The sequence below is a fragment of the Triticum urartu genome, chromosome 1 (genome assembly GCF_003073215.2).
Source record: "Triticum urartu cultivar G1812 chromosome 1, Tu2.1, whole genome shotgun sequence".
Lineage (NCBI taxonomy): Eukaryota > Viridiplantae > Streptophyta > Magnoliopsida > Poales > Poaceae > Triticum > Triticum urartu.
In genome coordinates, this window is record NC_053022.1 from 362,749,180 (window position 1) to 362,821,268 (window position 72,089).

A 72,089-nucleotide genomic window follows, 5' to 3' on the forward strand; every position below is an offset into this window, starting at 1 on the left:
ATGTTACTTGCCCGAGATTCGATCGTCGGTATCCAATACCTAGTTCAATCTCGTTACCGTCAAGTCTCTTTACTCATTCCGTAATACATCATCTCACAATTAACTCATTAGTTGTAATGCTTGCAAGGCTTATGTGATGTGCATTACCGAGAGGGCCCAGAGATACCGCTCCGACAATCGGAGTGACAAATCCTAATCTCGAAATACGCCAACCCAACATTTACCTTTGGAGACACCTGTAGAGCTCCTTTATAATCACCCAGTTACGTTGTGACGTTTGGTAGCACACAAAGTGTTCCTCCGGCAAACGGGAGTTGCATAATCTCATAGTCATAGGAACATGTATAAGTCATGAAGGAAGCAATAGCAACATACTAAACGATCGGGTGCTAAGCTAATGGAATGGGTCATGTCAATCAGATCATTCAACTAATGATGTGACCTCGTTAATCAAATAACAACACTTCGTTCATGGTTAGGAAACATAACCATCTTTGATTAACGAGCTAGTCAAGTAGAGGCATACTAGTGACACTCTGTTTGTCTATGTATTCACACATGTATTATGTTTCCGATTAATACAATTCTAGCATGAATAATAAACATTTATCATGAAATAAGGAAATAAATAATAACTTTATTATTGCCTCTAGGGCATATTTCCTTCAGTAATAGGTAAGTTTTTGGTTAAGTCATTTACTGCACTCGTTCTTTTTGATACTGGTGCATCGCATTCATACATCTCAAGGGGATTTGTGGATAAGTATAACCTACCAACCCAAGCCCTTAGGTCACCCATGTTAGTAACCTCGCCCGGAGCAGAGTATGTGGCTATTCTATGGTGTGATAGGTTACCATTAAGGATTGGTAACTATGTTTTTCCCTCAGACCTAATAATATTGGAATCTCAAGGATTGAATGTGATATTAGGCATGGATTGGTTATCAAAGTATGAAGGGAATATTGAGTGTGCTAGTAAGTCAATTTTGCTTACCACCCCAGAAGGGAGAAGGATCAAGTATGTATCCCGACATGTGCCAAAGAGGACCCAAGTAAATTGCCTAACAGGAGTTGTGCAGGAGGAAGTACCAGTGGTAAGGGATTTCCCTGATGTATTTCCAGAAGAGTTGCCAGGCATGCCACCGGATAGAGATATTGAGTTCTTGATTGAGGTATTGCCAGGCACTGGGCCAATATCAAAGAGACCATATAGGATGTCAGCAAAGGATTTGGTGGAAATTAAGAAGCAGATTAAGGAGTTACTGGATAAGGGATATATTCGCCCAAGTTCTTCACCTTGGGGATCGCCAGTACCTCTAGTGGAGAAGAAGGATGAATCGTTAAGGATGGTTGTTGATTATCGAGCATTGAACAAAGTAACGATCAAGAACAAGTACCCACTACCAATGATCAACGATCTGTTTGATCGATTGCAAGGAGCTAAGGTATTTTCCAAGATCGATCTGCGATCAGGATACCACCAGTTGAAGATTCGAGAACAGGATATTCCGAAGACAGCTTTTACCACCAGGTATGGGCTGTATGAGTATACCGTTATGTCATTTGGTCTGGCTAACGCGCCTGCCTATTTTATGAACATGATGAACAAAGTGTTTATGGAGTTTTTGGATAAGTTCGTCGTAGTGTTCATTGATGATATCCTGGTTTATTCGAAGAATGAAGAGGAGCATAAGGAGGATTTGCGTTTGGTACTTGGAAAGCTCAGAGAACATCAATTATATGCCAAGTTCAGCAAATGTGAGTTTTGGTTGAAAGAAGTGGGATTACTCGGACACGTTATATCTGGAGAAGGTATAGCAGTAGATCCCGCTAAAGTTGAAACCGTGACCAAGTGGGAAGCCCCAACAACAGTTGGAGAGATCCGGAGTTTTCTTGGACTCGCAGGATACTACCGGAGATTTATTGAGAATTTCTCAAAGATTGCGAAGCCTATGAACCGGCCGTGCCACGTTATCTACGATGGTCGGAGCAGCCCATTGTGTGGAGCAGAGAGGATCACCCGCCCCGGGTTGACAATCCGGGTCAACTAGCCTTGGTGGTGGCACCTCAGGTGGGGGGCTATAAGTTTACCAAAGTTCTGATGGATGGAGGGAGCAATATCAACATCCTGTACTATGAGACTTTCCGTCGCATGGGGTTGACAGATAAGAATCTTAAACCGTCAAACACTGTTTTTCATGGTGTAGTACCAGGTAAATCGGCATACCCTGTTGGAAAATTGCTTTGGAAGTCGTGTTTGGAGATGAGCATGATTCCAGGTCTGAAACATTAACCTTTGAGGTGGTGAAAATTCAGAGCCCATATCACGCGCTATTTGGACGGCCGGCTTACGCGAAATTCATGGTGAGACCCTGTTATGTCTATTTACAGCTCAAAATGCCAGGTTATAAGGGGACGATCAGAGTACATGGAAGTCGAAAGATTGCTTTGGATTGCGAGGAGGGTGAAGCGGCCTATGCTGAATCGGTTTGTGCTACAGAGGAGCTGAAGTTCTATAAGGACAATGTTGATCCAGCGGACATGACCCCTCTGAAGAAGCCCACAACTGAGCATGACCCGGCCCTGACGTTCAAACCGGCTACTGAGACTAAACTCGTTGACTTCGTCCCTGGTGATTCATCCAAGCAGTTTAGTATCAGTGCCAATCTAGATCCGAAATAGGAAAGCGCGCTCATCGAGTTCATCCGTGAGAACCGGGACATCTTTGCATGGAAGCCTTCTGACATGCCAGGTGTACCGAGGGAACTCGCTGAGCACACTCTCAATATTGATCCTAAGTTTAAACCGGTCAAGCAGTTCCTTCGTTGTTTTAACGAAGAAAGACGCAAGGCCATTGGTGAAGAGGTAGCCCGGCTACTGGTAGCTGGGTTTATCGTCGAAGTGTTTCATCCCGAGTGGTTGGCTAATCTGGTGCTTGTCCTTAAGAAAAATGGCACATGGCGTATGTGTGTGGACTACACTGATTTGAACAAGGCCTGCCCAGCAGATCCTTTCGCTCTCCCACGTATTGATCAGATCATTGATGCGACGGTGGGTTGTGAGAGCCTGAGTTTCCTGGATGCTTATTCAGGTTATCATCAGATTAAAATGGCAGTTAAGGACTAGGAGAAGACAGCCTTCATCACTCCCTTTGGAGCCTTCTGCTATGTTTCTATGCCCTTTGGGCTCAAGAGTGCCCAAGCAACCTACCAGCGTTGTGTGCAAAATTGTCTTCACAAGCAGATCGGGCGTAATGTTCATGCCTATGTGGATGATATTGTGGTGAAGTCCAGGAAGCAGGAAACCTTGATAGATGATCTCAAGGAGACGTTCTACAATCTTCGGGTTTACAAAATGATGCTCAACCCAGACAAATGCGTTTTTGGTGTTCCGGCAGGCAAGCTCTTGGGCTTTCTTGTGTCCAACAGAGGCATTGAGGACAATCCGGAAAAAATCAAAGTGATCACATCCTTGGCTAAAACGGCCTGTATTAATGATGTTCAGCGTCTGGCGGGCCGGGTTGCAGCCCTCAGCCGGTTTATCAGCCGTTTGGGAGAGAAGGCGATTCCCCTGTATCAGATGTTGAAGAAGACAGATAAATTCGTCTGGAGTAATGCCACCAATGCAGCATTTGAGGATTTGAAGCGGCAGCTGGCTGAACCGCCAGTCCTTGCTGCTCCGGTTGATAATGAGCCTCTATTATTGTACGTGGTTGCCAATGCCCGAGCGGTCAGTGTGGCGATTGTGGTTGAGCGTAAGGAGGCTGGAAAAGAATATCCGGTTCAACGACCAGTTTATTATATCAGTGAGGTACTGATCGAATCAAAGCAAAGATATTCGCATTGGCAGAAGCTAGTGTATGGAGTTTTTATGGCAAGTAGGAAGCTCAAGCAATACTTTCAAGGCCATCCTATCACAGTGGTTAGTTCTGCTCCTTTGGGCAATATAATCCAGAATAGAGAAGCAACTGGCCGGGTTGCGAAGTGGGCAATTAAGCTTGGTCCCCATGGTTTGAAGTATACACCCCGAACAGCCATCAAATCTCAGGCGCTTGTTGACTTCATCAATGATTGGACCGAGTTACAAGCACCAGAGGACAAACCGGATAATACATACTGGACCATTCACTTTGATGGGTCCAGGCAGTTGGAAGGCTCGGGGGCTGGGGTTGTCCTCACTTCCCCTCGAGGTGATAAGATTTGTTATGTTCTCCGCTTAATGTTTCCTTGTACTAACAACGCAGCAGAGTACAAGACCTTACTCCACGGCCTTCGTGTGGCTAAGGAAATGAACTTAAGCCGGGTTCGATGCTTTGGAGATTCTGATCTGGTGGCTCAGCAAGTTTCTGGTACTTGGGATTCTAAGGACCCACTCATGGCGGCTTATAGGCGTGAGGTGGATATTGTAGTAGGTCACTTTAAGGGTTATCAGGTGGAACACATCGACCGGCGCAAGAATGAAGCAGCAGATGCTCTAAGCCGGCTGGGATCTCAGCGTAAACCGGTACCACCCAATACCTTTCTAGATATCTTGCATAACCCGTCTGTAAAGTTGCCTACAGAGGAGGATTTAGCTGTTCCTGATCCGGAGGCCCAGTTGGTAGCCGCTTTACATGCCACTCCGGATTGGACGGTTCCATATTTGGCGTATCTGAACCGGGGTGAATTACGAGATGACGAGCTTTTCGCCAGACAGATAATCCGGCGGTCCAAGTCTATGGTTGTTCACAATGGCGAGTTACACCGTTCTAGCATTTCAGGTGTATTCCAACATTGTGTTTCTCCTGAAGAAGGACAAGAGATTCTACGTGAAATCCATGAAGGGGATTGCGGTCACCATGTCGGTTCAAAATCCTTGGTGGCTAAAGCTTTCCGACATGGGTTCTACTAGTTGACAGCTCATTCTGATGCGGAAGACTTAATAAAGCGGTGTGACGCTTGTCAGAAATTTTCACGTCAAGCTCATGTTCGGGCTCAAGAGTTACGCATGATTCCCATCACTTGGCCGTTTTCTACTTGGGGGCTTGATATGGTTGGACCCTTTAAGCGCTCCAAGGACAAAAAGACCCACATGTTGGTGGCGGTTGACAAGTTCACCAAATGGGTTGAAGCGGAGCCCATCAGTAAATGTGATGCAGCCACGGTGGTTCAATTTCTCAAAAAGATTATTTTCCGTTTTGGCTTTCCACACAACATCATCACAGATAATGGTACGAACCTTTCTAAAGGTGAGATGGAGGAGTTTTGCCAACGAGAGCACATCCGGCTTGATGTAGCGTCCGTGGCTCACCCCCAGTCTAATGGTCAAGCTGAGAGGGCGAATCAAGAGATCCTGAAGGGTATCAAGCCTCGGCTTATGGTCCCTTTGAAGCGGACGCCGGGTTGTTGGGTGGAAGAATTACCATCTATGTTATGGAGTATAAATACCACCCCAAACCGATCTATGGGTTATACACCTTTTTTCATGGTTTACGGGGTTGAGGCTGTCCTCCCAAGTGATATTCGTCACGACTCGCCCCGGGTTGTGAATTATGTTGAAGCGGACAACGAGCAAGCACGCCAAGAGGCGCTGGACCTGTTAGATGAGAAACGGGACATGGCTTTGGCTCGGTCAGCGGTTTATCAACAAGACCTGCGGCGTTATCACAGCCGCCGGGTTAAGACAAGAACCTTTCAAGAAGGCGATTTGGTACTTCGGCTCATTCAAGATCAGACTGATATGCACAAGTTATCCCCACCTTGGGAAGGGCCCTTTGTGGTCAGCAAAGATCTACACAACGGATCATACTACCTCATTGACGTTCGAGAAGACTCATGTAGCTCTGAGGAGGAGACCCGGCGGCCATGGAACATAGCTCTCCTACGGCCTTATTACACTTGAAGCCACAGGCTTTTCTTATGTACATATTTCAACAATGTATATATTATGGTCAATATAATAAACCGACATCCTTGCTATTAAGCAGGGTCTCCGCCGTTTTTCTTCAAATATCTGTTAACTTGGGGGCTTCAGCTAATAAAGCAAAGTACTACCTGTTAACCCGGCTACCATGCCACCACCTAGCTTGGGAGCTTCACACCCAAGGGGCCAAAGAGAGTTTGATTGCTCAAAGCACGACTCAAACATAGGCACCCATTGAGCACAGCTCACAAAGTTACTTGGGGGCTCTTTGTGTCAAATACCAAAGAGTTTGAAAGGACCCTTGTAGCCGGGTATCGACCCACGGCTTGGAAGCCTGGTGTATTCACCTAAAACCCCGGGTTAACCTGCCTTCATCAAGTAAGCCACTCCTATCCAGGTAGTCCTGGCACGACCCGTCGAACGTTTGACAGTTACTCTCATCGAGACCCTGAACTTGTCAAAGTTAAAACGATGATTGGTTAGTTGGAGGGCCATCTTAAAAGGCTTTGTCAAAATGGTTTAACTCAGTGGCCTGGCAGCCCATGAAAAGCCTCGATTTGGGCCTGGCAGCCCTTGAAAAGCCTTGACCATGGTTTATTTTTGTTTGTTTGCTTCTTGCCAAGTTTTTGTTCTTTCTTAAGGTTTATGTTAACCTGGTGTTTCTTAACCCGGTATGGCCTACGGGTCTTCTGTTAAAGCATACAATTAAAGGTAACCTGGTATCCTTCAAACCGGTCTGGCTTTGACACCTTGTCTCCAGCAATCGTCCGGTGTTCATCACAACCCGGTTCTATATCATATATACCAGCATGGCATGGTGGAAGTTGGGTTTTCACCCTTCTTAAAATCACAATTGGTAAACCAACAGCAATGTTTCGTATCACAGGTATGATTTATTATTGCTGCAACCATAGTTGCTTACCAAGTTGTGTTGGGTATTTTGACCCGTCCGGTGGTAAACCGCCCGGACAGATTTTTCTTATGCAGACATAGGGATTGCATAATATTGTGAAAATACATAAGTCAGTACTGAAATTATCATGACGGATCAACGCAAAGTGTATCCCAGTGCACGATGGCAACGGATTAAAGTATTTTCACTAGCCTATTACAAGGTGCTTGAAGGCCCAAAGTATGGTGTTTCCAACAGAAAAAAGTTTATGGAGCATCACTCTGATTGCCGGATCAAGCCTCATTACCATGTTGATGTGAAGTTGATCGGTCATTTGGTGTCGGATCAACCTCCTCCTCCCCACCTAGCGGCTGGAAGTTTGTGGTGGTCTAGTCAATCCGGGTTAAGGCCTGAAAGATAGCTTCTTCACTGATAAGTTCCGACGGATCAATGTTAGGGGCATAAGTGTGCTTACGGATTGGCGGAATAAGATTTTGCGCTTCCGGCATGACAGCATTAACCCATTTGTTGTTGGCATCATAAAAAGACCGGTGAACAGTCAAGTTAGCATCTTCTGCCAGCTGACTCGCCAGAGGACGCATTTCCCTTGTCACTTTTTAAGGGCTTCATCATCAAAATCAGCCCCGTTTTCTTGTGTGCTTGGAAAGCCTTTGGCGAGGTCAACCGGATCCAAGTTGGCTATCCATGCTTTGGCTCGGGTGAGTGCCAACAAAGCGCCAACCCTGGCAGCGGATCGCTTTACCTATTCTATCTGTGCTGGTGCCATGGATAGCCTTGCCAGAGTGTCCTTGATTAGTGTTGGGGCTGGATTGTCGTAGGATGCTGCGCAGATAACCCGTTGGGCGCTGGCGCACAGTTGTTCAAGCAGAGTATATGCTGCTTTCAGCTTCATCCGTGCATCTGAGCCCAGATGAGTAATGCGGCTACCTGCAACGGTTTAAGAATTTCATATTTCAACCGGCACCTTACAAGATGGATATTTCAGATGCCTTGCTAGGAGTACTTAACAAATACTGCGGAGGTCATGGCGTTCACTTGACGCTTCAACCCAGAAAGCTCTTCTGCCACCGGTTTAAGAGCGGACTCGGCGTCTTCAGCCCGTTTCAGCAATGTATCCTTCTCAGTGTCCCAATTGGCACGTTCAGACTTGAATTCTTCCTTAAGTTGTTCCATGGAAGTTAAAGCGGCTCGAAGCTCATCTTTGGCCTTAGAAGATTCTTCTTGATAGGATTTGATACTCTCTTGAATATCAGCAATTTGCGTGCATTGAAGGTTTATATCAGCCTGCCACAATCAGAGGAGCATATCAATATTTTATCAAAAGTCCCAAGCATACAACTGGTTCTACACTTGGCACTTGGGGGCTAATGCGGATTGCTTCTTTCCTACTGCTTGTTCAAAGTCCCGAGGATTAATACAAGTTTCAATCCTGGCACTTGGGGGCTAATGTATATTTGTTCAAAAACTTAAAAGTCAACAATGTGCAGTATGGAAGGTCAAAAGTCCCGGTTTGTCTTTACAAGCTAAACCGGCCCTTGGGGGCTACAAGATACAAGGTAGTGAAAATACAAAGATAAGGATGAAAATGTTCACCTCATAGCGTTCCTTCATCAGATTTACCAAATCAGCTTCATTATCTCGGCTTGTATAAAGCCGGTTCAAGAATCCAGAATGAAGATCCTGGGCAGAAAGATTAGCATATTTTGACAAGTCAGCTTCCATCTTCCCATTGCCCATAGAAGTAAACTCATCCTTGGCGGTATGTTTTGCCAAGATAACTGGATTTCCCGGAGCGGTATAAGCAGTGCTAGTAACAATAACGTCATCATCTTTGGCTGGGTTAGGAGTGGCAGCAGGGCTTGGCGGATTAGCAGTTGAGCTCAGTGGATCAACAACTGGACTTGCAGGTATAGCATGTGGACTTGAGGTGCCCTCATGTGTGGCCGGATCAGCTTCCGGCGGATCAGCGTTGGTAGCTGGCTCCGGCGGGACAGAATCATCCATGATATTATCAAGATTTTTATCAGGATTTTCAAGAGTTTCCTCCGCTTCAACTTCGCCAGTAGGGGCACTGGTCTTACCCTTCTTACTCAGACGAGCTTTGGCACTAATATTAAAACAAGGATTAGCATGATTAACTGAATTATGAAGGAGAAGGGAGGGCTGCATGCTTACCCGGGGATGGTTTTCAGTGGAGGCAGCTGAGTGGTTGATGAACCGCCAGACGAATTAGAAGATACCTGGTAATTTGAATCAGATGGATTGAGAGGGCATCAGAAGAAACCTTTCAAAGGATAAAGTTTTTCAGGAGAACAAGCAACCTCTGGATGACGTTTCCGGTTTGGTGTATGAGGTAAACCGGAAGAAGTGACCTGTTGACCACTGTGTCGGGTTGTGCGACGCCCTTCGGTTTGCTGTGTCTTCAAAGAAAGTTTTTGATCCAAATGAGCAAGAGGGTGAGAGCATTTCACTTTCCGAACTGCACGGCGAAATCGTTGAACCGACACAAGTTCTGAGTCAGAAAGACAAATTACCTCAACATGATCTGCATGGCTGGCCTCCGCATCATCCTAGGAGTAATCATTATCAGTAAAGTATATGAATAAAAGACAAGGGATTCAAATTTTACCTCTTAGCCGAGTCACCGACATCCTTTGGTGGTTCCGAAGACTCAGCAGTTTTCTTTTTGGCAGCTCTCTTGATGACCTTGGTCTTAACACGAGGAGCCTTAGCCGCTTTGTCTTGAGATTTCCTTTTCCAGAAGGATCTACTAGCCTGCGAGATTGCACAAAGGGTTATTATAGCAGTGTTAAAGTGGAGAAGGATCAGGAAAAGTACAAGGTTAAAGTCTTTACCGCTGGCGGTCTGTTGGAGGCATAAAAAGGGCGCAGACCAGTTTGAGTACATACGGCGAGCCGTTCGTCAAGTATTTTCTTTACACTTTCAGTGACTTCATCATCAGTCAGTTCTATTTCATTAAACAGTTGTGGATCATTGGTGTTGCCGGTATGTTCAAGCATCAATCCGGGGCGGCGGACGAGATCAACACCAGTTAAACCGTTGGCAAGGAAAGCCCGGAGTTTGGCGAGTTGAGGTGCATAGGCTTGTCGATCTTTGGCAGACAATCTCTGAGGTAAAGGGTGGTTATTGCTGAGCCGGTGAGGACGGTAGCCCGGTAAAGGATTCTCTTCAGCAGGGGAAGTATTCTGACAGTAGAACCAAGTTTGGTTCCAGTCTTTTGGATGGATGTGAAGTTTGGCGTGAGGAAATTCAACTTCTTTCCTCTTTTGGATCAACACACCACCAAGTTCAGTATTGGGTCCGTCAGAAAATTCAGTCCGATGGTTTAAGTGAAAGAGATCTTGAAAGAGATCGACAGTTGGTTCTTCTTGCAGGTAAACCTCGCAGAATACTTGGAAATCGCATATGTTGGACACAGAATTTGGTCCAATATCTTGAGGATGGAGTAGGAAGCTGGCAAGAACATCCCGGAAATTTTTTGATCCGGGAGGACTGAAACCTCGAGCTAAATGTTGCATGAACACAATCACTTCTCCATCTTAAGGCTCAGGAGGGCACTCAAGGCCAGGAACTGGCCAATGGAGGACATTTTTTGAAGCTAAAGCGCCTGTGGTGACATATCCATTGATTTGCATTTCTGTGATCCGAGATGGAACCCAGTTGCAAGCAGCAAATTGCTTCGTCATCTTACAAAGTCTGTAAAAGGAAAATGGATGGTTTACGATTGACGGTTCATATGTGTTAGTCAATGTTAAACCGACAATTCAAGGTGTACATATGAAGTGAACCAGGCATTGCTATTCAAGTCTAGATGGCGGTTTAAGAGAGGGCTAATGACATATGATAGATTATCAATTACTAAAGGTTAAACCGCCCTTGGGAGGCAGAACCCAATCTGAAAATTTGCTAGGTGTTGCGGAAACAAGTTTCACAAGATGGTGATATAATTTTGGATCAACTTTTGTTCAAAAAACAAATTTTTCTGAGCCCTACAATGATGTTAAATAGAACAGAGAAGGTTCAGATAGGGATCTATACAGGAACAGTAAGATGTTGTAGTACGACAGAGTAAAGCTACAGATCCAGCTGCAAGGGGAAACTATCAGGCCTAGCTAGATTCAGTAAGATGCTAAAGGAAAAGCAGAAAAAGTACTGATGAACACTGACGAACACTGAAGAAATTTCGAAACCCTAATGTAGATCTAACAAGTAAAGGAAAGGAGTATTTACCAGGGACACGCAGCGGCGGAGTATCTCAAGAGATCTGGTACGAATAGGGTGATGCAGCGGCCTAGTTGGTGCAGACTGGAAGATCGATGACGGCGGCGGCGGCGGCGATGCTTGAGGTCTTCGGGTCGTGAGGAGGAAGACGAGGCGAATAGGAAAGGGGGGAAATGGAAGGCGCCCCGGTATTATTTATAAGGGAAGTGGGATAAAAGAGCAGGCGCGAAAATCAAGGAGTCGGAAGCGGCAAAAGAGGATGCAGCTGTCGCCTCGATCTTCAGGAATTAATTAAAGAGAAGGGAATCTTCATAAATCTTTTTATATAGGGATGGTGTCACAATGATTTACTGCAGTGACAGAAGATGATGTCATGGCGGTTCACCAAAGTTCACAGGGAGAAGACAATATGACGGTTTACGAGAATTGTCAGAAACTTAGGTAGTTTTTCTAAGGATTGAAGATTGACATGAACAGGTTCAAATCAATCTGGGGCCTAATGTTGAGGATATAACCACTAAGGGTAAACCGCCCAGGAGGGGCCGGTTCACCTTCACCTATACTGAAGCCCAAGGAAACCCAGAAGATGGCGCTTTACGGATGAGGCTTACAGGCCCAGAGCCCACAGGCGATTTAGGGCCCATGGTAGTAAACCGCCATGATTGTATAAACTTGCATTGTAAGATAGGAAAGAGGAGACCGAGGGAGACACTTGTATGAGCCAGCCTCGGGACTCTGTAGACCGGCCGGGGTCCTCCTGAGTATATAAAGGGGTGACCCGGCAGCGGTTCAAGGACAGACAACAACAACTCGAGATCCAGACAAAGCGGATTCGCTCCCTGGCCTTCTAACCCCTAGCAATACCAATCGCAACTAGACGTAGGCTTTTACCTTCATTGAAGGGGCCGAACTAGTATAAACTCCCGTGTCCCCTTGTCCGGTTTAACCCCTTTAAGCTAACCCGTTGCGATGGCTCCACGACTAAGTCCTTTCACGAGGACATCTGCCGTGACAAACCCACGACAAGCCTATACCAAGAATCTTTCAAATTTTCTCCTTGTCTCTGTTTGAAGTACAAAACTTCAAAATCCAGTGACAAAGAAGGAGTAGTCATGATGGCTATATCAACAAGATCTCAAGCAAAAAAGATAAGTCTAGCGAGAAAACGGCGAACGAAAAAGAGGGCAAATAAAGCGGCAAATTTTTTGTAAAGTGGGGGAGAAGAAAACGAGAGGCAAATGGCAAATAATGTAAATTGCAAGGAGATGAGATTTTTGATTAGGAACCTAGTAGATGTTGATGATGTCTCCCCAGCAACGGTGCCAGAAATTCCTTTTGATGCGGCTTGAACTACGTCGGTATTTCCCCAAAGAGGAAGGGATGATGCAGCACAGCTACGGTAGGTATTTCCCTTAGTGATGAGACCAAGGTTATCGAACCAGTAGGAGAACCACGCAACACCACGTAAACAGCTCCTGCACAAAAAGAACAAATACTTGCAACCCGACGTAAGAGAGGGGTTGTCAATCCCTCACGGGTAAAAAGATAGGTAAAATTGTAGTAGATTGGGTAAATAGATCTCGCGGGAACGCGAGATAAAATAAATAATAATAAGAGCAAGGTATTTTTGTATTTTTAGATTAATAGATCTGAAAATAAAAGCAAATAAAAATAGATCGTGAAGGCAAATATAATAAAGAAGAGACCCCGGGGCCCTAGATTTCACTAGTGGCTTCTCTCGAGAAAAATAGCATATGGTGGGTAAACAAATTACTGTTGGGAAATTGATAGAACTTCAAATAATCATGACGATATCCAGGCAATGATCATTATATAGGTATCACGTCCAACATTAGTAGACAGACTCCTGCCTGCATCTACTACTATTACTCCACACATTGACCGCTATCCAGCATGCATCTAGTGTATTAAGTTCATGGAGAAACGGAGTAATGCAATAAGAACGATGACATGATGTAGACAAGATCCATTTATGTAGAAATAGACCCCATCTTTTTATCCTTAATAGCAACGATACATACGTGTTGGTTCCCCTTCTGTCACTGGGATCAAGCACCATAAGATCGAACCCATCACAAAGCACCTCTTCTCATGGCAAGAAAAATCGATCTAGTCGGCCTCACTAAATCGAAGATTCGAAGAAGAAATATGAGGCTATAAGTAATCATGCATATAATAGATCAAAAGACTCAAATAACTTTCATGGATAAAAACATAGATCTGATCATAAACTCAAAGTTCATTGGATCCCAACAAACACACCGTAAAAAGAGTTACATCAAATAGATCTCCAAGAGACCATTGTATTGAGAATCAAAAGAGAGAGAGAGAGAGAGGAAGCCATCTAGCTACTAACTACGTACCGGTAGGTCTACAATGAATTACTCACGCATCATCGGAGAGGCACCAATGAGGATGATGAACCCCTCCGGATGGTGTTTAGAGTGGATCTGGTGGTTTCTGGAACTTGCGGTGGCTGGAATTGATTTTCGTCAACTCCCCTTGGGTTTCTGGAATATTGGGGTATTTATAGAGCAAAGAGGCGGTGCGGGAGGCCACCGAGGTGGGCACAACCCACCTGGGCGCGCCTGTCCCCCCCCCTAGGCGTGCCCTGGTGGGTTCTGCTCCCCTTGGAGCCCCCCTCTAGTACTTCTTTGGCCCAACAAGTGTCTTCTGGTCCAGAAAAAATCTCCAAAAAGTTTCGCTGTGTTTGGACTCCATTTGGTATTGATTTTCTATGAAGTAAAAAGCAAGCAAAAAAACAATTGGCACTGGGCACTATGTCAACAGGTTAGTCCCAAAAAATGATATAAAGTTGCTATAAATGATTGTAAAACATCCAAGAATGAGAATATAACAGCATGGAACAATCAAAAAATATAGATACGTTGGAGACATATCACATTCCTCTTCGAAATACAGTTTGGTGGGACGGGAGAAATCCATATGGGTTAATAAACCATGCATGGTTCATAAAACTTTAACATAAGCAGCAATTTGCATGCTTGTATGATGTAAAAAATGTTGTTACCACACTTAAAATAAACTTATGATTATTTGTGTTGTGGTAGAGACACTTTTCTTCATCAGGGCCATTTAGTTTATATCGATTTGTGGTAGTGAAATATACTATTCCAATGAGATATTGTATGCATTCCTTCTTTCTGAGTCATTATGAAGAGAGAAATTTATTACTAACCAACTCGTCGAATTCTATTAAAAGGTGTCTGTGAAGGCCACATTTTTGCGAATATTTTTCTCAAGAGGAGGATAATCTGTTGGGAGCCACCTACACACAAGGCGAAGCCGTCCCTACCCAACCCTAAATATATATGAGTCCAGCCCCATAGGGAACGTGTGGAGAAAATATGTCATCGAGAAGATAAGGTTGAGAGAGATTTCGGTGGGCGGGCCCCACAATGAACATGTGTCGAGTGGAGGAGGAGGAGGTGTATGGGAGGAAAAGATTAGTCGGTTGAGGGTTTAGGGTTTTCCATCTTTGAGACATTTTAAAGAAGGAAAGTGTATGCATTATCAACCCCTAAATTTTAAATTGATGTGTCTATATAAAGGCAATTTTATGGTAAGTATTGTTCTCAAGCGAAGGATAATCACGTCGTAAAGAAACGACCCAAGCCGCCCGTAGACTAGGCGCAACCGTACCTACCCTGCCACAATATATACGAGTCCGACTCGTGGGTCGATTCCCCTTTCCCCATTTTGGCCCCCGTCTTAGACAAGCAGAATTTCCCGCATCACAATCTAGGCGTTTGGAGATCTCTCCCTCCTCCAACCCCACCATTGCTGATGTCGGAGCCACCGCCCATAGAGACAGTGGAGGCAGCCGAGGCCGATAGAACATCAGCCTCCCCGACCACCGAATGAATAAGAACCCTTCGACACAGGGGGTGTTGCCTCCGCGCCAGTGACAGCCCATGAGATGACCATGATACATCTCCAACGTATCTATAATTTTTGGTTGTTCCATGCTATTATATTATCAATCTTAGATGTTTTATATGCATTATTATGCTATTTTATATCATTTTTTGGGACTAACCTATTAACCTAGTGCCCAGTGCCAATTTTTGTGTCTTCCTTGTTTTTGTATTTACAGAAAATCAACCCCAAACGGACTCCAAATGGAACAGAACTTTTTGATGATTTATCTTGGACCACAAGACACCCTTGAAGCTTCAGGAGGAGGCCCGAAGAGCCACGAGGTGGCCACAAGCTCAGGGGGCACACCCAAGGGGGGGGCAAGCTTGTGGGCCCCCCGTGGCACTTCCAACCCTAATTTTTCTTCTATAAATATCCAAATATTCCCCGCTGACCAGAGGGAACACCAAAAATACTTTGCCACCACCGAAAGTTTGTGTCTTCATGAGATCCCATCTTGGGCCTTTTTTGGTACTACGTGGGAGGGGGATATGATCATGAAGGGATTCTACATCAACCTTGCTACCCTTCCGATGATGTGTGAGTAGTTTACCACAGACCTATGGGTCCATAGCTAGTAGCTAGATGGCTTCTTCTCTCTCTTTGATCTTCAATACAATGTTCTCCTCGATGTTCTTGGAGATCTATTCGATGTAATCTTCTTTTGCGGTGTGTTTGTTGAGATGAGATGAATTGTGGGTTTACGTTCAGATTATCTATGAATATTATTTGAGTCTTCTCTGAACTCTTTTATGCATGATTTATATAGCTTTGTATTTCTCTCTGATCTATTGATTTGGTTTGGGAAACTAGATTGATTTTTCTTGTGTAATTATCTCTACTTTGTGCATCACCATTTCCTCTTTAAGGGAAAGCCTACGCAAGCTCAAGAAGTAGCAGCACACATCGTGGGTCGGCAACCTGCCCACGCAGACGGGAGAGGACGACCTTAGTGTAACCTTCGCCCCGCACATCGCACTTGACTGCATCGTGAGGCATGGTGAGTCATGTAGGCATGTATTCGTCCTCTTTTGCTCCCTCGCCCAGTCAAAGGCTGCCCTCCAAGATCTCCACGTGTCCAATGTCAAGGGCTCCTTCATCCAGATCAAGTTTTTACAGCCAATAATATCTCCACTTCCTTCTCGACAGCCCGGATAAGATCCAACCTTGTGTCCCTACTGTGATCTAACAACAAGTTTTCACCCTACAATTAGCCTTTTCAGGTAATTATGGTTTTGGTGCTTGTGATTTGGCCCGCCGCACGAGATGGAGAGTTATCATCCCGTGGTCCCGCTCTTTTGTGCGGTTTGGACTATGCCGGATGATACATGTCATAATATAGTCACAGATTGGTGATTGTTCCTTGTTCTAGGGTGAAATTGTTATGCTGTCACAATTTATAGATTTATGCCCTCATGATACTTACTCGTTTAATTGTAGCTGTAATTTCTATGAAATATGGAATAGGTGAATATCTAGTCCCCATGGTATGGTTTGATTTACGTGTGAATGGTGTAAAAATACTAAATTATCCTTGGTTAGTGGTAGTTGTTTATTTATCGATTCAAATTGATCCATTCATCAGCTGTTGTTGTGTAATGGGTTGTGCACAAGTCATACAATTTGATGTTATTCAGGCTATGCTTTGACATAACTAGCATGTTATCTCCTATATTTTTCACTTTAATTTAGATCGAGTAAATTCATATCTATCTCATAAGTTTTGTTGTTAGGACTGCTTGGATGAAGATTTTAGTCTTCTATTTCATTACATAAATATTATGCCTTCTGATGGCCAGTGTTTGTTGCTTGGTTTTTATCGCTAGATCTATTAGGAACCTATGCATTGGAGGACATAATTCGTCTATTTCAATGTAGGAGGTAGACGAAGAGTTTCAAAAGACTCAAAAGATTGAAGGTGTTGATTTCTCTAGTGATCAAACTTCTGCAAACTTCGAATTTGAGAAGTTAGAAGATGACAGTTCTGCCCATAAAGTTATGAATAGTTTAGTGGGACGGACGAAATCCATATGGGTTAATGAACCATGCATGCTTAACAAAATATTAACATAAACAACAATTTGCCTACTTGTCTGATGCAAAACATGTTGTTGCCAAACTTCCATAAATTAATGATTATTTGTGTTGTGGTAGAGACACTTTCTTTCATTAGGGTCATTAACTTTATATCCATTTGTGGCAGTGAAGTATGTTATGCCGATGAGATATTGTATGCATTCTTTATTTTTGAGACATTTTTAAGAGAGAAAGTTATCGCTAACCAACTCATTGAATTCAATTAAAATGTGTCTACGAAGGACACGTTTTTGCAAGTATTTTTCTCAAGCGAAGGATAATCCTTTGCGAGCTTCCCCGCCCGAAATATATACGAGAATGTCCCCACAGGGAATGTGTGGAGTATAATATGGGGTGGAGTGGACAAGGTTGTGGTGGGTGAGCCCCACAGTTAACGAATGTCAAGCAGGGGAGGAGGTACGTGACGAAAAGAGTAGTTGGTTGAAAAAAGGGGTTTCCATCTTTGAGATGTTCTAAAGAAGAAAAGTGTTGTATCATTGGCTAAATTTAAATTTATGTGTATATATAAGTTCCATTATTTGGTAAGTATTTTTTCAAGCGGAGGATAAGCACCTCATATAGAAATGGCTCAAGCCGCCCATAGACTAGGCACAACCGTACTGACCCTACCCGCAATATATACGTGTCTGGCTCGTGGGTCGGTTCCCCTTTCCTGTCTTAGCCCCCATCTTGGATAGCCAAAATTTCTCACATCCTAATCTAGGAATACAACGATCTCTCCTTCCTCAAACCTGCACCACCACTAATGTCGGAGCCACCGCCCGCAATGGGGGCAGAGGCCACCGAAGCCGATAGGCCATCAACCTCCAGTACAAAAAACACTTCCGTGATGATACGTGTTTCTCACAATAGGTCATGTTTTCTGTCATGCATGTACATCCATGACGATTGTCTGATAGAATCCAAATAGTCATGCGTGTGCTGTCATAGAAATGTTCCATGACAATACTCAAATTATCATCACGGAAGTGTCCACTTCCATGACGAAAAATGGCACGTCGTGGAAGTGTTTTTGTCAAGGGTAACCGACACGTGGCATCCACCATAACGAAACACAATTAAGTTGTCGGGTGGCGGCGTTGGATCCGATAATCCGTTAATAGCCCAGACTAATGGCAATTTTCCACGTGTAAATTTTCATTCGCCAATGGAACCACATGTTGCTCTAAGTTGCGACAAGTGTCATCCATCCAATGGACGAGACGAGCGTATGAAATGTTGACACGTGGAATGACCCAACAATGGCCCGTTTACATAGAAAGGTCGGCCCAGGAAAAGTTAAAGGATAGGCCCATTAACGGCCCGCTTGCACACGACCCATTTAGAGGCACGACTCACAAGAATAGTGTAAATTCTTCCTGTCACCGGTCCGTTGTGGATTTCTCATCAATGTAGCCCATGGTCACTTCTGGCTCATTAACAGTCAGCTATGTATTCGGGCCCAACTATGGCATAGTGTGTTTCTGCCCTGTTTAAGGTCCTGCTACATTTGGGCCCATTTGTTCCCCGATGATACTCTCGACCCATAAATGACCCATGCTGGAATTGGGCTATTTTCGGCGAGGTCTGACTTTCAGCCAGTTAGCGGCCCACTGTAGACTTGGGCCACTTCTAGCCCGATGTGATTTTCGGCCAGTTAAAGGTCGGTGCAACACACGGGCCATATGTGCTATTAACGACCCATATTCTCGATGAGACAAATCTAGTCCGCCCACAGTTTCGGCCTGTTAACGACCCGTGTAGTAGGCTAGTGCATTTATGGCCCGTGTTGACTTTCATCCTGTTAACGGCCTACTGTGTTGACTTTTATGCTAAACTGGTTGAAGTTATTGGTTTCTCTGCCAAACTTTGTTGCTCTACCAGACCAGGAAAGAGATTGTGGTATATTCATGTTTTACACTAATAGAGCTGGGGGGAGGAGCGTATTTTAGAATACTTTTAAGCTAAAGTTGTTGAATTTATAGGTTCCTGTGCCCACTTTGTTGGTCTATAATAACCAAGAAAGAGATGATGGTAGATTCAGGTTTAAACTAATAGCATTGGGTTTATTTTCAAAGAATTTTAAGCTGAACTGGTGGAAGTTATAGGTTCCTCTGCCAAACATTTTTGGCCTTTAAGAATAAGGAAAGAGATGTTGGCAGATTCAAGTTTTAAACTAATAGCATTTGTGTGGGGGTTAATTTAGAATACTTTTAAGCTAAACAAGTTGAAGTTGTAGGTTCCTCTGCCAAACTTTGTGAGTCTACAAGAACCGGGAAATATATTATGATAGTCAAATTTAAATTAATTGTGTTGGACGGGGGTTATTTTAGATGACTTTTATGCTGAATTGGTTGGAGTTATCAGTTTGTCTGCCAAATTTCTTGGTCTGCAAGAACTAGGGAAAATATTACGATATATTCATGTTTTAAACTAATAGAGATTAGGGGGAGGGGATTATTTTAGAAGACTTTTAAGTTGAATTGGTTGAAGTTATAGGTTCCTCTACCAAACATTGTTGGTCTACAGTAACTAAGAAAGAGATTATGGTATATTCGTCTTTAAACTAATAGCGTTGGGGATGGTATTTTAGAAGACTTTTAAGCTGAACTGGTGGAAGTTATAGGTTCCACTGCCAAACATTGTTGGCCTTTAACAACGAGGAAAGAGATCGTGGCAAATTCATGTTTTAAACTAATAGTGCTTGGGTGGGGTTATTTTAGAAGACTTTTAAGCTGAACAGGTTAAAGTTTAGGTTCCTCTATCAAGCTTTGTTGGTCTACAAGAACCAGAAATAGATTATGGTAGTCATATTGCTGGGTGGGGGTATTTTAGATGACTTTTATGCACAGCTAGTTGAAGTTATAGGTTTATCTACCAAACTTTGTGCGCATGCAAGAACCATGAAAGAGATTACGGTATATTCAGTTTTAAAACTAATAGCATTGGCGGCATATTTTAGAAGACTTTTAAGTTGAACTTGTTGAAGTTATAGGTTCTTCTGCCAAACTTTGTCGGTATGTAATAACGAGGAAAGAGATTATGGTAGATTCATGTTTGAACGAATAGTACTTGGGAGTATTTTAGAAGACTTTTAAACTGATAGAGCTTAGGGGGAGGGGATTATTTTAGAAGACCTTTAAGTGGAATTGGTTAATGTTATAGCTTCCTCTACCAAACATTATTGGTCTACAATAACTAGGAAAGAGATCATGGTAGATTTTTCTTTAAACTAATAGCGTTGGGCGGTATTTCAGAAGCCTTTTAAGCTGAACTAGTGGATGTTATAGGTTCCACTCCCGAACAATGTTAGCATTTAAGAACAAGGAAAGAGATCATGGAAAATTCATGTTTTAAACTAATAGCGCTCGTGTGGGGTTATTTTAGAAGACTTTTAAGCTGAACAGGTTGAAGTTGTAGGTTCCTCTGCCAAACTTTGTTGGTCTACAAGAACTAGTAAATAGATTATGGTAGTCACATTTTAAACTAATTGTGTTGGGTGGGGGTTATCTTAGACGACTTTTATGCAGAGCTGTTTGAAGCTATAGGTTTCTATGCCAAACTTTGTGTGCATGCAAGAACCATGAAAGAGATTACAGTATATTTAGTTTTAAAACTAATAGCATTGGGGGCGTATTTTAGAAGACTTTTAAGTTCAACTGGTTGAAGTTATAGGTTCTTCTGCCAAACTTTGTTGGTATGTAATAACCAGGAAAGAGATTATGTTAGATTCATATTTGAACTAATAGCACTATGGTGTATTTTAAAAGACTTCTGAACTGAACATGTTGAAGTTATAGATTTCTTTGCCAAACTTTGTTGCCTTCAAGAACCAGGAAACAAATCATGGCAGATTCATGTTTCAAACTAATAGCACTCAGGTCGGCGTTATTTTATAAGATTTTTATGCTAAACTGGTTAAAGTTACATGTTTGTTTGCCAAACTTTGTTGGTCTACAAGAATGTGGAAAGATATTTATGGTAGATTCATGTTTAAGCTAATAGCACTTGGCTATTTTATAAGACTTTCAAGCTTAACCACACATGCTTAATAAAACATTAACATAAACAACAATTTGCCTTCTTGTATGATGTAAAAAATGTTGTTACCACACTTACATAAACTTATGATTATTTGTGTTATGGTAGAGACACTTCTTTCATTAGGGTCATTAACTTTATATCCATTTATGGTAGTGAAGTATATCATGTCAATGAGATAGTGTATGCATTCTTTCTTTTTGAGACGTTTTTAAGAGAGGAAGTTATTACTAACCAACTTGTTGAATTCAATTAAATTGTGTCTATGAAGGACACATTTTTGTGAGTATTTTTCTCAAGTGGAGGATAATCCGATGTGAGCCGCCTACGCATAAGACGAAGCCGTCCTCGCCCTGCTTGAAATATATACGACTCTGGCCCCACATGGAATGTGTGGAGAAGAATATGTGGTAAGGAGGATAAGGTTGTAGCTTGGCGGACCCCCAAAGGGAACGCGCGTCGAGCGGAGGAGGTGTATGGGAGGAAAATATTAGTTGGTTGGAAAAAGGTTTTCCATCTTTGAGACATTCTAAAGAAGCAAAGTGTATGCGTTATCATTGGCTAAATTTAAATTGAGGTGTCTTTGTAAAGTCCATTATTTGGTGAGTATTTTTCTCAAGGGGAGGATAATCACCTTCTATATAAATGGCTCGAGCCGCCCATAGACTAGGCGCAATCGTACCTACCCCACCCGCAATATATACGAGTTTGGCTCGTGAGCCGGTTACCATTTCCCCATTTCGGCCCCCGTCTCGGACACTGAAAATTCTACACATCCTAATATAGGCATTCAGCGATCTATCCTTCCTCCAACCCCTCCCCCCCACCACCACCACCACCGATGTTGGGGGCCGCTGAAGCCGATAGACTATCAGCCTCCACTACGAAAAACACTTCTGAGATGTTACATGTTTGTCACAGTAGGTCACATTTTCTGTCATGCATGTACATCTGTGACGATTTTTTGATAGAATCCAGGTAGTGATACATGTGTTGTTGTAGAAGTGTTCCATGACAATACTCAAATTATCATCACGGAAGTGTCCACTTCCATGACAATAAATGGCGCGTTATGGAAGTGTTTTTGTCAAGGGTAAGCGACACATGGCATCCAACGTAACGGTTCACCGTTAAGCTATCGGGTGGCGGCATTGGATCCGATAATCCGTTAACGGCCCGGACCAATGGTGATTTTCCACATGTAAAATTCTCATTCGCCAATGGAACCACGTGTTGGCTCTAAGTTGTGACAAGTGTCATCCATCCAATGGATGAGACGAGCCTATGAAATGTTGACATGTGGCACGGCCCAACAGTGGTCCGTTTACATAAAAGGCCAGCCCAGTGAGAGTTAGCTGGCAAACCCATTAACGGTTCGCTTGCACACTACCCATTTATAGGTACGACCCACAAGAATAGTGTAAATTTGGCCAGTCACCGCCCTGTTGTGGATTTCTCATCATTGCGGCCCATGGCCACTTCTGGCTCGTTAACACTCTGCTATGTATTTGGGCCCAATTACGGACCGGTGTGTTTCTGGCATGTTTAAGGTCCTGCTACATTTGGGCCCATTTTTGTCCGATGATACTTTCGGCCCATAAATCACCCGTGCTAGTGTCGGTGGAAATGACACCTACGGGATCACAGGGAATCCCTTCTACGGTTGGCGGGCGTGGGGCTGTGGAAAGAGCGGGTTTAGAAGATCAACACGGGGGAATTTATCCAGGTTCAGGCCGCAAGTGATGCGTAATACCCTACTCCTAGTAGTTTGTGTTTATCTAGTGTTCTTGGACTAGCTACAAAGCATGAAGGGTCCAAAAAGTCTGAATCCCTCTCAGTATGCCTCGGGCCTCCTTTTATAGCCAAAGGGGTCGCCACAGTGGCACACAGGAGGTGGAAAGTTTATACTGTATACAAGTCTATCCCCTGGTACCGTAGGACAAACACATTTAATGCGCCGCCGACGTGTCCCCTCACTTTATCGGGGATGGCAAGGAAGCTCGTCTCATCCGTCGCCGCCTCGTCTCGCACTGACACGTGTCCAAACTGACTAGGCGTGCAGCGCCACGCTGGCTGGCTGGCTGCTGAGTTGGTGCGGTGGCGGAGTCTTCACAAAGATCTGCATGCCACCACGCAGGTGCTCGCTGAGTTGGCTTGGAAGCTGCCCGTCGCCATGCAAGTTCCTGCCTTGTTGGCGGGTTGACTGCTGTGTTGGAACGGCGATGGAGCCTTGGCAGGTGGGGGGCTGGCTACGGCCCCGCAGATGTCGGGCCTTGCCGGGGTCTCGCAGGTATCCCCAGCAAGGGTCTTGCCACGGGTCTCGTGAGCGTCCCCGGCAAGGATCTCACCGGGGGTTTCGTGAGCGTCCCCGACAAGGATCTCGCCGGGGGGTTTCCATCTTCTGGTTCTCATCTAGTCTTGTATGTTCTTGGTCTTTACAAAGATCCGCATGCCACCATGCAGGCACCTCCCGAGCCTTGGTTCCAATGTTGTCGACGGTGTCGGAACTCTTAGGCTCAAGGGTGGCGGCTCTACTGGTGTTGGGCAAGTTGCCCCGGCAAGGCTCTTGCCGGGGCTACGTAAGCTGCCCCGGCAAGGCTCTTGCCGGGGAAAGCCCACCTTGCCCATCTGCTTCTCGCGCATTTGGCTTGGCACTGCCCTGGTAGTCTTGTGTCTTTGCTTCCTCTGCCCCGCCAAGCGTGGACGCAGGCATGTGGCTGCGACTGCCCGCGCACAAGTAAAGGGGTACAAAAAGGACCCCTACTTTTGTACACCGACAGGAGCCCCGGGCCTGGGCCACATATAAGCGCGGAGCGTTATTGGGCCAGGCCCAGAACAGTGCGCGGGTACGCGTGGCAGAGTTTTACCGCAGTAACTCCCTCGCCAGTTGCGCTTCCCCATGACCCGCGTTGAATGTGTGACGTGGGGGTCGTGCGTGGGGCAGTTGCAGCACGCTTGCATCTCATTGTGGTAAATGGTAAAGAGGCGGCCCGTGCCTTCCCCATAAAAGGGGGAAACCGCAGGCACGCTGCTCATTTACCCCCTGTGCCTTTCCCAATCTCGGAACTATCGCTACCTTCTTCTTCCTCAAGCTCTTGCCTTTGCTCGCCGCCGCCGCGCCCATATTGCCCTTAATCCTCCATCCCCTCTAGGTTGCGATGGCTCCCAAGATAGGGAAAGGTAAGGGGGCGGCCAAGGATGCCGGGGAGAAGGAGGCGCCGAAGAGCGAGTTGGCGGTGCTTCGGATGCAGCATGCCTACTTCCCCTTGACAGTCGATGTAGTCCATCTCAGGGACTACTTCAAGCCCTTGTGGGGGAGGGAGACAACGGGGCACCCTGCCACGCGCATCATCCCTGCCGATTTCGCCAAGGCCGGCCCAAATCGTTGACTACTTCTCTTGCAGGCTCTGCCCCCTTTCTCTGATTTCTTCAACGACGTCATGCACACCTACGGCTTCCATCTTCTGGATGTTACGCGAAATGTCGTGGCGTGCATGGCCTTCTTCGCCCATCTCTGCGAGGGCTTCGCCGGAGTGCTCCCTAGCACGACGCTCTTCCACCACTACTTCTACCCTCACATCCAGTCAGGGGCGCCATCTCCGGCTACATAACCTGGATCCCGAGGTCTCAGGAGAAGGGCACGTATCCGGAGGGCGCCCAGAAGGAGAGGTGGGAGGAGTGGCATAGCCGGTGGTGCTGGATCGAGGAGGAGGATCCACGGGAGTTCTGCCGGGTTCACCGGAGTCCGCCAGTCCATCACAAGGACTGGAGCAACCTCGACGCCAACGACAAGAAGCTCTCAGTCGCCACCACCAGGATCAATCGCCTCACTATGGCCGGGCTCACCCTTGAAATGATTGGGGCTGATTTTATCCGCCGCCAGATTGCCCCACTGCACAACAAGGGGAGGCTGGCTTGGGACTACAGGAACACGGCTGACGTCATGAGGCTCCGCCCCGGCTTGAAGCACAACTTCACGGTGATGGGGCATGCTCACTTTTGCCAAAGGCTCTTCCAGCTCAAGGTGAGTGACGACGGCAGGGCTGAGAGGACCGGCAGAGCCGAGAAGGCCGGCAAGACCGTCAAGGCATCTCTGTTTGGGTTGCCGGCGGGGGTGGTCCCGTTGAGCAACAATTCTCGACAAACCGCCATCATTGCCATGATGCCGGACTTCAACGCGCACGGCCTCGATCCGCTCTAGGTTGAGCCGGAAGCGGAGGAGGTGCAGGCGTTCTTCGACAACTTGTCGAAGAATTATGTCCGCGACGAGCCGCTGCTCATTCGCGCACCACCAAGGAGGAGCTGGACTACATCGCCGCGAGGGCGGCGGAGGCGGCGCTCGCCAAGGAGGCTGGCAGCGCCGGCACCATGGAGGACGAGGATGACACAACCGTGGAGGAGAAAGAGCTCACCTGATGGGCGGAGTCTGTGGGGGAGGCCAGCAGCGTCGGCGTCGGGGCCCCCCTTGTTGAAGACGTGGTCGAGGAGTCGGACGAAGAAAAGGCCGAGGCTGACGACCCCTCGGCCATAGGGAAGAGACGCGTCCTGCGGTGGGCTAGCTCCGGCGAGCCGGTCCGGCCCGGTAGGACCTCACAATGGCAAAAGGTCCAGGAGCAGTTCGTGCGCTAGACGAGGGCCGCGGCGACGAAGGCCGCGGCAGCGAAGAAGGCGGTGAAGGCCGCTGTAGCGAAGAAAACGGCGGCCGCTTCCTCCTTGTCCAAGTGGCGCCGGACCCCATCCCCTTCTCCTCCTCCTTTGGATGGCACCTTGGAGGTCAATTTCGACCTCGGGTCCTTCAGCCCGAAGAAGAAGAGGACGGGAAGGACGAGTAAGCACTTCGCCCTCCATCATCTCCTGACCCATGCCTGTGCTATCCTCCTTTAACTTGATGTTATCCTCACAGGGACATGGAGACGTTGGCCTAGAGGGTGGCGAAGAGGGCCAGGGCCTCGATGGGCGACAAGCCCCCGGCGAACACTTCGTGCACGCCGTAGTTGGTGGTGATCAGCCCGGACGATAGCCCCCGCTTCAGCCCCCAGCGTGAGTTCACTACTCACTTCCCGTCGGTGTGTGCTGGGGCACGATCCCTTGGTGTTGACCTTGCCGGGTTCGCAGGAGGAGAGCGGCAGCAGGAGGAGCCGCTGAGGGCCAGCCCCAACACGCCACCCCCGTTGACCACACCGCCTAGAGGGGCATCCCCGACAAGGGCACCAAGCACCGAGCCCACACGCACGGAGGAGGAGGATGTTGAAGGAAATATGCCCTAGAGGCAATAATAAAGTTACTATTTATTTCCTTATTTCATGATAAATGTTTATTATTCATGCTAGAATTGTATTAACCGGAAACAAAATACATGTGTGAATACATAGACAAACAGAGTGTCACTAGTATGCCTCTACTTGACTAGCTCGTTGATCAAAGATGGTTAAGTTTCCTAACCATAGAGATGAGTTGTCATTTGATTAACGGGATCACATCATTAGGAGAATGATGTGATTGACTTGACCCATTCCGTTAGCTTAGCACTTGATCGTTTAGTTTGTTGCTATTGCTTTCTTCATGACTCATACATGTTCCTATGACTATGAGATTATGCAACTCCCGTTTACCGGAGGAACACTTTGTGTGCCACCAAACGTCACAACGTAACTGGGTGATTATAAAGGTGCTCTATAGGTGTCTCCAAAGGTACTTGTTGGGTTGGCGTATTTCGAGATTAGGATTTGTCACTCCGATTGTCGGAGAGGTATCTATGGGCCCACTCGGTAATGCACATCACTATAAGCCTTGCAAGCATTGCAACTAATGAGTTAGTTGCGGGATGATGTATTACGGAACGAGTAAAGAGACTTGCCGGTAACGAGATTGAACTAGGTATTGAGATACCGACGATCGAATCTCGGGCAAGTAACATACCGATGACAAAGGGAACAACGTATGTTGTTATGCGGTCTGACCGATAAAGATCTTCGTAGAATATGTAGGAGCCAATATTGGCATCCAGGTCCCGCTATTGGTTATTGACAAGAGAGGTGTCTCGGTCATGTCTACATAGTTCTCGAACCCGTAGGGTCCGCACGCTTAACATTCGTTGACGATATAGTACTATGAGTTATGTATGTTGGTGACCGAATGTTGTTCGGAGTTTTGGATAAGATCACAGATATGACGAGGAACTCCGGAATGGTCCGGAAGTAAAGATTGATATGTGGATAGTAGTGTTTGATCTCCGGAAGGGGTTCTGGATGTTTCCCGAAATGTTTGGGCACGAGAACACTTTATCTGGGCCAAAGGGGAAAGCCCACGAGGCTTTTGGAATGTGCAAAAGGAAGTTTTGCGGAGACCAGAGGCTAGACGCCAGGAACCCTCGCGTCTAGGGGGTAGTCGCCGAGAACCCTGGCGTCTAGCCCTGGAGTCCGAGAAGGACTCTTGCCTTTCAGGTGAAACCGACTTTGAGGAGGATTTTACTCCAAGTTTCGACCCCAGGGATCAACATATAAATAGAGGGGTAGGGCTAGCACCAAAGAGACATCAAGAAACACCAAGCCGTGTGCCGGCAACCCCGTCCCCTCTAGTTTATCCTCCGTCATAGTTTTCGTAGTGCTTTGGCAAAGCCCTGCAGAGATTGTTCTTCACCAACACCGCCACCACGTCGTCGTGCTGCCGGAACTCATCTACTACTTCGCCCCTCTTCCTGGATCGAGAAGGCGAGGACATCACCGAGCCGAACGTGTGCAGAACTCGGAGGTGCCATGCTTTCGGTACTTGGATCGGTCGGATCGTGAAGACATACGACTACATCAACCGCGTTGATATAACGCTTCTGCGAATGGTCTACGAGGGTACGTAGACAACACTCTCCCCTCTCGTTGCTATGCATCACCATGATCTTGCGTGTGCGTAGGAATTTTTTTGAAATTACTACGTTCCCCAACAGTGGCATCCGAGCCTAGGTTTTATGCGTTGATGCTGTGCACGAGTAGAACACAAGTGAGTTGTGGGCGATATAAGTCATACTTCTTACCAGCATGTCATACTTTGGTTCGGCGGTATTGTTGGATGAAGCGGCCAGGACCGACATTACGCGTACGCTTACGCGAGACTGGTTCTACCGACGTGCTTTGCACACAGGTGGTTGGCGGGTGTCAGTTTCTCCAACTTTAGTTGAACCAAGTGTGGCTACGCCCGGTCCTTGCGAAGGTTAAAACAGCACCAACTTGACAAACTATCGTTGTGGTTTTGATGCGTAGGTAAGAACGGTTCTTGCTAAGCCCGTAGCAGCCACGTAAAACTTGCAACAACAAAGTAGAGGACGTCTAACTTGATTTTGCAGGGCATGTTGTGATGTGATATGGTCAAGACATGATGCTAAATTTTATTGTATGAGATGATCATGTTTTGTAACCAAGTTATCGGCAACTAGCAGGAGCCATATGGTTGTCGCTTTATTGTATGCAATGCAATTGAGCTGTAATGCTTTACTTTATCACTAAGAGGTAGCGATAGTCGTGGAAGCATAAGATTGGCGAGACAACAACGATGCTACGATGGAGATCAATGTGTCACGCCAGTGATGATGGTGATCATGACGGTGCTTCGGAGATGGAGATCACAAGCACAAGATGATGATGGCCATATCATATCACTTATATTGATTGCATGTGATGTTTATCTTTTATGCCTCTTATCTTGCTTTGATTGATGGTAGCATTATAAGATGATCTCTCACTAAATTTCAAGATAAAAGTGTTCTCCATGAGTATGCACCGTTGCCAAAGTTCGTCGTGCCCAGACACCACGTGATGATCGGGTGTGATAAGCTCTACGTCCATCTACAACGGGTGCAAGCCAGTTTTTGCATATGAAGAATACTCAAGTTAAACTTGACAAGCCTAGCATATGCAGATATGGCCTCAGAACACTGAGACCGAAAGGTTGAGCGTGAATCATATAGTAGATTTGATCAACATATTGATGTTCACCATTGAAAGCTACTCCATATCACGTGATGATCGGTTATGTTTAGTTGATTTGGATCACGTGATCACTAAGAAGATTAGAGGGATGTCTTTCTAAGTGGGAGTTCTTAAGTAATATGATTAATTGAACTTTAATTTATCATGAACTTAGTCCTGATAGTATTAGCATATCTATGTTGTAGATCAATAGCTCGCGTTTAGCTCCCCTATTTTATTTTTGATATGTTCCTAGAGAAAATTAAGTTGAAAGATGTTAGTAGCAATGATGCGGATTGGATCCGTGATCTGAGGATTATCCTCATTGCTGCACAGAAGAATTATGTCCTTAATGCACCGCTAGGTGACAAACCTATTGCAGGAGCAGATGCAGATGTTATGAACATTTGGCTAGCTCAATATGATGACTACTTGATAGTTTAGTGCACCATGCTTAAACGGCTTAGAATCGGGACTTCAAAGACGTTTTGAACGTCATGGACCATATGAGATGTTACAGGAGTTGAAGTTAATATTTCAAGCAAATACCCGAGTTGAGAGATATGAAGTCTCCAACAGGTTCTATAGCTAAAAGATGGAGGAGAATAGCTCAAGCAGTGAGCATGTGCTCAGATTGTCTGGGTACTACAATCGCTTGAATCAAGTGGGAGTTAATCTTCCAGATAAGATAGTGATTGACAGAATTCTCTAGTCACCACCACCAAGTTAGTAGAACTTCGTGATGAACTACAATATGCAAGGGATAACGGAAACGATTCCCAAGCTCTCTGTGATGCTGAAATCGACGAAGGTAGAAATCAAGAAAAACATCAAGCATTGATGGTTGACAAGACCACTAGTTTCAAGAAAAGGGCAAAGGGAAGAAGGGGAACTTCAAGAAGAACGGCAAGCAAGTTGGTGCTCAAGTGAAAACCCCAAGTCTAGACCTAAGCCTGAAACTGAGTGCTTCTACTACAAAGGGACTGGTCACTGGAAGCGGAACTACCCCAAGTAATTGGCGGATAAGAAGTATGGCAAAGTGAACATAGGTATATTTGATATACATGTTATTGATGTGTATTTTACTAGTGTTCGTAGCAACCCCTCGGTATTTGATACTGGTTCAGTTGCTAAGAGTAGTAACTCGAAACAGGAGTTGCAGAATGAACAGAGACTAGTTAAGGGTGAAGTGACGATGTGTGTTGGAAGTGGTTCCAAGATTGATATGATAATCATCGCACACTCCCTATACTTTCAGGATTAGTGTTGAACCTAAATAAGTGTTATTTGGTGTTTGCGTTGAACATGAATATGATTTGATCATGTTTATTGCAATACAGTTATTCATTTAAGTTAGAGAACAATTGTTGTTCTGTTTACATGAATAAAACCTTCTATGGTCATACACACCAACGAAAATGGTTTGTTGGATTTCGGTCGTAATGATACACATATTCATAAAATTGAAGCCAAAAGATGCAAAGTTAATAATGATAGTGCAACTTGTTTGTGGCACTGCGGTTTAGGTCATATTGGTGTAAAGCGCATGAAGAAACTCCATGCTGATGGACTTTTGGAATCACTTGATTATGAATCAATTGATGCTTGCGAACCATGCCTCATGGGCAAGATGACTAAGACTCCGTTCTCTGGAACAATGGAGCGAGCAAAAGATTTGTTGGAAATCATACACACTGATGTATGTGGTCCGATGAATATTGAGGCTCACGGCAGGTATCATTATTTTCTGATCTTCACAAATGATTTGAGCAGATATGAGTATATCTGTAGCATCCCAAATTTTCAATTTGGAATGTTATACATTAGATCATCATGCATATCATATTTTATTTTGCATTTTGGTTGATCCTAGAAATTCTACGCAACTCAATGACCCACGGAGAGAGTTGGGGATTTCGTTATTTTCATATTTGAGTTCTCTCAAATTTTGAGAATAGGATCATTTGATTTTATTTATTTTATCATCAATTATTTCTATTACAAAAATATGAGAGAGGGAATAAAATGACTTTCCCAAAATAAAGAAATATTGAGGATTTAATAATAAAATCAAATAAGATTTTATTTCGGAGTTTTTCGGTGTTTTATTTGAATTTAGGAAAAAAGTGTGTTTTTCAAAATTGCATTTAGGGCCCAAATAAATGTTCACCTTGTGCGGCTTGATTTTAGAAGCCCATGAAAATTTATTTCGGAATTTTTGGAGTCCGTTTAGTATTTCTTTTTATTTTTCTTCCGAGCGGAATAATAAAACAACGAACCGACTTCAGGCCGTACCCGAGTGGGACACCGCCCGGGGGCAGCCTTTAAATAGCACCGCCCCGAGCCGCCCCAGCCCATCAGCCCCGCCTCGATCCGCGTGTGCCGCCGGAGCCGCCGTCGCCGCCGCCGATGATCCCGTCGCACGAGGTTCGTCGTGCCTCGATTTTCGTGCCAAAAAAAGAAGAAAAAAAATATTCGGCGTTCGTCATTTTTCTTTTTCTCGGATTAAATCCGTGATTTTTCTGATCGCGATTCCTGATCCGATTTTCGTTTTAGTTTAACGTTTCGCTCGTTTATCGGAATCAGGTGATTCAAGCGCCTAGAGTTTCGTCTCGAAACCCTCTATCCGTTTAACCAACTTAAACAAGTTTTTGTTACTGTAAAATTTGCCCTAGATCCAGATTACAAGAACGAAGTTGTTTTCTTTCGCCATTTGTCTTTCGTTGCTTCGTTCGATTTGATTCTTTTTGCCAACCGGAGTTCTTAAGTTGAACCTTCTGGTTAGATCTCTTATTTGAGTTTTACCTGTGCATTAGATGAGTACTTATTGTATGCTTGTTTGTTTGTCTATGATAGAATACCCGGAGTGCGCCGCTTGTTACTTCGAATCGTTAGGTTTCGCGAATCATCAGCAAGGCAAGTAACACTTTGATCATACCTTTTCTACTACCCAGTTTTATTGCATTAGATCAATCCTCACACATTGCATGATTAGGATCTAATTAAATTGTGGGATGGGAAGAGATGAGGTAGTACCTATTACCTGTTATTATCAAACCTTTGGGAGTTACTTCTACGTTTGCTTATTATGCCATGCTATGCTAGTAGACGTGGATTGGGTGAGTGATATCCATGACAGATGTGAGATTGTTAATTAATGGTTTATCTAAGGTGGCAACTTAAACACACATCTGGGTGGATTGAGGCACCTGGGTATTCCAGGACTTGCCTGTTTTCTTTTGGACCGCCACCCAGGGTCAAAGGGATCATGAGACTATTCATACTAGAAACTTCCGTGTGCAGCCACAAGCTATTATGGGCTCTAGCATAGTTGACTAAGTCGTGCGAACTCTTACAGTGGTAGACTAGCAGATGTAGGGGACGTAGGTGGTACGGTCTACCCGATCGTAAGGTGCTAGCGCTTCTGAAAGACTATGTCTCGGTCATCCGTCTTCGCAAACACCCTGTAGAGAGAGAAAACAAACGGAGGCGATCGAGTATTGTGGGGAAAAGTGCGCAAACCTCTGCAGAGTGTAATAAACTAATCATGGTTAGCCGTGTCCCCGGTTATGGACATCTTGAGTATCTAGTACCTGGATTATCATGTGAATCTCAACATGTTACTCTAAATTAATTTTGTTGGGTTATGTTTAATGATGATGCTTAATTGGGATTGAGAATGCTGTCAACCATTCTCAATGTTTAACAACCACCATGATAGTAATTAAATTTTATTCCTTTGAAGTAGGGAAAAATTGGCTTTACGCAAAACAGTAACCATAGAGCTTTCCACTAGCCAAATATGCATATAGTATAGCTGTTTCATTCCATTATTCTCTGTGTTACCTTACCAGCATATTCCATGTGCTGACCCGTTTCGGGCTGCAATGTTAATGTTGCAGACTTTTCAGACGATGATTAAGGAGTTTTTAGGTCGTGGTCCTATACTCAGTGATGCCGTTGGAGTTGATGGACTCACTTATCTTCCAAGCCTTCCGCTGTTATCGTTATTAGATGGCCTTAAGCCATACTTATTGTAATAAGTTCTCTTTTGAGACACTCGATGTAATAAGTGTGTGATTGCTACTCTGCTATAAATCCTCCGAGTACTGTGTGGTGTCAGCATTACTGATCCAGGGATGACACCGGAGCACAGAGATCGGACTGTTTGAGGTCTGGTCGCTACAATATCTACTTGATGAAACACAAGTATGACACATTTGAAAAGTTCAAAGAATTTCAGAGTAAAGTGGAGAATCATCATAACAAAAATAAAAGTTTCTACGATATGATTGCAGAAGTAAAATATTTGAGTTATGAGTTTGGCCTTCAGTTAAAACAATGTGAAATAGTTTCACTACTCACGCCACCTGGAACACCACGGTGTAATGGTGTGTCCAAACGTCATAACCGTACTTTATTAGATATGGTGCGATCTATGATGTCTCTTACCAATCTACCACTATCATTTTGGGGTTATGCATTAGAGACAGCTGCATTCACGTTAAATAGGGCACCATCTAAATTCGTTGAGACGACACTGTATGGACAATGGTTTGGCAAGAAACCTAAGCTGTCGTTTCTTAAAGTTTGAGGTTGCAATGCTTATGTGAAAAAGTTTCAACCTGATAAGCTCAAACCCAAATCGGAGAAGTGCATCTTCATAGGATACCCAAAAGAAAATGTTGGGTACACCTTCTATCACAGATCCGAAGGCAAGATATTCATTGCTGAGAATGGATCCTTTCTAGAGAAGGAGCTTCTCTCGAAAGAAGTGAGTGGGAGGAAAGTAGAACTTGATGAGTTAACTGTACTTGCTCCCTTACTGGAAAGTAGTTCATCACAGAAATCTGTTCCTATGACTACTACACCAATTAGTGAGGAAGCTAATGATGATGATCATGTAACTTCAGATCAAGTTACTACCGAACCTCGTAGGTAAACCAGAGTGAGATCCACACCAGATTGATACGGTAATCCTGTTCTTGAGGTCATGTTACTTGACCATGACGAGCCTACGAACTACGAGGAAGCGATGATGAGCCCAGATTCCATGAAATGGTTTGAGGCCATGAAATCTGAGATGAGATCCATGTATGAGAACAAAGTATGGACTTTGATTGACTTGTCCATTGATCGGCGAGCCATTGAGATTAAATGGATCTTCAAGAGGAAGACGGACGCTGATAGTAGTGTTACTATCTACAAAGCTAGAATTTTCGCAAAAAGGTTTTCGACAAGTTCAAGGTGTTGACTACGATGAGAGTTTCTCACTCGAATCTATGCTTAAGTCTGTCCGAATCATGTTAGCAATTGCCTCATTTTATGAAATCTGGCAAATGGATAAACAAAACTGCATTCCTTAATGGATTTATTAAAGAAGAGTTGTATATGATGCAACCAGAAGGTTTTGTCAATCCTAAAGGTACTAACAAAAATATGCAAGCTCCAGCGATCCATCTATGGACTGGTGCAAGCATCTCGGAGTTGGAATATACGCTTTGATAAGTTGATCAAAGCATATAGTTTTATACAGACTTGCGGTGAAGCCTGTATTTACAAGAAAGTGAGTGGGAGCACTACAGCATTTCTGATAAGTATATGTGAATGACATATTGTTGATCGGAGATAATGTAGAATTATTCTGCAAAGCATAAAGGAATGTTTGAAAGGAGTTTTTCAAAGAAAGACCTCGGTGAAGTTGCTTACATATTGAGCATCAAGATCTATAGAGATAGATCAAGACGCTTGATAAGTTTTTCAATGAGTACATACCTTGACAAGATTTTGAAGTAGTTCAAAATGGAACAGTAAAAGAAGGAGTTCTTGCCTTTGTTAAAAGGTGTGAAATTGAGTAAGACTCAAAGCCCGACCACGACAGAAGATAGAAAGAGAATGAAAGTCATTCCCTGTGCCTCAGCCATAGGTTCTATAAAGTATGCCATGCTGTGTACCAGACCTATTGTATACCCTGCCCTGAGTTTGGCAAGGGAGTGCAATAGTGATCTAGGAGTAGATCACTGGACATTGGTCAAAATTATCCTTACTGGAGTAAGGATTTGTTTCTTGATTATGGAGGTGACAAAAGGTTCGTCGTAAAGGGTTATGACGATGCAAGTTTTGACACTGATCCAGATGACTCTAAGTCTCAATCTAGATACATATTGAAAGTGGGAGCAATTAGCTAGAGTAGCTCGGTGCAGAGCATTGTTGACATAGAAATTTGCAAAATACATACGGATCTGAATGTTGCAGACCCGTTGACTAAACTTCTCTCACAAGCAAACACATGATCACACCTTAGTACTCTTTGGGTGTTAATCACATAGCGATGTGAACTAGATAATTGAATCTAGTAAACCCTTTGGGTGTTGGTCACATGAAGATGTGAACTATGGGTGTTAATCACATGGTGATGTGAACTATTGATGTTAAATCACATGGCGATGTGATCTAGATTATTGACTCTAGTGCAAGTGGGAGACTGGAGGAAATATGCCCTAGAGGCAATAATAAAGTTACTATTTATTTCCTTATTTCATGATAAATGTTTATTATTCATGCTAGAATTGTATTAACCAGAAACATAATACATGTGTGAATACATAGACAAACAGAGTGTCACTAGTATGCCTCTACTTGACTAGCTCGTTGATTAAAGATGGTTAAGTTTCCTAACCATATACATGAGTTGTCATTTGATTAACGGGATCACATCATTAGGAGAATGATGTGATTGACTTGACCCATTCCGTTAGCTTAGCACTTTATCATTTAGTTTATTGCTATTGCTTTCTTCATGACTCATACATGTTCCTATGACTATGATATTATGCAACTCCCGTTTACCGGAGGAACACTTTGTGTGCCACCAAACGTCACAACGTAACTGTGTGATTATAAAGGTGCTCTATAGGTGTCTCCAAAGGTACTTGTTGGGTTGGCGTATTTCGAGATTAGGATTTGTCACACTGATTGTCGGAGATGTATCTCTGGGCCCACTCGGTAATGCACATCACTATAAGCCTTGCAAGCATTGCAACTAATGAGTTAGTTGCGGGATGATGCATTACGGAATGAGTAAAGAGACTTGTCGGTAACGAGATTGAACTAGGTATTGAGATACAGACGATCGAATCTCGGGCAAGTAACATACCGATGACAAAGGGAACAATGTATGTTGTTATGCGGTCTGACCGATAAAGATCTTCGTAGAATATGTAGGAGCCAATATGGGCATCCAGGTCCCTCTATTGGTTATTGACAAGAGAGGTGTCTCGGTCATATCTACATAGTTCTCGAACCCGTAGGGTCCGCACGCTTAACGTTCGTTGACGATATAGTACTATGAGTTATGTATGTTGGTGACCGAATGTTGTTCGGAGTTTTGGATGAGATCACAGATATGACGAGGAACTCCGAAATGGTCCGGAAGTATAGATTGATATGTGGATAGTAGTGTTTGATCTCCGGAAGGGTCCCGGAATTCACCGGAAGGGGTTCCGGATGTTCCCGAAATGTTTGGGCACGAGAACACTTTATCTGGGCCAAAGGGGAAATCCCACGAGGCTTTTGGAAAGTGCAATAGGAAATTTTGCGGAGACCAGAGGCTAGACGCCAGGAACCCTCGCGTCTAGGGGGTAGACGCCGGGAACCCTAGCGTCTAGCCCTGGAGTCCGAGAAGGACTCTTGCCTTTCTGGTGAAACCGACTTTGAGGAGGCTTTTACTCCAAGTTTCGACCCCAGGGCTCAACATATAAATAGAGGGGTTGGGCTAGCACCAAAGAGACATCAAGAAACACCAAGCCGTGTGCCGGCAACTCCGTCCCCTCTAGTTTATCCTCCGTCATAGTTTGCGTAGTGCTTAGGCGAAGCCCTATGGAGATTGTTCTTCACCAACACCGTCACCACGCCGTCGTGCTGCCGGAACTCATCTACTACTTCGCCCCTCTTGCTGGATCGAGAAGGCGAGGACGTCACCGAGCCGAACGTGTGCAGAACTCGGAGGTGCTGTGCTTTCGGTACTTGGATCGGTCGGATCGTGAAGACATACGACTACATCAACCGCGTTGATATAATGCTTCCGCGAATGGTCTACGAGGGTACGTAGACAACACTCTCCCCTCTCGTTGCTATGCATCACCATGATCTTGCGTGTGCGTAGGATATTTTTTAAAATTACTATGTTCCCCAACAGATGTGAACTTAGGTGGTAGTGGCTCCATCCCGGAAACGAATGTTGGCGGGGAGGGAACCACTTCTTCCCAGCTTGGCACGAGTACGTGGCCTACCTCCTGTCCCTGTCTTTTCTTCTTCTCCTTTTTGAACCTTGATTTTGGCCTCGTCTCATTCTCCTTCTTGGTATCCAGACCCTCCCTCGGTGGACCGGGAGGATATTGATATCGTCATCGAGGAGGTCGCCAAGGACGCCGAGGCTGAGGCCGACAAGATTGCTGCCAAGGAGGCCGCCAAGACCGCCGCTGAGGAGGCTGCCAAGGGGCCTGCGGGGGAAGCCGGCAAGGGGCCTACCGGGGAGGAGGTGGCTGACGACCAACCTCCCTCCCCTTCAGCCCCTGTCCCGGGCAAGTACTTGAAGGTGGGACACGACTTGTTCATCCACCTCCCAGGGATGGCGAGCACCAGGGCGCCTGCCGAGGGGGAGGTGTTCGACGACGAGGCACTCGCCACCGTCGGGCTCCAGGTTATTGATGAACCAAGCACTGGCGGTGGCAGTTCCCAAGAGGAGCAGCTTCTCTGGGTCATGAGCATCAACTTTCAGAAGCTCCAGGAGCTCCACTGCGCCCGCCTAGACAAGGCGAAATCCAAGATGGCTGCAGCGGAGAAGGCGGGGGCGGATCTTGAGGTGCGCGTCGCTCAGACGCAGGCCTGGTTCTGCGAGGCTCGGGAAGAACTGAAGGTTGCCCAGGGCGAGCAGGCTGAGCACAAACGGGAGCTCATCCTGAAGCAGGCTGACGTCGAGAAGGCCCAGGAGGTGGCAAAGGAGCAGGCCACCAAGGACGAGGCCGCTCGGCAACAGCACCAGCCTCTGCTAAACTCCCAAGAGGAGGACCTTGCCGCCCGTGAGGAGGCGCTCGCTGCCACACTCCGCAGCAAGGATGATGAGGTCGAGAAGCTCATCGCGCAGTGGACCCAGGAGCTGGAGTAGAGGCACAAGGAGGCGCTTGATCCTCGGGCTCGGGTTCATGCCGGCAAAGTGGAGAAGCTAGAGTTGGAGCCGGATGGGCTGAAGAAAGTGATCTTGGAGCTGACGAAGGAGAGGGACACAGCCAAACGCGCTTTGGCGGATGCCCAAGTCGTAGTCTCTAACAAGGCCAAGCTGCTCTCTGAGGCCAACGACTCCATCAATGACCTTAAGCTGAAACTGGAAGGCTTGGAGGGGAAGCTTTCGGAGGTCGAAGCTCGTGAGGAGACCCTGAACAAGGCCCTGGAGGACGAGAAGCGGCTGCGGAGCAAAGATGCCGCCAAACACAAGGATTACGCAAAGAGTGTAAACCTCTGGATCAGCCGCCTCGTCGATGTCTCGGAGAGGCTCACCACGCAGCTGGCCGCCATGGGCATGCCGAACTTCAAGTACTCCTCGGAGGTGAACGTGAGCCCCAATGCCAGGCTGACCTTGTTCTTCGAGGGCATCCTTGAAGCCCTGGAGCATCTCCGTTCCAACCGAGCGACCTCTCTGGCCAATGAGGCCCGGAAACTCTGTCGGGGCGCCCTGACCAAGGTCCTCACCAAGGTGGCATACTAGAACCTGATAACCCACAAGTATAGGGGATCGCAACAGCTTTCGAGGGTAGAGTATTCAACCCAAATTTATTGATTCGACACAAGGGGAGCCAAAGAATATTCTCAAGTATTAGCAGCTGAGTTGTCAATTCAACCACACCTGGAAACTTAGTATCTGCAGCAAAGTGTTTAGTAGCAAAGTAATATGATAGTGGTGGTAGCGGCAACAAAAGTAAAGACAGCAAAAGTAATGTTTTTTGGTATTTTGTAGTGATTGTAACAGTAGCAGCGGGAAAGTAAATAACCGAGAACCAGTATATGGAAAACTCGTAGGCACCGGATCAGTGATAGATAATTATGCCGGATGCAGTTCATCATGTAACAGTCATAACATAGGGTGACACAGAACTAGCTCCAATTCATCAATATAATGTAGGCATGTATTCCGTATATAGTCATACGTGCTTATGGAAAAGAACTTGCATGACATCTTTTGTCCTACCCTCCCGTGGCAGCGGGGTCCTATTGGAAACTAAGGGATATTAAGGCCTCCTTTTAATAGAGAACCGGAACAAAGCATTAGCACATAGTGAATACATGAACTCCTCAAACTATGGTCATCACCGGGAGTGGTCCCGATTATTGTCACTTCGGGGTTGTCGGATCATAACACATAGTAGGTGACTATAGACTTGCAAGATAGGATCAAGAACTCACATATATTCATGAAAACATAATAGGTTCAGATCTGAAATCATGGCACTCGGGCCCTAGTGACAAGCATTAAGCATAGCAAAGTCATAGCAACATCAATCTCATAACATAATGGATACTAGGGATCAAACCCTAACAAAACTAACTCGATTACATGATAAATCTCATCCAACCCATCACCGTCCAGCAAGCCTACGATGGAATTACTCACGCACAGCGGTGAGCATCACGAAATTGGTGATGGAGGATGGTTGATGATGATGACGGCGACGAATCCCCCTCTCCGGAGCCCCGAACGGACTCCAGGTCAGCCCTCCCGAGAGGTTTTAGGGCTTGGCGGCGGCTCCGTATTGTAAAACGCGATGATTTCTTCTCCTTGATTTTTTTTCTCTCCGAAAGCAAATATATAGAGTTGGAGTTGGCGTTGGAGGACATCCAGGGGGGCCACGAGGTAGGGGGCGCGCCCTAGGAGGGGGGCGCCCCCCACCCTCGTGAGAAGGGTGTGGGACCCCTGGTCTTCATCTTTGGCGAGGATTTTTTATTATTTTTTCTAAGATGTTCCGTGGAGTTTCAGGTCATTCCGAGAATATTTGTTTTCTGCACATAAAACAACATCATGGAAATTCTGCTGAAAACAACGTCAGTCCGGGTTAGTTCCATTCAAATCATACAAGTTAGAGTCCAAAACAAGGGCAAAAGTGTTTGGAAAAGTAGATACGACGGAGACATATCAACTCCCCCAAGCTTAAACCCTTGCTTGTCCTCAAGCAATTCAGTTGACAAACTGAAAGAAAGAAAGAAAGACTTCTACAAACTTTGTTTGCTCTTGTTGTTGTAACTATGTCAAGCCAGCATTCAAGTTTTCAGCATAGATCATAACTAACCACATTTGCAATAATTCTCAGGTCTCATAATTACTCATATCAATAGCATAATCAACTAGCAAGCCATAATAATAAATCTCGGATGACAACGCTTTCTCAAAACAATCATAATATGATATAACAAGATGGTATCTCGCTAGCCCTTTCTGAGACCGCAAAACATAAATGCGGAGCACCTTTAAAGATCAAGGACTGACTAGACATTGTAATTCATGGTAAAAGAGATCCAATCATAGTCATACCCAACATATATTAATAATGATGAATGCAAATGACAGTTGTGCTCTCCAGCTAGTGCTTTTTAATAAGAGGGTGATGACTCAACATAAAAGTAAATGGATTGGCCCTCCGCAGAGGGAAGCAGGGATTTGTAGAGGTGCCAGAGCTCGGTTTTGAAATAGAGATAAATTGTATTTTGAGCAGTATACTTTCATTGTCAACGTAACAATTAAGAGATGGCGATATTTTCCATGCTAAACACATTATAGGCGGTTCCCAAACAGAATGGTAAAGTTTATACTCCCCCTCCACCAACAAGCATCAATCCATGGCTTGCTCGAAACAACGAGTGCCTCCAACATACATCAGGTCCCATGGGGAGTTTTGTTTGCAATTAATTTTGATTTAGTTTGCATAAAGCATGGGACTGGGCATCCCGGTGACCAGCCATTTTCTCATGAGTGAGGAGCGGAGTCCACTCCTCTTGAGAATAACCTGCCTAACACGGAAGATAAGGACAACCTTGGTTGATACATGAGCTATTCGAGCATACAAAACAGAATGATTATTTGAAGGTTTAGAGTTTGGCACATACAAATTTACTTGGAACGGCAGGTAGATACCGCATATAGGAAGGTATAGTGGACTCATCTGGAATAACTTTGGGGTTTAAGGGATTGGATGCACAAGCAGTATTCCCACTTAGTACAAGTGAAGGCTAGCAAAAGACTGGGAAGCGACCAACTAGAGAGCGACAACAGCCATGTACATGCATTAAAATTAATAAACATTGGATGCAAGCATGAGTAGGATATAATCCACCATGAACATAAATATCGTGAAGGCTATGTTGATTTTGTTTCAACTACATGCGTGAACATGTGCCAAGTCAAGTCACTTAAATCGTTCAAAGGAGGATACCACCCCATCATACCACATCATAATCATCTCAATAGCATGTTGGCACACAAGGTAAATCATTATAACTCATAGCTAATTAAGCATGGCACAAGCAACTATGATCTCTAATTGTCATTGCAAACATGTTTATTCATAATAAGCTGAATCAAGAATGAGGGACTCATCATATTTACAAAAACAAAAGAGGTCGAGTTCATACCAGCTTTTCTCATCTCAGTCAGTCCATCACATATCATCATAATTGCCTTTCACTTGCACGACCGAACGGTGTGAATAATAATAAGAGTGTACGTGCATTGGACTAAGCTGGAATCTGCGAGCATTCAATAAACAGGAGAAGACAAGGCAATATGGGCTCTGGGTTAAATCAACAATAATGCATATAAGAGCCACTTCAACAATTTAATTATGGTCTTCTCCTACTGACCCCCAAAGAAAAGAAAAGAAATAAAACTATTTACACGGGAAAGCTCCCAACAAGCAAAAGAAGAACGAGAAATATTTTTCTGATTTTATTAATATATATATGTCCTATATAAAAATATTATAGTTTTCGCTTATATTAGTTTCTCTCTCTGCCTTAATTCAAAAAAAAGAGGAAAGACCCAGGCGCGAGCCAGGCCAACCGGCCCAGCCAACACCCGAGCCGGCCCAGCCAACAGCAGGCCAGCGCGCCCGCGCCCGAACCCCTCTCCCCTCGGTCGCCCGCTCGCCCCCTTCCCTCTCTGTCCCACTGACCCACGGGGCTCGCCCTCATCCCCAACCCCTCGCTCACGAAACCGAACCAGAGCATGCCCGAGCGCCACCGCGGTTCCGATCTTCCCGCGATCGCGCTCCGAAGCTGCCCCCTCCTCCAAGTTGATGTCCTATAAATACCTACACCCTTCCTCCCTCGAACCCCCTAAAACCCTAACCTCGAAACCCACCACCGCCCACGCCCTCGCCGAACGCATCTCACCGCCGTCACCTCGGTTCACCGCCACTCCCGACGCCGGTGAGCCGTCTCTGCCCCTCTAAGCACCTTTACCCGAACCCCCTCTTCGTTACGCACATCTTTGACATCCTCTCATCGCCCAGGAACGACCGAAGCCGCCGCCCCGAGCATCACCGCCCGCCGCCGGAGTTGCAGAGCACCAGGAGCCCCGCCGAGCTCGTCCCACTCGCCTCTATCGTTCCCGAGCTCCACTGACTCCATCCTCGAGCTCCCCTCGAGCTGCCGCACCCGCCCGACGACTCCGCCGCCGCCCCGGACCACCGGAGCACCCCCGCCACCAACGCCCGAGCCCACCTCGCCGTCGACCGCTGCTGTAAGTCACCGGACTCCCCACCACCGTCCGATTTCCAATCTAGGGACTAGATTAGATCACGCGAAGAGTTTGGTTTTTCTTTAGTCGACCGGTTTAGTTTCGGTTAGATCGGTTTATTTTAAGTTGTGGTTTAGTTGGACCGGCCCGATCGGTTTATTTCTGTTAGCCCGTGGACGCAGTGGTCTATTAATCGCTTAGGCGCTGTTTAGTTTTCGAGCGCTCACTATTTTGGCCCGTTAGCGCCTAGGTGTTTTATTTTTAATTTTCGTTTCTGTTTTTAACAGAATAGTTTCAGTTTTGTAAAATCTATATCTTTTAAGTTATTTAATATTTTTAGTTGATTCTTTTTGCTCTAGTTTGCAAATTTCCTATAGTTGCTGTAGAAAATTAGATTCGGCCATGTTTAGGTTTTTCAAAATTGTTTTATATTAGTTTTAGTCAGATTAGTTTTTTTTGCTATAAATTGAGTTAGGATTATTTTATTTTAGTGATTCTTTTTGTCACTGCTTTGTTTTGACCTTGTCTAGCAGTAGGAATTTATTTGGGCATTTATAGTCTTTATTAAAAATAGTTTTTATGCGAAAACAAGCTTTTCTAGTTTATTTAGCTTGCTGTGGTTTTCGGCTGTTCTAGTTTTTTTCAATTTTTATTTTACCTATGTTATAATTTATTTTAGGTTAGTTTCTGTAGTTACAGAGGGTGGACTTTTATTTGCAGAAAAAAATGTTTATTTTTTTTTCTTGCCAGTTGTTGGCTTGGAGTTCTTTGAGTTTTCTTTGGTTTTTGTTTTGATTGTTTTGTGTGATTTATGTTAGCATGTTGTTACGTTAAGTGATGGTATGGTTGTATGCTTATATGATTATTGTTTGCTTCGATAGAATTTCCGGAGTGCGAAGCTTGCTATCTCGAGTCACTAGCGTTTGAAGACCGTCAGCTAGGCAAGTCATTTGATCATGTTTTTGCAATACCTATGATTTTGTTGCATTAGAATTGTTCCTCCCCACCATGCATGCAGTAGGAGAATTTTAAGTTATGTTCTTGAGTAGTATCATGAGGTAGGATGAACCCAATTCCCCTTGTTACCATTGCCCGGGACGATGTAGTTTATTTTGCTATGCTTGTAGACGGGGTTGGTTGAGTGATTCATAAGGGAGATGTGAGAGTCAAGATGATGACAACCCCATGACTTCAAGCTCAAGATGGACTTCAAATTCACTACTGGGTGGAGGACAGTTGACGGGCACCCTGGAGAAACCAGCGGATGGTCGGGATGCATGGAGAAGCGCCATGACATCTTGCGGAAAGCTTCACCCAGCCACAAAGAGATGGATGGATACCCCCTTGACCGGAAGCTTACCTATGCAGCCGCAAGCCATTATGGGCTCTGGCTGGGTTGACCTTAGGCGTGACTCTGGACGGACGGTGCCAGCAGATGTAGAAGAATGGTAGGACATGGATGGGCACCGGCAGTGCCCAGAGAAACTCTACGGAAGACCCTATTTCGTTCATCCCGTCTTCAAACACCAGGCACTGCGAGGATATAAAGGAGGGAACGATTCTTGCGGGTAAAGTGCACAAGACTCTGCAAAGTAACAACCTAATCGATTAGCCGTGTCCCCGGTTACGGACAAATGAGCCTCTGGAAATTGGAGTATTTCGGAAATCTCAACACCAAATTTAATAAATTAATTGAGGGGTTATTTAATAATTGGGTATGAGACATTGGTTGGCGGAACCATCTCAATAACAACCAACATTTTGTAGTAATTGCAAGCAAGTCCTTTGTTATAGGGAAAAATTGGCTTTTTCGCAAAAACATAAAACTTAGAGCCCCACAGCCAAATTGCATATAGTGTTAGCATTATTATTGTTGTTCTCTCTATGACTTGCCAGCATATTCAAAATGCTGACCTGGCTGCAACGTCTTATGTTGCAGAGGAGTTTTCCGACCAGGAGTGAGGCTACGATCCACGCTTGGCGATTGCCCTATGGAGTCGGATGGACTTGCTATTCGTCTACGCTTCCGCAGCTTTATTTAGTTTATTTCTCATGAGTTGTCCTTCGGCCGAATTTATTCTATTGTAATAAAGACTCGATATGAGAATCGTGTAATAAATTCAGGTGTGATTGAACTTTGAATCTTTTCATCAATGTACTGTGTGTGCCAGCATGATCTTGGGATGGTACAGCTACACAGAGACTTGACCGATTTTGGGTCGGGTCGCTACATTGCCGGGGTCTCGCAGGTGTCCCCGGCAAGGGTCTTGCCGGGGGGTCTCGTGAGCGTCCCCGGCAAGGATCTTGCTACCTCTTGAGCATGTGTTGGTTTTCCCTTGAAGAGGAAAGGGTGATGCAGCAAAGTAGCATAAGTATTTCCCTCAGTTTTGAGAACCAAGGTATGAATACAGTAGGAGATAATACGCAAGTCACCTAGTACCTGCACAAACAATCAAGAACCTCGCAACCAACACGATAAAGGGGTTGTCAATCCCTTCACGGTCACTTGCGAAAGTGAGATCTGATAAAGATAGTAAGATAAATATTTTTGGTATTTTGTTGTATAGATTGGAAAGTAAAGATTGCAAAATAGTATACGAGATGGGATGTAAATAAAAAGAGATACAATATAATAAGGAAGAGACCCGGGGCCATAGGTTTCACTAGTGGCTTCTCTCATGATAGCATGTATTACAGTGGGTGAACAAATTACCGCCGAGAAATTGATAGAAGAGCGCATAATTATGAGAATATATAGGCAATGATTATGAACATAGGCATCATGTCCGTGTTAAGTAGAACGAAATGATTCTGCATCTACTACTATTACACTACACATCGACCGCTATCCAGCAAGCATCTAGAGTATTAAGTTCATAAGAACAGAGTAATGCATTAAGCAAGATGCCATGATGTAGAGGGATAAACTCAAGGAATATGATATAAACCCCTTCTTTTTATCCTCAATGGCAACAATACAATACGTGCCTTGCTACCCCTACTGTCACTGGGAAAGGACACCGCAAGATTGGACCCAAAGCTAAGCACTTCTCCCATTGCAAGAAAGATCAATCTAGTAGGCCAAAATAAACCGATAATTCGAAGAGACTTGCAAAGATATCAAATCATGCATATAAGAATTCAGAGAAGAACCAAATATTATTCATATATAAACTTGATCATAAATCCATAATTCATCGGATCTTGGCAAACACACCACAAAAAGTATTACATCGAATAGATCTCCAAGAACATCAAGGAGAACTTTGTATTGAGAACCAGAGAGAGAGAAGAATCCATCTAGCTAATAACTATGGACCCGAAGGTCTGTGGTAAACTACTCATACATCATCGGAGATGCTATGGTGTTGATGTAGAAGCCCTCCATGATCGAATCCCCCTCTGGCAGATCGCCGGAAAAGGCCCCAGATGGGATCTCACGGGTAAAGAAGGTTGCGGAGGTGGAAAAGTGTTCCGTGGCTTCCCCTGATATTTTTAGGGTATAATAGTATATATAGGTGAAAGAACTACGTCGGTGGAGCTCCGTGGGGCCCACGAGGGTGGGGGCGCGCCTACCCCCCGGGTGTGCCCTCCTATCTCGTGGAAGCCTCGCGGAGTTCCAGACTTCCACTCCAAGTCTCCTGGTTTGCGTTTGTTCCAAGAAAGATCTTCGCGAAGGTTTTGTTCCATTTGGATTCCTTTTCTGCGAAAAACTGAAATAGAAAAAAAAACAGAAACTGGCACTGGGCCTCCGGTTAATAGGTTAGTCCCAAAAATAATATGAAAGAGCATATTAAAGCCCATTAAACATCCAAAATAGATAATATAATAACATGGAACAATCAAAAATTATAGATACATTGGAGACGTATCAAGCATCCCCAAGCTTAAGTCCTGCTTGTCCTCGAGTAGGTAAATGATAAAAGCAGAATTTTTGATGTGGAGTGCAACCTAACATAATTTCAGTGTAATTCTCTTTATTGCAGCATGAATGTTTAGATCCAAAAGATTCTAAACAGAAGTTCAACATGAAGGAAATATGCCCTAGAGGCAATAATAAAGTGGTTATTTATATTTCCTTATATCATGATAAATGTTTATTATTCATGCTATAATTGTATTAACCAGAAACTTAGTACATGTGTGAATACATAGACAAACAGAATGTCACTAGTATGCCTCTACTTGACTAGCTCGTTGAATCAATGATGGTTATGTTTCCTAACCATAGACTTGAGTTGTCATTTGATTAACGAGATCACATCATTAGAGAATGATGTGATTGACTTGAGCCATCCGTTAGCTTTGCACGATGATCGTTTAGTTTGTTGCTATTGCTTTCTCCATAACTTATACATGTTCCTATGACTATGAAATCATGCAACTCCCGAATACCGGAGGAACACTTTGTGTGCTACCAAATGTCACAATGTAACTGGGTGATTATAAAGGTGCTCTACAGGTGTCTCTGATGGTGTTTGTTGAGTTGACATAGATCGAGATTACGATTTGTCACTCTGATTGTCAGAGAGGTATCTCTGGGCCCTCTCGGTAATGCACATCACTATAAGCCTTGCAAGCAATGTGGCTAATGAGATAGTTACGGGATGTAGCATTATGGAACGAGTAAAGAGACTTGCCGGTAACGAGATTGAACTAGGTATTGAGATACCGACGATCGAATCTTGGGCAAGTAACATACCGATGACAAAGGGAACAACGTATATCGTTATGCGGTTTGACCGATAAAGATCTTCGTAGAATATGTAGGAGCCAATATGAGCATCCAGGTTTTGCTATTGGTTATTGACCGGGGATGTGTCCCAGTCATGTCTACATAGTTCTCAAACCCGTAGGGTCCGCACGCTTAACGTTCGGTGACAATCGGTATTATGAGTTTATGTGTTTTGATGTACCAAAGGTAGTTCGGAGTCCCGGATATGATCACGGACATGACAAGGAGTCTTGAAATGGTCGAGACAAAAAGATGATATATTGGAAGCCTATGTTTGGACATCGGAATGGTTCCGGATGAGTTCAGGCATTTTCCGGAGTACCGGGAGGTTACCAGAACCCCCCGGGGAGTATATGGGCCCTAATGGGATTTAGTGCAGAGAGAGAGAGAGGCAGCCAGGGTAGGCCGCGCGCCCCTTCCTCTCTGGTCCGAATTGGACTAGGAAGGGAGGGGCGGTTCCCCCTTTCCTTCCCCCCTCTCTCCCCCTTCCTTCTCTCCTAGTCCAACTAGGGAAGGGAGGGGAATCCTACTCCCGGTGGGAGTAGGACTCCTCCAGCGCGCGCCATAGAGGGCCGGCCCTCCCCCTCCTCCACTCCTTTATATACGGGGGAGGGGGCACCCCATAGACACACAAGTTGATCATAGATCTCTTAGTCGTGTGCGGTGCCCCCCTCCACCATAATCCAGCTCGGTCATATCGTAGCGGTGCTTAGGCGAAGCCCTGTTTCGGTAGCATCATCACCGTCATCACGCCATCGTGCTGACGAATCTCTCCCTCGACACTCTGCTGGATCGTGAATTCGTGGGTCGTCACCGAGCCGAACGTGTGCAGATCGCGGAGGTGCCGTACTTTCGGTACTAGGATCGGTCGATCATGAGACGTACGACTACATCAACCGCGTTGTCGTAACGCTTCCTTTTATGGTCTACGAGGGTACGTAGACAACACTCTCCCCTCTCGTTGCTATGCATCACCATGATCTTGCGTGTGCGTAGGAATTTTTTTAAATTACTGTGTTCCCCTTCAGTGGCATCCGAGCCAGGTCTATGCGTAGATGTTATATGCACGAGTAGAACACAAAGGAGTTGTGGGCGTGGGTATATACATATTGCTTGCCATCACTAGTTGATTCTTGATTCAGCGGTATTGTTGGATGAAGCGGCTCAGACCGACATTACGCGTACGCTTACGCGAGACTGGTTCTACCGACATGCTTCACACACAGGTGGCTGGTGGGTGTCAGTTTCTCCAACTTTAGTTGAATCGGATTCAATGAACAGGGTTCTTTCTGAAGATCAAAAAGCAATCACTATACCGTGTTGTGGTTTTTGATGCGTAGGTAAGAACTGTTCTTGCTCAGCCCGTAGCAGCCATGTAAAACTTGCAACAACAAAGTAGAGGACGTCTAACTTGTTTTTGCAGGGCATGTTGTGACGTGAGATGTTCAAGACATGATGAGATATAAATTGTTGTATGAGATGATCATGTTTTGTTAAAGTTATCGGCAACTGGCAGAAGCCTTATGGTTGTTTCTTTATTGCATAAGATGCAAGCGCCATACAATTGCTTTACTTTATTGCTATGCGATAGCAATAGTTGCAAAAGCAATAGTTGGCGAGATGACCATGTGACGACACGTTGATAGAGATCAAGATGATGGAGATCATGGTGTCATGTCGGTGACGATGGAGATCATGACGGTACTTTGGAGATGGAGATCAAAGGCACAAGATGATAATGGCCATATCATGTCGCATATTTTGATTGCATGTGATGTTTATCTTTTATGCATCCTATTTTTCTTAGCACGACGGTAGCATTATAAGATGAACCCTCACTAAATTTCAAGGTACAAGTGTTCTCCCTAAGTATGCACCGTTGCGATAGTTCGTCGTGCCGATACACCACGTGATGATCGGGTGTGATAAGCTCTACGTTCACATACAACGGGTGCAAGCCAGTTTTGCACACGCAGAATACTCGGGTTAAAATTGACAAGCCTAGCATATGTAGATATGGCCTCAGAACACTGAGACCGAAAGGTCGAGCGTAAATCATATAGTAGATATGATCAACATAGTGATGTTCACCATTGAAAACTACTCCATCTCACGTGATGATCGAACATGGTTTAGTTGATATGGATCACGTGATCACTTAGATGATTAGAGGGATGTCTATCTAAGTGGTAGTTCTTAAGTAATATGATTAATTGAACTTTAATTTATCATGAACTTAGTCCTGATAGTATTTGCATAACTATGTTGTAGATCAATAGCTCGCGATGTAGCTCCCCGTTTATTTTTGATATGTTCCTAAAAAAATAAGTTGAAAGATGTTAGCAGCAATGATGCGGACTAGCTCCATGATCTGAGGATTATCCTCAATGCTGCACAGAAGTATTATGTCCTTGATGCACCCCTAGGTGACAGAACTGTTGCTGGAGCAGATGCAGACGTTATGAACATTTGACATGCTCGGTATGATGACTACTTGATAGTTTAGTGCACCATGCTTTACGGCTTAGAACCGGGACTTCAAAAATGTTTTGAACGACATGGAGCATATGAGATGTTCCAAGAGTTGAAATTGGTATTTCATGCTCATGCCCGTGTCGAGAGGTATGAGACCTCTGACAATACTTTGCCTACAAGATGGAGGAGAATAGCTCAACCAGTGAGCATGTGCTCAGATTGTCAGGGTACTACAATTGCTTGAATCAAGTGGGAGTTAATCTTCCAGATAAGATAGTAATTGATAAAGTTCTCTAGTCACTATCACCAAGTTACTAGAACTTAATGATGAACTATAATATGCAAGGGATCACGAAAGTAAATTCCCAAGCTCTTCGCGATGCTGAAATCAACGAAGTTAGAAATCAAGAAATAGCATCAAGTGTTGATGGTTAACAAGACCACTAGTTTCAAGAAAAGGGCAAAGGGAAAGAAAGAGGAACTTCAAACAAGAATAGCAAGCAAGTTGCTGCTCCCATGAAGAAGCGCAAAGCTAGACCCAAGCCTGGAACTGAGTGCTTCTACTGCAAAGAAAATGGTCACTGGAAGTGGAACTGCCCTAGATACTTGGCAAATAAGAAGGATGGCAAAGTGAACAAAAGTATATTTGATATACATGTTATTGATGTGTACTTTACTAGTGTTTATAGTAACCCCTCGGTATTTGATACTGGTTCAGTTGCTAAGAGTAGTAACTCGAAACAGGAGTTGCAAAATAAACAAAGACTAGTTAAGGGCGAGGTGATGATGTGAGTTGGAAGTGATTCCAAGGTTGATAAGATCACCATCGCACACTCCCTTTACCTTCAGGATTAGTGTTGAACCTAAAATAAATGTTATTTGGTGTTTGCGTTGAGCATAATATGATTGGATCATGTTTATTGCAATACGGTTATTCATTTAAGACAAAGAATAATTGTTATTCTATTTACACGAATAAAACCTTCTGAGGTCATACACCCAAGGTGAATGGTTTATTGAATATCGATCGTAGTGATACACATATTCATAATATTGAAGCCAAAAGATGCAAAGTTAATAATGATAGTTCAACTTATATGTGGCACTGTCGTTTAGGTCATATTGGTGTAAAGCGCATGAAGAAACTCCATGCTGATGGGCTTTTGGAATCACTTGATTATGAATCACTTGGTACTTGTGAACCATGCCTCATGGGCAAGATGACTAAGACTCCGTTCTCCGGAACAATGGAGCGAGCCACTAACTTATTGGAAATAATACATACTTATGTATACGGTCCGATAAGTGTTGATGCTCGCGGCGGGTATCGTTACTTTCTGACCCTCACAGATGATTTGAGCAGATATGGGTATATCTACTTGATGAAACATAAGTCTGAAACATTTGAAAAGTTCAAAGAATTTCAGAGTGAAGTGGAAAATCATCATAACAAGAAAATAAAATTTCTACAATCTGATCGTGGAGGTGAATATTTGAGTTACAATTTTGGTCTTCATTTGAAACAATGCGGAATAGTTTCACAACTCATGCCACCCGAAACACCACAGCGTAATGGTGTGTCCAAACGTTGTAATCGTACTTTATTAGATATGGTGTTATTATGATGTCTCTTACCGGTTTACCACTATCATTTTGGGGTTATGTATTAGAGACAACTGCATTCATGTTAAATAGGGCACCATCTAAATCCGTTGAGACGTCACCATATGAACCATGGTTTAGCAAGAAACCTAAGCTGTCGTTTCTTAAAGTTTGGGGCTATGATGCTTATGTGAAAAAAGTTTCAACCTGATAAGCTCGAACCCAAATCGAACAAATGCTTCTTCATGGGATACCCAAAGGAAACTGTTGAGTACACCTACTATCACAGATCCGAAGGCAAGATATTCGTTGCTAAGAATGGATCCTTTCTAGAGAAGAAGTTTCTCTCAAAAGAAGTGAGTGGGAGGAATGTAGAACTTGATGGGGTAATTGTACCTTCTCCCAAATTGGAAAGTAGTTCATCACAGAAATCAGTTCTTGTGATTTCTACACCAATTAGTAAGGAAGCTAATGATGATGATCATGAAACTATAGATCAAGTTATTACCGAACCCCGTAGGACAACTAGAGTATGGTCCGCATCAGAGTGATACGGCAATCCTATTCTGGAGGTCATGTTACTTGACCATGACGAACCTACGAATGATGAGGAAGCGATGTTGAGCCCAGATTCCGACAGATGGCTTGAGGCCATGAAATCTGAGATAGAATCCATGTATGAGAACAAAGTGTGGACTTTGGTGAACTTGCTCGATGATCGGCAAGCCATTGAGAATTAATGGATCTTCAAGAGAAAGACGGACGCTGATAGTAGTGTTACTATCTACAAAGCTCGACTTGTCGAAAAGGGTTTTTGACAAATTCAAGATGTTGACTACGATGAGATTTTCTCACTCATATCGATGCTTAAAGTCTGTCTGAATCATGTTAGCAATTGCCAAATTTTATGAAATCTGGCAAATGGATGTCAAAACTACATTCCTTAATGGTTTTCTTAAAGAAGAGTTGTATATGATGCAACAAGAAGGTTTAGTCAATCCTAAAGGCGCTAACAAAATGTGCAAGCTCCAGCGATCCATCTATGGACTGGTGCAAGCATCTCGTAGTTGGAATATATGCTTTGATAAGTTGATCAAAGCATATAGTTTTATACAGACTTGTGGTGAAGCCTGTATTTACAAGAAAGTGAGTGGGAGCACTACAACCTTTCTGATAAGTATATGTGAATGGCATATTGTTGATCAAAAATGATGTAGAATTTTCTGGAAAGCATAAAGGAGTGTTTGAAAGGAGTTTTTCAAAGAAAGACCTCGGTGGATCTGCTTACACATTGAGCATCAAGATCTATAGAGATAGATCAAGACGCTTGATAAGATTTTTCAATGTGTACATGCCTTGACAAGATTTTGAAGTAGTTCAAAATGGAACAGTCAAAGAAGGAGTTCTTGCCTGTGTTCCAAGGTGTGAATTTGAGTAAAGACTCAAAACCCGACCACAGAAGAAAATAGAAAGAGAATGAAAAGTCATTCCCTATGCCTCAGTCATAGGTTTTGTAAAGTATGCTATGCTATGTACTAGTCCTATTGTATACCTTAGCATTATTCTGGCAAGGGGGTATAATAGTGATCTAGGAGTAGATCACTGGACATCGGTCAAAATTATCCTTAGAGAACTAAGGAAATATTTCTCGGTTATGGAGGTGATAAAAGAGTTCATTGTCAAGAGTTACGTTGATGCAAGATTTTTACATCGATCTAGATGACTCTAAGTCTCGATCTGGATACATATTGAAAGTGGGAGCAATTAGCTAAGAGTAGCTCTGTGCAGAGTATTGTAGACATAGAAATTTGCGAAATACATATGGATCTAAATGTTGCAGACCCATAGACTAAACTTCTCTCACGAGCAAAATATGATCACTCTTTGGGTATTAATCACATAGCGATGTGAACTAGATTATTGACTCTAGTAAACCCTTTGGGTATTAGTCACATGAAGATGTGAACTAATCACATAAAGATGTGAACTATTTGTGTGAAATCACATGACGATGTGAACTAGATTATTGACTCTAGTGCAAGTGGGAGACTGAAGGAAATATGCCCTAGAGGCAATAATAAAGTGGTTATTTATATTTCCTTATATCATGATAAATGTTTATTATTCATGCTAGAATTGTATTAACTGGAAACGTAGTACATGTGTGAATACATGGACAAACAGAATGTCACTAGTATGCCTCTACTTGACTAGCTCGTTGAATCAATGATGGTTATGTTTCCTAACCATAGACATGAGTTGTCATTTGATTAACGGGATCACATCATTAGAGAATGATATGATTGACTTGACCCATCCATTAGCTTAGCACGATGATCGTTTAGTTACCAAACGTCACAACGTAACTGGGTGATTATAAAGGTGCTCTACAGGTCTCTCTGATGGTGTTTGTTGAGTTGGCATAGATCGAGATTAGGATTTGTCACTCCGATTGTCAGAGAGGTATCTCTGGGCCCTCTCGGTAATGCACATCACTATAAGCCTTGCAAGCAATGTGACTAATGAGTTAGTTACGGGATGTAGCATTACGGAATGAGTAAAGAGACTTGTTGGTAACGATATTGAACTAGGTATTGAGATACCGACGATTCGAATCTCGGTCAAGTAACATGCCGATGACAAAGGGAACAACGTATATCGTTATGTGGTTTGACCGATAAAGATCTTCGTAGAATATGTAGGATCCAATATGAGCATCCAGGTTCCACTATTGGTTATTGACCGGAGACGTGTCTCGGTCATGTCTACATAGTTCTCGAACCCATAGGGTCCCCACGCTTAACGTTCGGTGACGATCGATATTATGAGTTTATGTGTTTTGATGTACCGAATGTAGTTCGAAGTCCCGGATATGATCACGGACATAACGAGGAGTCTCGAAATGGTCGAGACATAAAGATCGATATATTGGAAGCCTATGTTTGGACATCATAATGGTTCCAGGTGAGTTCGGGCATTTTTCGGAGTACCGGGAGGTTATCGGAACCCCCCGGGGAGTATATGGGCCCTAATGGGCTTTAGTGGAGAGAGAGATAGGCAGCCAGGGCAGGCCGTGCGCCCCTTTCCCCTCTGGTCCGAATTGGACTAGGGAGGGAGGGGCAGCGCCCCCCTTTCCTTCCTCCCTCTCTCCCCCTTCCTTCTCTCCTAGTCCAACTAGGGAAGGAGGGGAATCCTACTCCCGGTGGGAGTAGGACTCCTCCAAGGCGCGCCATAGAGGGCCGGCCCTCCCCCCTCCTCCTCTCGTTTATATACGGGGGGCACCCCATAGACACACAAGTTGATCATAGATCTCTTAGCCGTGTGCGGTGCCCCCTCCACCATAATCTACCTCGGTCATATCGTAGCGGTGCTTAGGCGAAGCCCTATTCCGGTAGCATCATCATCACCATAATCGCGCCGTCGTGCTGACGAAGCTCTCCCTCGACACTCTGCTGGATGTGAGTTCGTGGGACGTCACCGAGCCGAACGTGTGCAGATCGCGGAGGTGCCGTACTTTCGGTACTAGGATCGGTCGATCGTGAAGACGTATGACCACATCAACCGCGTTGTCATAACGCTTCCGCTTACGGTCTATGAGGGTATGTAGCCAACGCTCTCCCCTATCGTTGCTATGCATCACCATGATCTTGTGTGTGCGTATGCATTTTTTTGAAGTTACTGCGTTCCCCTACATAATATTGACATAAAAATGATAATACTTCAAGCATGCTAACCATGCAATTATGTCTTATCAAAATAACATAGCCAAAGAAAGCTCATCCCTAAAAAATCATATAGTTTGGCCATGCTTCATTTTCGTCACACAAAATGCTCCCATCATGCACATCCCCGATGACAAGCCAAGCAATTGTTTCATACTTAGCCTTTTCAAACTTTTTCAACTTTCACGCAATATATGAGCGCGAGCCATGGACATAGCACTATAGGTGGAATAGAATGGTGATTGTGGAGAAGACAAAAAGGAGGAAGAAAGTCTCACATCAACTATACATATCAATGGGCTATGGGGATGCCCATCAATAGGTATCAATGTGAGTGAGTAGGGATTGCCATGCAACGGATGCACTAGAGTTATAAGTGTATGAAAGCTCAACAAAATAAACTAAATGGGTGTGCATCCAACTTGCTTTCTCACGAAGACCTAGGGAAATTTGAGGAAGCCCATCATTGGAATATACAAGCCAAGTTCTATAATGAAAAATTCCCACTAGTATATGAAAGTGACAGCATAAGAGACTCTCTATCATGATATTGTTATTGATATTGATTGCAATCCGTCTTGCCCAATTATTATTGGTAGACCGTTTTTACGCACTATCGGTGTCGTGATTGATATGAAAGAAGGCAATATTAAGTTCCAGTTTCCTTTGAGGAAGGCTATGGAACACTTTTATAGAACTAGAATTAAGCCACTCTATGAATCAATCATGAGGGCATCTTATGGATCTCAAACCAAGGATGACAAAACTTAGATCCTTGCATTATGCTTAGCTAAGGGCGTAAAACTATAGCGCTTGTTGGGAGGCAACCCAATGAATAAAATTTTATTTTTGCTTTTTGCTTCCTGTTTTTGTGTGTTAGCACAATTATGCTACTATTATGATTGTGTTTTTTATGTTTTAATTAGTGTTTGTGCCAAGTAAAGCCTTTAGGATCTTCTTGGGTAATAGTTGTTTGATCTTGCTGAAAAAACAGAAACTTTTACGCTCACGAAATTAATTTTCATCTTTTACCAGAGAGCGATAAAATACCCATTCCACCTGCAGTAGATAAATATACAAATTTTTCAGGTCGTCCTAAGTTTTTAGAATTTTTGGACTTACAGAAGTATTCGAAATAGTCAGATTTCTACACACTGTTCTGTTTTGACAGATTCTATTTTCTTTGTGTTGTGTGCTTATTTTGATGGCTCTATGGTTTTATTTTATGAGTTTTTGCCATAGAAAAGTTGGAATACAGTAGATATAATACAAAAAAATATGAGTTGGTTTAATACAGCACTAATAGTAGTGGTTTATTATTCTTATACTAACGGATCTCGCGAAAGTTTTGTTGAGTTTTGTGTGATTGAAGTTTTCAAGTTTTGGGTTATCTTACGATGGATGAAGGAAGGATGGAAGAGCCTAAGCTTTGGAATTCCCCAGCATCCCAAGCTATTATCCAAAAATGAGCAACCAACTAAGCTTGGGGATGCCCCCGAGTGGCATCCCCGCTTTCTTCCAACAGCTATCGGTATTTTACTTGAGACTATATTTTTATTCGTCACATGATATGTGTTTTGCTTGGAGTGTCTTGTATGATATGAGTCTTTGCTTGTTTTATTTTTTTATTTAAGTCATCAATCCTTGTTGGACACACCTATTCGAGAGAGCCAAAATTATGCCAGGATTTGTTAGAATTGCTCTCTGTGCTTCACTTAAATCTTTTATGAGCTAGGACTTGCTCTAGTGCTTCACTTATATCTTTTTGAGCACGGTGTGCTTAGTATTTTTGAATAAATGATCTCTTGCTTCACTTAGATTTATTTGAGGGTTAGTAAAATTTTGAAGAAATACTCTCTTGCTTCACTTCAATTATTTTGAGAGAAAGAAATATTATGCTCATGATCTTCACTTATATTTGTTTGAGCTTATGAAAAGCAACATGTTAAAATTAGTCCCAAAGTGATAGATATCCAAGAAGGATAAAGAAAAAGAAAAAATGTCACGAAGATCATTGGACAAAATAAACTTGATTCTTAGTAATAGTTTTGAGATATGATGATGTGATATGTGAGTTATGTTGATGAGTAATTATGCTCTAGTAGGAATATTGGTGTTAAGGTTTGTGATTCCCGAAGCATGCACGTGTAGTCTCTCGTTATGCTACGATGTTGGAGCATGATTTATTTTTTATTGTCTTCCTTATAAGTGGCGGTCGGGGAGGAGCGATGGTCTTTTCCTACCAATCTACCCCCTAGGGGCATGCGTAGTAGTACTTTGCTTCGAGGGCTAATAAACTTTTGCAATAAGTATATGAGTTCTTTATGACTAATGTGAGTCCATGGATTATACGCACTCTAACCTTTTCGCAATTTGCTAGCCTCTATGGTACCGTGCATTGCCCTTTCTCACATTGAGAAGTGGTGCAAACTTCGCAGGTGCATCCAAACCCCGTGATATGATACGCTCTATCACACATAAGCCTCATTATATCTTCCTCAAAACAGCCACCATACCTACCTATTATGGCTTTTCCATGGCCACTCTGAGATATATTGCCATGCAACTTCCACCGTTTTTGTTTGATGACTTGAGCATTCATTGTCATATTGCTTTGCATGATCATATAGCTGACATAGTGTTTGTGGCTTAGCCACCGTTCATCATTTTTCATACATGTTACGCTAGATCATTGCTAGAGGCATTTATATAGAGTCATACTTGTCACAGGTATCGAGTTGTAATTTTTGTTTCTTTTGAGTTATAAGTAAAAAGAAGTGTGATGATCATCATTATTAATTTTTAGAGCAGTGCCCCAGTAAGGAAAGGATGATGAAGACTATGATTCCCCCGCAAGTCGGGATGAGACTCCGGTCAATGAGAGAAAAATAAAAAGAAAAAATAATAATAAAACAAAGAGAGAAGGGGCATTGCTAGTATCTTTTACCACACTTGTGCTTCAAAGTAGTACCATGTTTTTCATATGGAGAGTCTCCTATGTTGTCACTTTCATATACTAGTGGAAATTTTTCATTATAGGATTATATGCACACCCACTTAGTTTTCATATTGAGCTTTCATACACTTATAGCTCTTAGTGCATTCGTTGCATGGTAATCCCTACTCCTCATGTTGATATCGGTTAATGGGCATATCCATAGCCCGTTGGTTAGCTGCATCGATGTGAGACTTCCTTACTTTTTTTCTCTTCTCTATATTTACCCCTATCATCATACTCTATTCCACCCATAGTGCTATATCCATGGCTTGCGCTCATGTATTGCGTAAGAGTTGAAAAAGTTGAAGTGCGTTAAAAGTACGAACCAAATGCTCGGCTTGTCATCGGGGTTGTGCATGATAAATACTTTGTGTTAAAGACATGGTTGCTTGTCGATATGCTTGAGTATCTAAATTATTATGTCAACACTAGACTATTGCCTTGAATCACATGAAAGTCCAATTGTCCATGCTATAAAGAAAAGAATATGATATGACATGTTTGTAAGGGCATTTCCTGCCTAGGGTTTTGGTGATGATGACAATTCATGTGTGGACTAATCGTGCGTCATAAATTACTCAGGTACACATCATGTGACGCGAGACGGTTAAGCCTTCCCTCTCTAAGGAAAAGATCGAAGACGGTGTTTTCTACGCTTTTATTCCTTTTGGTCATAGGAAATCCGTACTACTAAGAGGGAACCCACATCAGAAGGTTTTGGGTGAATCAAGTCACGTACACAGTTACTTTTCACCCACCATATAGCCTTCGTTCGAGGAGAGAGAGGTTCCCTTGCTCCTATGGGTGTGTGCAGCCCCTGTCACGGCGGTAGTACCGCTGTTCTCATCGGTAGTACCGGTGGCCGGTAGTTCCGGTCAAACCACCGCCCCAAATACCGCCTGGGGGTGATTCCTCTCTGTGCTATGTGCGGTGGTAGACCGGTGGCGGCCCGAAAGTACCGGTTTTTTGTTGATAAACCGGTACTACCGGTACCAAGTGCGGTTGTACCGCTTGGGTCGCCACCACCCAGGAACCTCTGTTCCAGCGGATGTTCCGGCTCTTCCACCGCCCCAACTACCGCTCTGGCTGGTAGTTCTCTGGTCTAGTTGCGGTTGTTGACCGGTGGCGGAGTGGTAGTTCCAGTTTTCTCCGGAAGCCCGGTACTACCGGGCGCCCCTCCGGAAGTACCGCCTTGGTGCCATGGGTGCGGTTTCCTACACACACCGGTTCTTCCGGTGGTACGTGCGGAAGTACCGGCCCTATGCGTTTCTGCACATAACGGTTGGATCTCGGGGAGGCTATTTAAGGAGGTGCTTCCCCTACCTCCCACCTACCTCTTGCCTCTCTCTCTTCTCCATTAATCCCCTTGGAGCTTTCTTTCCCGATCTCTCTCTCTAGCCACTCAAACTCGTTGATTTGCTAGGGATTAAAGGAGGAGACCTAGATCTACACTCTCACCAAAGGAAAATTGATTCCCTTACTTTCTTGTGTGGATTTTGTTACTCTTGGGTGTTTGAGCACCCTAGACAGAAGAGGTCACTTCGGAGCCACATTCCATTGTGGTGAAGCTCCGGGGTTTCGTTGGGAGCCTCCAATTAAGTTGTGGAGAGAGCCCCGACCTTGTTTGTAAAGGTCCGGTCGCCGCCTTCAAGGGCACCAATAGTGGATTCACGGCATCTCGCATTGTGTGAGGGCGTGAGGAGAATACGGTGGCCCTAGTGGCTTCTTGGGGAGCATTGTGCCTCCACACCGCTCCAACGGAGACGTACTTCCCCTCAAAGGGAAGGAACTTCGGCAACACATCCTCGTCTCCACCGGCTCCTCTCTTGGTTATCTCGCGCCTTTACTTGTGCAAGCTTTCTGTGTTGTATCTATTGCTTGTTTGTGTGGTTATCGTTGTTGCATCATATAGGTTGCTCACTTAGTTGCATATATAGACAACCTACTTTGATGCAAAGTTTAAATTGTTAAAGAAAAGCTAAAAATTGTTAGTTGCCTATTCCCCCCCCCCCCCCTCTAGTCAACTATATCGATCATTTCAATTGGTATCAGATCCTCGTCTCTCTTTAAGGACTTTACCGTCCGAAGAGTATGGTTGACGTCGAAGACGATGTGGGAGAGCACTGTGGTGCGAATCCAATATCGTCTATGGGAGATGGGGGCAACTCGATCTCACGTGAGGAATTCAATGTGGCGCTAGACACATTGAAAACCTCCATGACGACCGAGGTCAAAGACATGTTTAAGGAATTCTTAGAAGGGCTTAAACTTTCCACCGCACCCGTGAAAGTGGGTGATCCCGCCAACATGGTGACGGATGCCAACCCCGATAAGGGGGAAGCTACTAGTGAGAAAGCTCCTTTGTCTAGTGGTAAGAATGGCACCGGCATCTTTGCCCATGTGCAACCTCCACCCGTTTATGGTGGACCGATTCCTTCTACTCATTTGAATCATGCCGGTCCTCCCCCCAAGATTGATAAAAAGTAGGATTTTGATTCTTGGGTCTATTGTTTTAAGCGTCATTTAAATCATGTGAACACTAACCTTTGGAGAATCATTAAAGAAGGTTTTTATCCACATGACTGAAGCAACTTCACTCCTAGAGAAGAAGTGGAGAATCAATTCAATGAGAATGCTCTCTTCATCATCCAAGAAGCAATTCTTCCCGAAGACCTCCGGCATCTCTGGCCCTACTCATTGGCCAAAGATGCTTGGCACAAAGTGGTTTCCCTCTATCGGGGAAGCGCAAGTATTCAACGCTCCAATTATGAAGTGGTACAAGATGAAGCCGATGAGTTTGCAATGAAAGAAGATGAAGAAACCTTGTGAGCTCTATTGAAGAGTTACCAAGCTCGCGGTCTCTCTCCGGGATCATGGAAGTAAGGACAGGGATGACAATTGGATCAAGCGCAAATTTCTCAAGGCAATGATGCCCTACCACAGAGCCATGTCCTCCGTCATTCGTCAAAGGCCGGACTTTCACACCTTGTCCTCAAGTGATGTGTTGGATGAGTTTGTGGCTATGAGCATATTGGACAAGACCGCCAACAATGCGGTGCTCCGCTCCCAAAGAGCTAAGAAGCCCAACCTTGCATTGAAGGCCAAGGTTTATGTCGAAGAAGAAGAAGAGGAGGAAGAAGAGGAGAGCAACCTCGAAGATATGAAGTATGCCTATCATGAACACATGGCCCTTGCTTCAAGGCAATTTTGGAGCAAGAAGAACTCAAGGCCCAACTTCAACAAGAGCAACTCAAGTGGCGCAAAGGGCAAGCAACAAGTGAGGACTTGTTTCAATTGTGGCAATGTGAGTCATTTTGTTGCGGAGTGCCCGTATGAGAAGAGGGAAGACAATGGTGGCAAGCTCATCTGTAAGGACAAGGCCAAGTCTTTCCCCAACAATAGCAACTTCACCAAGAAGGCTCCTCACAAGGCATTGGTGGTACAAGAAGAGTACAATGAGGATGATGATGATGATGAAGAAGAAGATGGTGAGTCGGTTTCCATGGCCTCCGTTTCCATTGCGACGACTCCACATGTGTCTCTCTTCGACTCACCCAATGAAAGCATCACCGCCAAGTGCCTCATGGCTAAAGCCACCAACAAGGTAACCCCCAACATCAAAACTACCATCATTAATCATCCTTCTCCGACGGATAGCATTGATGAACATGAGGGAACTAATGTGGAGGAGAATGAGTTTGAGGCCTTTATGGGTAAACTCAAGGGTAAATCCAAGAGGCACTTCGTTGCTCTCTTGGAACAACTTGGTGAAGCCAATGACATGATCGAGGCTCATGAAGATACCATCTCTAAGATGGAGGGGCATAGTCGTGACTATGACGATGAGATTTCGGATCTTTCCAATGCTCTTGAGGAAGAGCGTGGTCTTCGTTTGGCTCTTGAGGAGTCATACAACAATGATCATGCTAAATTAAAGAAAGATCTTGATCATGCTCCTGTTGTGTCTCGTGTGCTAAGCTCCGAGAAGGCAAAGCTTGGGGTTGATCTTGCTAGACTCAAATAGGAGTTTGACACTCTCGACAAGGCTCACAAAGTCTTGAAGGGTGTTCATGCTAGCCTCAAAGAATCTCATGATCAACTCCAAGTGAAGCTAACCAAGGAGAAAGCCACTTTTCCTCATATGGTGTTGATTGATAATGCAAATGCTACTAACCCTTGTTGTGAGCATGTGCATCTTGTTGAGGAGAATGCTAAGTTGAAGGAGCAACTTGAGAAAGGCCTTGTTACATGCATACAAGGTGATAAGAACCTCAACGACCTTTTGAGTAATCAAAAGGAAGTTGTGGCCAAGGAGGGGATTGGGTTCGCACCCAAGCCCAAGAACAAGAAGAAGAATGACAAGACCAAACGGCCTCCTCCTCTCAAGAAAACTTTTGTGAAGGAGGGAGAGGGTTCTTCCAAGGAGAAGAAGAACAATGCAAAGGGTGGAGATGTCAAGAAGGGCAATGCCACCCCTCCCAACAAAGCCGGCGATTTTAATCCTTCTTATGTGTTATGTCGTGCTAGTGATGGGCATGTTTATGCCAAATTTGTTGGTTCTCCTCATGAATACATTGAATGGTCTATTTGGGTTCCTAAGACCCTTGTTACTAACATCAAAGGACCCATTACTAAATGGGTACCTAAAACCAAGCATTGATCTCTTGTAGGTGTTTGCTTCCGGTGGGGGATCATGGTTGCTCGATAGTGGAGCCACAAATCATATGACCGGAAGTAAGGACTTGGTGGTGGATGTGCACAAGATTCCATCTATGCCCACCAATGTCGAGTGGGGTGATGCCTCGTCTTCTAAGGTATTGGGACTCGGCAAGGTTGTAATTTCTCATGATCTCACGATCGAGAAGGTCATGCTTGTAGAGTCCCTTGCATACAACTTACTTTCCGTTCGTCAACTTGCAATCATGGGATTTGCCACTTTCTTTGATATTGATACCGTGGCCCTCTTGTGGAGCAATACTCTTAAAGTAGCCTTCGTTGGGCATGTCGAGAACGGTCTATATGTGATTAACTTTTCGGAGCGACCCACTAAGACCGCGACATGCCTAATGGCTAAAGTTGACGTGGGATGGCTTTGGCATCACCGTTTAGCCCATGTCAATATGAGATCTTTGCAAAGTCTTCTCAAGGGGGACCATGTCCGTGGACTAACGAATGTTAGCTTTGCTAAAGATCATGCTTGCAGTGCTTGTATCAAAGGAAAGCTTCATGAGAAGGCTCACCCTCCCACGATTATCATCTACTCGAAGAGGCCTTGGGAGCTCCTTCACTTGGATCTCTTCGGGCTTCCATCCTTTGATAGTCTTGGGGGTAGGAAGTATTGCTTGGTTATTGTGGATGATTACTCAAGATATACTCGGGTGTATTTCTTCAAGAAAAAGAGCAAGACCCAACAAACCGTCATTGACTTTGCAAATGAAGCACAACGTCAACACAATGCAAAGATCTTGACGATAAGAAGTGACAACGGCACCGAGTTCAAGAACTACACCTTGGATGAGTTCCTTAGTGATGAGGGGATCAAGCATCAATATTCCGCATCGTATACCCCTCAACAAAACGGTGTCGCGGAGAGGAAGAACCGGACGTTGATGGATGCGGCAAGGACCATGATGGCGGAGTTCAAGTCTCCATACAACTTTTGGGCCGAAGCCATCAACACCGCATGTCATGAATCCAATTGGCTCTACCTCCGCAAGGGCTTGAACAAGACTCCATATGAGATACTCACCGGTAACAAGCCCAACCTCAAGTACTTTCGGGTGTTCGGGTGTAAGTGTTTCATTCTCAAGAAAGGTGTTCGGTTGTCTAAATTTGAGGCTAGAGCTTATGAGGGCATATTTGTTGGTTATGCTACAAACTCTCATGCTTACCGTGTCCTCAATAAATCCACGGGACTTATTGAGGAGACGTGTAACGTGGAGTTTGATGAGAATAACGGCTCCCAAGTGGAGCAAAGTGGCACTTGTGATGTAGGTGATGAAATTCCTCCTCAAGCCATAAGAAGAATGGGTGTTGGTTTTATCCTACCCATTGAGGAACCCCTTGTGGCCGAAGGAGAAGGACAATGCTCCACTCAAGTGGAGCCATCACCAACCCAAGGCCCACACGCTTCCGAAGAACAAAGTGAAGGCCCTCAACCTCATGAACAAGACCAAGGGCAAGATCATACTCAAGATGATGGTGACACACCAAGTGATGCCCAAGGTCAAGTTCTCTCCCCCGAGCAAGTGCAAGATAAAGAACAAGCTCAAGACGACGCTCAAGATGATCAAGTGACCGCTCCTCAACTCACCACCAAGGAGGAATTAGAGCGTCGTGCCGCCAAGATTGCTTCCAAGCTCTCCACCAAGGGTCATCTCATGAAGAATGTACTTGGAAGCATTCGAAAGGGGGTAAGCACTTGTAGACAATTGGCAAACTATTGTGAACATCACGCGTTTGTCTCTTGTGTTGAACCCCAAAAGGTATATGAAGCACTCGAAGATCCGGAATGGCTTAATGCCATGCATGAAGAACTAAACAACTTCGAGTACAACAAGGTGTGGAGGTTGGTGCCAAGGCCAACAGGGAACCACAATGTCATTGGGACCAAGTGGATTTTCAAGAACAAGCAAGATGCTCATGGGATCATCATTCTCAACAAGGCAAGATTGGTGGCACAAGGCTACTCCCAAGTCGAGGGTATCGACTACGGTGAAACCTTTGCTCCCGTTGCTCGTCTTGAATCCATTCGTTTGTTGATTGCTTATGCTTCCCATCACAACTTTAAGTTGCAACAAATGGATGTGAAGAGTGCTTTTCTTAATGGTCCTATTAATGAGTTGGTTTACGTCAAACAATCCCCCGGGTTCGAGGATCCCTACTTTCCCGATCATGTGTATCAACTCGATAAGGCACTCTATGGCCTTAAACAAGCCCCACGTGTGTGGTATGATCACCTTACCGAGTTGCTACAAGATCGCGGGTTTGAAGTTGGGATAATCGATCCCACTCTTTTTACTAAGAAGGTCAAAGGGGAGTTGTTTGTGTGCCAACTATATGTTGATGACATTATCTTTGGTTCCCCTAACAAAGCTTTCAATGATGAATTTGCCGCACTAATGACCTCAAAATTTAAGATGTCTTCCATGGGAGAGTTGAAGTTCTTTCTAGGTTTCGAAGTGAAGCAAAGAAGAGAAGGTACCTTCATCAACCAAGCCAAATACACTCAAGACATGCTCATGAGATTCAAGCTAAGCGATGTCAAGCCGGCTTCCACTCCAATGCCTACCAAGTGCCAACTTGACATTGATCCCAATGGTAAAGCGGTGGATCAAAAGGTATATCGCTCCATGATTGGATCCTTGCTTTACCTTTGTGCATCTAGACCGGATATCATGTTGAGTGTGGGAATTTGTGCACGGTTTCAAGCCGCACCTAAGGAAAGCCACTTTGTGGCGGTCAAGCGAATCTTTCGATATTTGGCTCATACCCTAAACTTTGGCTTATGGTACCCAAGAGGAGCAAACTTCAAGCTTGTAGGATATTCAGATTCCGATTGGGCGGGAGACAAAGTGGATAGGAAGTCCACTTCCGAAGGGTGCCAATTCCTTGGTTGCTCTTTGGTAAGTTGGTCTTCCAAAAAGCAAAGTTGTGTGTCTCTCTCGTCCACCTAAGCGGAGTATGTAGCGGCCGGTAGTTGTTGTGCACAACTCTTATGGATGAGGCAAACTTTAAAGGATTATGGTGTCATTTGTGACAAAGTGCCTCTTTGGTGTGACAATGAAAGTGCCATCAAGATTTCTCTCAACCCGGTGCAACACTTCAAGACAAAGCATATTGAGATTCGGTATCACTTCATCTGGGATCACATTAGGCGAGGGGAGATCGAGCTCAACTATGTCAACACTCATGATAACCTTGCAGATATCTTCACGAAGCCTTTGGATGAAGCAAGATTTCGCGAGTTAAGGCATGAGCTAAATATCATTGATTCGAGCAATGTTGCTTGAACCCTTGCACACCCCACCATACTCAACTTGTTGTCTTGTTTACGTCTAGGCATGGACATAGGGGGAGTGTTGTTCTCTCAATGAACTCTCCCTCCCCCCATTATGCATAAATCAATCAACTCTTTCACATTAGCCATTTTTGATGGTACTTGTGCTTCAAAGACGAGTTTTGGTCATGGGCCCAAAGATAATTCTTCGCGGTGCCATACCATTCGACTCAAACATAGGTGGCTCCGGCCACCGCCCTCGTGCTAGGGTGGTTTTCTTTTGTTCTCTTTTTTGCCTTGCTTTTTGGGTGCTCCTAGGTGTGTAAGTTCTCCAATGGGTGGCCTTTATTGTTTGCTTCTTGCACTCTTGGAGTATTCACCACCATATTACAGTGTCTGAATCCATCCTAAGCCTTCTCATCCAAGCCATCTACTTCAGATGTACACAAGTTTGATATCATGGGGTGGGCTGTTGCTTCCTGGCGGTACAATCGGTGGTACCAGTGGTTCTACCGCTTTACCACCAGGCTGTAGCCCAGCGGTACAACCGGTCGTGAATTAGCGGTTCTACCGCTGAGACTCTGACCTGTACCCCTGGCCGGTTCTACCGGTGTTGCTGTGCGGAACTACCGCTTCGTGCGGAAGTACCACCCCAACCACCTGGTAGCTCCAGGAGTGGTACTACCGGTCCCCGGACCGGTACTACCGGCTGCTTGACTAGGCAGGTGTAAATAGGATGGGCCGAAGGGGTATCTTAGTTTTTCCCCTCACCCCCGTCCTTTCCATTCGACCTAGCCACCGGTTGCTCCGCCCACTGCCCCGAAGCGCCCTCCGGCACTTCGGATCGGTCCGTGGAGGCTGCCTCCTCCTCGATCTTCTCCCATGGCTGCCGGTATTGCCCTGTTCTTCTCGTTCTTGAGGACTCTTGTCTTGAATCCTCTTTCTAGGGCATTACTAGTATTCCCTCTTTTTTGGCCAAATGTTTGGTGGGAGAGATCCATATAGACTCCTTATTCACTTATGCGTACTTAGTGGTAGAAATCGTGCGTCTAGTTTCGAGATAGGGTAGTTCCTCCCCTTCAACTCAGCAGATCCGCTCGCAGCAGTTCTACCGGTCATTTCGACCGGTACTACCGCTAGACTGGAACTACCGGTTCAAGGACCGGAACTACCGGTATCTCTGAACCTACATGCTCTATTTCTATTCTACTTACACACTCATGAATTATTCTTCCGCTCTTGTGTACATTCCTCTCATCTTTGCTGGGTTGCTTTGTGCTCTTCATGTGCGTTTGCAAGTGGCTCTAGCTCTCGTGCTGCTCAAAAGACCAAGAAGAGGGCCCGTAGGGGCCAGCGGCCAGTTGACAATGAAGAAGATCGCGAGGTTGTGGTCCCCACCAAAATCACTCGCCGGGCAAAGTCTCTTGCAACCAAACAGCGTGCTGCGCTACCAATGCATAAGTGGAAGCTTCCGGACTAGGAGAAGTTCCGCTTTCAGAATAACCCTCAGTTCCGGAATGAATTGCAAATGAGGATTGTGTCTGAAATCTTCGAGCACCACAAGAACAAGTTCACCCGGATGTGGTCCATTGATCTCGAGCATTGGAGGAACAACCCCGATTACTTTGGAGAGGCTATGGAGATATGTGAGGAGTTCGACTTGCTCAAGCTCATGGCGCTGCACTATGATTTTGATGTGGAGCTTGTCCATCAGTTCTATGCTACTGTCCACTTCGGTGATGATGATCAGTGTCACCTTTCATTTATGTGCCGGGATGAGTTCTTCCATGTCCCCTGGAGTGCTTTCTGCAATGCTCTTGGCTAGGATGACACTGGTCTAGAGGGTCAAGGTGGCCTCCGTCCTCACGACTGAGCCAACCCCATGGATAAGGTTAAACTTGCTCCTCTGTACACCCCTGGCCGTGGCATTGTGGGTAAGTCCAATGATCTTCTGTCTGTTTATGATATTCTCCACCGTGTGTTCCATTGTGTGCTACTGCCCAAGGTTGGAAACCAAGATGACATTTATGGATATCTTGTGGATTTGCTTGTGGCCATGAATACCAATAGGGGCAAAGGTATCACGTTCGATGTGTCCAAGTGGATGTGGGAGGAGATGTACAACTGTGTCTGGTACCGCAAGGTACCGATCTACGCTCCGTATGTGATGCGATTCTTATCCTCTGTCCGGGATGTACGGAGGGCTGGAGAGCCTCTTACTTCTCCTGATAAGATCACGGAGCATGAGGTCAAGATGCTAAGGAATAAGAAGCAAGCTCATCCTCGCTTCCCTGCGGGGAATGAGGAGGATGTCTATGCTACCTCAAGTGACGAGGACTTTGAGTTGGAGGCGGGGACCAAGCCCTCTTGGGTGGAGAAGCTGACTGCCAAGGTCAAGAAGACCTTCTGCTTACAGGCCCATATTCAGAAGAAGCTCTACAAGGCACATGTGGCTGAGAAGATGGCACGCCGCAGACAGATTCATATGATGAGGCATCTCAATGTGCCAGGTGTGATGAGTGGCTCTGAGAAGAGCATCACTCCAGAGGATATGTGGTCTTTGGCTAACTGCAAGTGGTCTGATGACGAGCCCACTACTTCTGCTTCTCGTGCTGCTCGTGTTGCTGAGGATGCTGAGGATGTTGATGATGCTGAGGAGGCTGAGGAGTCTGATGGTTCTGGTGGTGATGGCTCCGATGGTACCCCTTCGACAGGCGACGAGCATTACTGAGCCCTGGGGCATTAGTTTCGCTCTTTTCCTTTTTGGTGCTTGATGCCAAAGGGGGGAGAGTTATTAGGTCACGGGAGTTGCATGGGTTATCTTGTTTCCTTGCAGTTGCTTTCCTTGAGTTGAACCTTTTATTTGTGTCTTGGGAACTTGTCATGTGATGTGTCTTTGTGCATGGTGTGAGACATGTGTCCCTTATCTATTTATCTATGCACTTATCTCTCGGTAGAGCTGTTTATTATTGGTGGTCTCATCTTTGTCTCTACTGCTATATCTCTACTAATCATATGCTTTGTTGTCTACTTTGTTGGTTTGCAGTCGCTGGTTGGTTTGTAAAATCTAGGGGGAGCATTGATCCTAGTTTGAGCACTTTTGCATTCCAAAAGCAAACTCTAAATAAGTGCTCACACTCAGGGGGAGCTCCGCCTACATTTTCTAGATCTCCCGTGCTTTTCGCGTGGTTGCCATCATTCACCAAAAAGGGGAGATTGTAAGGGCATTTCCTGCCTAGGGTTTTGGTGATGATGACAATTCATGTGTGGACTAATCGTGCGTCATAAATTACTCAGGTACACATCATGTGACGCGAGACGGTTAAGCCTTCCCTCTCTAAGGAAAAGATCGAAGACGGTGTTTTCTACGCTTTTATTCCTTTTGGTCATAGGAAATCCGTACTACTAAGAGGGAACCCACATCGGAAGGTTTTAGGTGAATCAAGTCACGTACACAGTTACTTTGCACCCACCATATAGGCTTCGTTCGAGGAGAGAGAGGTTCCCTTGCTCCTATGGGTGTGTGCAACCCCTGTCACGGCGGTAGTACCGCTGTTCTCAGCGGTAGTATCGGTGGCCAGTAGTTCTGGTCAAACCACCGCCCCAAGTACCGCCTGGGGTTGATTCCTCTCTGTGCTATGTGTGGTGGTAGACCGGTGGCGGCCCGGAAGTACCGGTTTGTTGTTGATAAACCGGTACTACCGGTACCAAGTGCGGTTGTACCGCTTGGGTCGCCACCACCCAGGAACCTCTATTCCAGCGGATGTTCCAGCTCTTCCACCGCCCCAACTACCGCTCTGGCTGGTAGTTCTCTGGTCTAGTTGCGGTTGTTGACCGATGGCGGAGCGGTAGTTCCGGTTTTCTTCAGAAGGCCGGTACTACCGGGCGCCCCTCCGGAAGTACCGCCTTGGTGCCATGGGTGCGGTTTCCTACACACACCGGTTCTTCCGGTGGTACGTGCGGAAGTACCGGCCCTATGCGTTTCTGCACATAACGGTTGGATCTCGGGCACGCTATTTAAGGAGGTGCTTCCCCTACCTCTTGCCTCTCTCTCTCCTCCTCCATTAATCCCCTTGGAGCTTTCTTGCCTAATCTCTCTCTCTAGCCACTCAAAATCGTTGATTTGCTAGGGATTGAAGGAGGAGACCTAGATCTACACTCTCACCAAAGGAAAATTGATTCCCCCTTACTTTCTTGTGTGGATTTTGTTACTCTTGGGTGTTTGAGCACCCTAGACAGAAGAGGTCACTTCGGAGCCACATTCCATTGTGGTGAAGCTCCGGGGTTTCGTTGGGAGCCTCCAATTAAGTTGTGGAGAGAGTCCCGACCTTGTTTGTAAAGGTTCGGTGGCCGCCTTCAAGGGCACCAATAGTGGATTCACGGCATCTCGCATTGTGTGAGGGCGTGAGGAGAATACGGTGGCCCTAGTGGCTTCTTGGGGAGCATTGTGCCTCCACACCGCTCCAACGGAGACGTACTTCCCCTCAAAGGGAAGGAACTTCGGCAACACATCCTCGTCTCCACCGGCTCCTCTCTTGGTTATCTCGCGCCTTTACTTGTGCAAGCTTTCTGTGTTGTATCTATTGCTTGTTTGTGTGGTTATCGTTGTTGCATCATATAGGTTGCTCACTTAGTTGCATATCTAGACAACCTACTTTGATGCAAAGTTTAAATTGTTAAAGAAAAGCTAAAAATTGTTAGTTGCCTATTCACCCCCCCCCCTCTAGTCAACTATATCGATCATTTCAATGTTAAACAACACTCCACATCAAAAACTCTGTTTTTATCACTTACCTACTCGAGGACGAGTAGGAGTTAAGCTTGGGGATGCTGGTACGTCTCCAACGTATCTATAATTTTTGATTCTTTCATGCTGTTATATTATCATTTGGGATGTTTTATAATCATTTTATAGTCATTTGATATCATTTTTGGGTACTAACCTATTGACATAGTGCCGAAGTGCCAGTTCCTATTTTTTACATCGCAGAAAATCAATATCAGACGAAGTCCAAATGCCACGAAACTTTATAGAGATTTTTTATGGACTAGAAGGAACAAGTTGGGCCCTGGTAGCACCTGGGGGGAGTCCCGAGGATGGGACAACCCACCAGGGCGCGCCAGGAGGCCCAGGCGCGCCCTGGTGGGTTGTTCCCACCTCGGGTGCCCCCTTGACCGCCTCTTTGCTCTATAAATACCCAAATATTCCGAAAACCCTAGGGGAGTCGACGAAATATTCATCCAGCCACCGTAGAGTCCAGAACCAACAGATCCAATCTAGACACCATCTCGGATGGGGTTCACCACCTCCATTGGTGCCTCTCCGATGATGCGTGAGTAGTTCTTTGTAGACCTTCGGGTCCGTAGTTAGTAGCTATATGGTTTCATCTCTCTCTATCTTGATTCTCAATACAATGGTCTCTTGGAGATCCATATGATGTAACTCTTTTTGCGATGTGTTTGTTGGGATCTGATCAACTTTGAGTTTATGACCAGTCATATCTTTTTATATACACGAAAGTTATTTGAGTTTCTTTGATCTCTTATATGCATGATCTCTTATAGCCTCTTATTTCTTCTCTGGTATTTGGGTTTCATTTGGCCAACTTGATCTATTTATCTTGCAATGGGAAGAGGTGCCCAGTAGTGGGTTCGATCTTACGGTGCTTGATCCCGGTGACAGT